We start from the raw sequence: 72,089 nt of genomic DNA, 5'->3' as shown, positions 1-72,089 counted from the left end.
GTATTTTTTCATAGCAACGAAGGGCAAAAATTATCGGGTATAATATCACAAGAGTGAGAATAAATTGACTATTTCACTCATCTTTAAATTTTCACATAATCTGACCAATCACAAACCAAAGACAGCTTGTGTTTTCGCGAAAACACCAACTGTCTTTCATTTATTATTGGTCTATCAGCTTCGTGTTTTCAACGACGTAACCATGGATACCGATCGCAAAGCAAAGTTTGACGTTTGCCAAAAAAATTATTGTAGCTGTATACGTCAAAATGAGTCGTTTCGGTGGTACTTCAAACGAAGTTATAAACCAAAACATTGAATAAAATATACCGAGTAACACAAGAAAATCTAAATCTTATATATGGAGACAATTTATGATGTTCTGTGTGGATCGCAACTACAAATTAGATGCAGAAAATAACAACGAAAGACTAGCATTCATTCTAAAATACTGGTCCTTCAACTATTTATTGTTATAGGTAAAAAATAATTATAAAAAATTATTTATAGTTATAATAAATATTTCATGATTATGACTAATTTTGAATTATTCAAAAAATGGGTAGATTTGGGTTATTATTAAATTCCTTCCTCTCATTCTACTGAATTTTTGACCTATCACTTTGTTCGTGAAATAGTCTAATAAAATACCACTATTAATGATTTAATTTATCTTATGTCTGTCTTTTATTTCTAAACTCAACTGAGTTGCTTAAAGAAAACACCACTCGTCCTACGGAGTCGTGGTGTTTTCAAGCAACTCAGTTTCGTTTAGAAGTAAATCGACAGACTTATCGCGAAAATTGAATCACTAGTGGTATTACTATTGAAAATAATGCGACAGTTTTTCGAAAATTTGTTGACAAATTTGAGTAAAAATGGAGCAATATTTTCTTATTTATTCTTACTGTCGTGTGATATTCGTAAGATTATTTTTTAATACACACATACAAAAATTAAGTTTTAGTAACATAAATTTTATTGTATTAAGTATAATATTACAAAAGACAACAGAACATGACAAGAGAACTAAGAACGTATATAAAAATCAAAATGAATGAAAGTTTTGAACATGAAAAACACAATTATTAAAAAGATTTTGTCCACGATCAGTGGACTTTGCAATATTGGACTGCTCTGTTGTGTTAAGAATTGAAACTTCCCGTTCTTCTCTTAAATTATTAATTATATTTAAATGATGTTTATTATCCAGTTGAAGGTACGGTTTTAATGATCTTGATGAATTATGGCCTGTGATTTTTATAATTTCTTGTTCATTAACATCTTTTTTGGCAAGATGGGGAACTGCAGTTGACCGTGCAGAATGATTTGTTATTTTAATTTTTTTAGTATATATTACTATTTTTTCAGCTGACTCTTTCATCCACTTCGACATTGTATTTATACCAAGCGACATATTTTTGTATTATTCTGTAGAACCCGGTGTTTTTCAAGCAAGATTTACAGTTAAAAAGTCTGCCAGTTTTAATATTTGCGTTCCGCTTACTCAGCAATTTTTTCAGCAATCGAACAGGACATATATCAAGATTTTCAATATTTGGAATTAACCATTTACTACTAGCACACCTTTGTGATCCACCTTGTGCTGTTTTTGAGAAAATCGGATTTTACTTAATTCTTCCAGTAACGTGACCCGCATTGTCCAATTCATCTTTAAAATATTGCACTAAACATTGACAGATTTCTCCTCCGCGCCAAGATAATTCATATGAAGCAATGTGGTAAAATTTCTTTTGCAATTCACAAGGTGGGTCTTCAGAATAGCATTTTATATTCTGTATTATTTCTTGTTTCGGTAACGTTGCAGAACTTAGTTACCTTTTTTCTGGTTCCTTTTGTAAAATTTTGCGCTTTGTGTTTCTAGCATCTCGCGAGGATTTAAATTCCAACTCTATAAAGGGGTCTATGACTCGGGTAAATTCGTTATAATATAAATCTTGAATAAGTTTGGCGGTTTGGTTCCACATTGTTTTAATCACTGCTTCTTTATAGTCTTCACCATTACACATTTTCATATTGAATGCCCAGTCTTTTAAAATTAGGGCCAATTTTGGACAGTAGTATCTTGTTCCAGTTTGGAACCCCTTTCATCACAAAATTCTTGGAATTGCTTCCAAATTGAATTGTTGCTAAGTAAAGTATTCTTTTATAATTCTCAGTATAATTTTAATCTGATTGGACAGAATTAAACACGTGATCAAATATCTTACTATAAGATTGGAAGTTAAAATCATTAAAAAATAATCGGGTTAATATCACAAGAGAGTGAGAATAAAATGAAAATAATGCTACAGTTTTTCGAAAATTTGTTGTCTGGCAATAGACACGAGAGCCCGCAGGGCTCGAGTGGCTATTGCCCAAATGACAACAAATTTGATTAAAAATTAAGCATTATTTTCTTATTTATTCCTACTGTCGTGTGATATTCGTAAGATTATTTTTTAATACGTATATTATGGGTATTTTCCTAAATGTGAAAGTTGTCAAAACTAGGAAACTGGTTGCCATTAAATAGAAACAATCTAATTAAAAAAATTATATCGGTAATTTTCTGCAGTAGATAATTCTCAGTATAATTTTAATCTGATTGGACAGAATTAACACGTGATCAAATATCTTACTATACGATTGGAAGTTAAAATCATCAAGAAATAATCAGTTTAATTTTTATTTCTATAGCTTTCTATTGGTCAAAATCTCCTATGAATGAAATAATCATTAGAATTTACATAAAAAAGATCGTTTTCAATTATTACATTATTAAAAAGCTGAAGTAGGTACTATAACTTTTTTTTTATTTATTTAGAGATGAGCCAAGCTGTGAAGTTTGCCTTCTGGTTGTGAATTTTGTCAAAGGTTACAAGAATAGAGGCTTTAGCAAGGTAGAAATTTAATTTTATTCTGTTTTTTTTTATAAAACTATTTTTTTGTCTTTCACAAAAAAATGCTTGTCCCTGTTGTTAATTTTACTTAAAAAAACATTTATTTTTAATGTTTAATTTAATACTTTTGTCCTTATATTATGACTATTCTGTTTTCGGAAAAAAGGCTAATAATATTTTTATTTTCAGAACGACATTAAACAAGAAAAAGACCATGTATGTAATCTCTTCTTACCCGATCTGAAAGAAATTTGCTTGCAATCTTATGAGGACGATGTTGATTTTGTTTATGCTGAAGATGATGATAAAACGGTCGCAGAAATGTGCTTAGATATGAAACAGTGTACTTCTAAGAAAAACTAATAATTAAATTTTGTTTGTAGTACAAAGCGTATTTTTTTAATTAACCGCACTAACCAAGAAAAGAGAAAAATAAATAAATTTCAATATTTTTTCTCAAAGGTAATGAGAGCGATGCACCGCAAAAATATTTTCCACAATTTTTGGGCCCCATCACATCCCATTCTTGAAAGTTCACTATTTTCCCTTTCGACTTGAAACAAAAGTCATACTCAAGAATGTACAAACTAGGAGTCATAAAATATAACATAGGCTTAAACTGTCAATACCAAGCCAAACACTGGGTGTTCAGAAAATTGTCAAAGTTAAAGACAGCAATGATAAAGCAGAGAGGGCAAATATAAAATAACACAGATAGTTCAAGATTCCTACAAAACCGCAAAGGAGCCTAATGGAGCAACAAAAGAAAAATGAAACCTGAGATCAGAGGTACTACCAAATATTGAAGGATAAAATGTCTGTATTGAATCTATTGTAGGTGTCTATTTAGTTACTGTCACTATTACATTAAAATTTAGGAAAACATATTGTTGTATTTTCCTAAAAAATCAACAGTTAGTGCCCTGGAAAAATAACAATTTGAAATTTGTTAATATGAGAAACTATGAGAAATGATATGTTATGAACATATGAAATTTGTTAATACATGTGTTTGACATGGTCAATAGAAAAGGAATATGGCAAAGCCTGATAAACAAGGAAGTAGATCAAGAACTTGTAAGTGTAATAAAGCGTTTGTATGTCAACACAAAAAACCAGGTCAGAACAAGTAACTTAATCTCAGGCGAATTTTGACAAACACCCCGAAAAAAGACGGGGTTAGACAAGGTGGAGTACTGAGCCCACTCTTATTTATTTCTGTTATGGATGAAGTTATTAAAAAGTGTTGGAAAAAAACTTAAAAAATGCACTGTGGGGTTTAGAAATTTGCAGCAAATAAAAATTGAAGCCTGTGCATTTGCTGATGACATTGTATTAGTTGCAAGAACTGAAGAGGCTCTCGCAGATAACATAAGAATCTGGGCTGAAGAACTTAAAAACAACAAATTAATAATAAATACGGAGAAAACTAAAGTAATGACAATAGCCAACAAAGAAGCAACTGTAAATATTGAAACCGAAGGGCAAAAAATCGAGCAAGTATACCTCTTTAAGTATTTGGGAGTAATGTTAAACAACAAAGGTACACAAAAGATATAATTGGAAAGAGAATAAAATTGGCAACGAGAACTTATTATTCACTGTATAAAGATTTCCTAAACAAAAAAGAAATATCGAGAAAAACCAAAATGACAGTATATAAAACCGTATATATATGCCAATTACAATATATGGGACAGAAAACTGGGTACTTAATGACATACAAAGAAAAAAATTACAAGCTACAGAAATGAGATACTTAAGAAAAGTGGTGGGAGCAAGAAGATTAGACAAAAGAAGGAACGAAGATATAAGACATGAATTAGGGTTAAAATCGCTCAACGAAAAAGTTGAAGAAAAGAAGTTAAAATGGGCTGGACACATGATAAGAATGAGTAGTGACATGCAAGTGAAAATGACATGGGAGGCCAAAGCAGTGGATAAAAGCACGAGAGGCAGACCAAGGAAAAGCTGGAACACTAGTGTAAACGAAATACTTAAGAAAAGAGGAACATTGTGGCAAGAATCAAAAGTTTTAGCAGCAGATAGGAAGAAGTGGCGTAAATTTGCAGAGAGTATTATATAAAGGAGGAATCCTCGACACCTAATGGTAAAAGAGGCAATCGATTATGTATGTATGTATGTAATATGAGAAACTAATATCAGAGACGAACTGCCAAGCTTATAATAAAAACCATGAAAAATAAAAGTCTATGAACTAGTGGGAAAGCCTACTGAGCTTTTGAAAAATGCCACACCAATGCTTTTTATTATGTTGACAAAACTATTTAACAGATACCTATACGGAGATAATACATCTGAAAGCTGGAAAATAGGATGGATTACACCTATCAATAAGGACAAGGCAGACTGCAGAAACTACCGCTGCAGCTCAGTTACCAGCAATCTCATTAGAATATAGGAAAAAGTTATGAAAACTTTAGTCGAAAACGGTAATGATTGACGTAAGGTAGAAGAACGAGCAGGATTTCGAATTACACGATCTTGCATCAACAAGATTTTAACACAATTATATGAAAAGATATTGAGATATCAAAAGCAATAGAAATACGTAGAGGAGTACGACAGGGATGCATTTTGTCATCACTGCTATTTAATGTATATAGTGAAAGCATCTGCCATGAAGCCTTTTGCAAGCAAACGAAGGAATCGTAATCAATGGAGAGGTTGTAAATAATATTCGATACGCGGACGACACTGTACTAGTTGCAAGAACAGTAGAAGAATTACAACGATTACTTACAAACATAAATATTGCTTGCAAAAATTACATATAACATAAGCATTACTACCAAAAAAACCAAGTATGTGTATGGTCTTCTGTAAAATCATGACACAACCAGCACATATTAGTAAAAACGGCATTCAAATTGAAAAAGTATCAAGTTACAAATATTTGGAAACTTTAATAAATGAAAGTGGAGACCAAAACAGTGAAATAAAAAGACGCATCGAAATTGCCAGGGCCACCTTCATAAATATGAGAAAATTCTTCTGAAACAGAGATATAAGCATCCCTCTACGATTAAGAATGCTTAGAGATTACGTATTTAACACGCTATTATACGGTGTAGAGACCTGGATTCTCAAACAGAACAACATAAAAAATATTGAAAGTTTCGAGATGTGGTGCTACCGTCGAATGCTGAAGATAAGTTGGGTTGAAAGAATCAAAAACCTTGAAGTAATATGAAGGATAGGAAGAGACCCAGAAATTTTGTTAACGATAAAACGAATAAAACTCGAGTATTTAGGTCACCTGATGAGAGGTCATAAATACGCATTAGGGCATAAAATTCAAGTGAAAGGTGCTTAAAATGTAAAGATAAAAAAGTTATGCGATAAAATAACCGTTGCCCTACCCAAAACGGACGCCTATGACCGGTACTATAAATTCGCAATGGATGTAGTCGATTTATCTGTGGAAGATAACCATGCGTAAAAATTTTTGGTTTTCTAACTAGAAGCGTTCTGGAGGTATTTAAGAAAAACTAGTTACAAGACGCCATCTTCAAAGAACTCTAGCTCCCTTAGGAAGCAGTTTCGGACTGGGTGAATTTTGTTAAATTGTCTTAAAATTACCTAAGGAATCTCCTGTCTTCGTTTGTCGGTAGAGTTTCTGGACATCCTGTATATTGAGGTAACGATATTAAGCTATATTGAGATATTGATGTTACGATTTCGTCTGTCTTGGTGTATGGCTGTTAAAGTTGGACAATGGACTCTGAAACAGACACAGAATAGATGAATTTGACACTATTACAGATAGATACTGACCATGGGTATAAATATTTATCAATAATAAGGTACTTCGACCCATGAGTAAACAAGGGAATTACTAAATATAATTAAAGTGAGGAAAATAAAATACTTGGATCATTTATGGAGAGGTGAAAGATATGAACTACTCCAAATCATATCGGAAATAGGAATTCGTGGCTGAAATACCTGAGGAGATGGTTTGACGTTTCATGTGCAGAAATGTTTCACGCAGGAGTTTTCAAAGCTACAATTGCCAATTGGATCATTAACCTTCAAAAAAAAAAAACGCCGCAATAAGAAGAAGAATAAAATAAAACAAGGGGATCTGAAACTGATTTTTGGTATATGTCTATATATAAATAAGTATATTCTTAGAGTATACTTTTCTAGACATCGTATTTTATTTTTTATTTAGCGTATGGCTTAAGTATATCACAGAATATAGTTAGATTTATGCATTATACAATGCATCACAAACAGATGTCCAATTTTTTTATATATTCGATTGACCCTTCGGTTGCCATTACAAAGTCTATAGGGTCGCCTGTGTATGCTCTGCGTGGGCAGTCCTGAACAATGTGACTGATCGTCTGTCTTGCAGCGCCGCAGTCACAAGAAGGCGAGGGGAGTTTACCCCATCTGTGGAGGGAGTCGGCGCATCTTCCACAGTTTGTTCGAATTCGATTAAGGGCTGCCCAAATCTTACGGGGACGTTCAAATTCGCCAGGTTTCCCTATGATGTCCGGTAGACTATGGTAATGCGGATCTGTCCTACTTTCCCAATCTTCTCTCCATCGGGTATTTAAGTCAAAGTTGGATTGCTGCAGCGCTTGAGCAGATTGTAGAGGGGGTAACCTGGATCGGAGACGGTTTCCAAGAATATCGGGGATGTCGTTGTGGACTAGAAGCTGGCGACTGTCCATTATTTTGTTATATTCTTTAACCAATGCATGTTCGCGGCGTAGGTTGGGTGGTGCTATATTACTAAGGGTAGGTAGCCACATTGTAGGGGTGGGCTTAATTGTGCCTGTTATCATACGCATAGTACGGTTTAGTTGGGTGTCGACCAGGTGGGTATGCCTGCTATTTAGCCACACTGGAGCACAGTATTCTGCCACCGGATATATCAGGCCAAGAGCAGAGGATCTTAATGTTGATGCTGTGGACCCCCATGTAGTGCCGCAGAGTTTCTGTATTATATTGTTGCGTGTTTTCAATTTTGCTGCTGTTTTCGTCAGGTGTTCTCTGAATGTGAGCGTTCTGTCTAGAGTAACCCCAAGGTATTTCGGGTATTTATTGTGTTTTAACAGCTTGTTATTAAAATACACTCGCAATTCTCTGTTTGCCAACTTGTTGTTTAGATGAAAAGCTGATACTTCAGTTTTTGTAGTACTTGGCTGTAGTCTCCATTTCTTAAGGTATTCGCTGAGGATGGATAAGTCATTCGTGAGAGTGATTTCTGTAGTTTCTAAAGATTGGTGGCTTGTTGCAAGGGTCCAGTCGTCAGCATATCCAAACTTCCGAGATTCGGTTTCAGGCATGTCAGCAATATAGAGGCTGAAAAGTAAAGGGGCAAGGACAGAACCCTGTGGAAGACCATTGTTAAGTTTCATCTGTCTACTCGTCTCCTTTCCCATTATAACCTGGAAGGCTCTGTTGGTCAGCATGTTGTCAATGAGGTTAATTATCTTTCTGCAGGGGATAATGCGGGCCAGTTTATATATTAATCCCTGTCTCCAAACAGTATCATATGCTGCTGTTAGATCTATAAATGCTGTTGCTGTCTTTTGTTTCTTTTGAAAACTAGCTTCTATAAAAGTTGTTAATGACAGCACTTGGTCCGTACAGCTTCGATGAGGGCGGAAGCCAGCTTGTTCAATGGGGACATTTTCTAGTATCCTGTGACTAATTCTGTTGAGGAGAAGCTTTTCTAATAGTTTATATACCATGCTGAGTAGAGCTATGGGGCGGTAGTTTTCTGGCTTATCGTTTGATTTGCCCGGTTTCGGAATTGCAATTATCTTTGTTCGTTTAAGTGAGAAAGGAATGTTACCTGACTGAAGTATATCATTAAAGAACATTGCAAGCCACTGTTTCGTGTATGCACCACTGTGTATCAAGAACTCTGGATGGATACCATCAAACCCAGGTGCTTTACCTGATTTCATTTCTTTCAGCGCATGTGTGATTTCAGAAATAAGTATTCTTGCTGAATATTCGGAGTTCGTTCTGTTCATTTGTTTTAATGCCCTTAAGTCTCTTTTCACGTTGGTAGTATGTGTTCGATCTCGTGGAGCTCTGGATAGAGATACTATATGGGAGGCAACCTTGTTAGGAGACATTTTAGACTCTCTGGATTCCAGCTGGTTAGCTCCTCCAATTTTCCGCAACAAGGACCATGCCTGCCGGCTTGATTTTTTGAAGTCAAGGTTTTCGACAGTCTTTATCCATTTTTGGCGTCTAGCTGTATCGATGTTGTGTAAAAGCTCATCGGCTATTTCTCGGTCACCACTTTCGAGAAACTTCGTGTATAAGTCTTCACATGTTTCAGTCCATCCAGGCACATATTCTTTGCGATACCCCCTAGGGATGGTTTTCTTGGCAGTGCTTATTACTGCGCCCACAAACCTCTCATAATGTTTGCTGGTTGGAGGGACCCAGCTCAAGGTCCGGTCTAGTTGTTCAGAGAATTTCTTCCAGTTTGCTTTTCTAAGATTCCACCTGGGTCGAGGATATGATAGACATCGTATAAATTTGGTTTACGAAATTATTAAAATGAGCAAGGATTAACTCTCATACAGACATCATGTAATCAAAAAATATTTGACATCCAAATGAGATTGTTACCATATTTTGGGATTTTGATTATGCTGTGAGGAAAGTGACCTATAAACTACTTTAGCACATAACCGACACCTGAGAGGTAAAAAGATCAACAAAGAGACGACAAAGGATCTTATGGTTCAGAAACATTCGTGAATTGTTTGGTAACACTGCCATATCAGTGTTCTCTTTACATCTTTGTGCCTAAAGTGTTTCCCCTAATGCACTACTATTCAGCGCAGCAACACCAAAAACAACAACATTCGTCGAGAGGTGGCACCAAAAAAGACAAAGGAAAAGAGAAAGAAGACGAAGGTACCGATTAATCCAAAGAAAATGTTGGTAGATATTATAATTAGTGTTCAAATATCGATAATTTTTAACTACCAGAAATAAAATTTCGATCACTAACCATAATATATACCACTTTATAGATACTTACTTACAATACAGCTTACGTGCAATACATAGATAAAATTACAGTCAAGTATATTTGATACTTTAAAGATAAATGATATCTAAAATATATTTCTTTTTATTCGTTTATCTTCTAATCAGTATTTAAGAATTTTTTGAGTTTTTTTTAGTTCTAGCGCAAACCTTAGGACGAAATTTTGGCAATTATTGCTATAAATTTATTATATAAAATGAAGTATTTATCTGTTCTATCTATTTTTTGCTTTGTGGGTGAGTAAAAGTTATTTATTTTATAAGATTATATTAATAATAATTTATAAATTTTCAATTTAGAAATTCTAAAGTTAGAATATTTTGACCTGGATCCCGTGTACCAAAAAAATATGATTATTAGCAAAATAGCAAACTGAAAATTTGTTAATAGGTTAACGGTATCTAGTCGGACATACTTTGATGGATGGGAACACTGGAACAGGGGAAGTTTTAATTGCGGAACAAGTTAAAAATTTGGAACGTCAGACTACGAAAACGTTCCATGTATTTTGTCGGACAGAACTTCCAATTTATTTTTTACCATTTCATTAAACTCTCATGAAAAACTCAAACTGGTGTTTATCACCAACTGGGTATTTTAATAAGTGGAACACGAAGAACATGTCAAATAACAGGAATCATGTTGGTTAGTAATAGCAGTCTGATTTTTGCATGAGAGTTTAATGAAAGGGTAACAAACCAATTGAATGTTCTGTCCGACAAAATACATTGGACATTTTCGTAATCTGACATTCCAAATTTTTAAACTGTTCCACAATTAAAACTTTCCCTGTTCCAGTGTTCCCGTACATCAAAGTTTGTCCGATTAGACACCGTTAAGCTATTAGCACATTTTAAGCTTGCTATTAATCAAATTTTTTTTGGTACGCGGGATCCAGGCCTAATTGTCAATTTAGTAATAAGCGGACATAAAATTTCATTAACACATATAGCATAACGCGCGAAAACAATTAGTCACTTCTGTCGACACTACTTAAGTGTCACGCACGGTTTTATTTCACAATTGTTTATTGAATAATTTTTTTTTCTTATTTTTAGGAATAGCGTTTGCTGCTATTTCTTTTCCCAAGGAACAGGGGTAAGTAAAAATTATGATTTTGTACCATCTGAATACAACTTCTAATATCTATCAATCTATCTATATTTCTAGCTAAATATTTGCCCTTTTGTATAGTTTACGTTGTCTGTCATTGCTTTCTATTTTTTTTTGTATATTCTTCGTAATCTTTTACATACTTTGGTTGGCTATTTTTTATTTTTCGTTGTGTTTTTATATGCGTTCAAATGATTTTGTTGTATTTTGATATTTACTCACAGAAAATAATGTTAAATAATAGCTACTTGCTGATTGTGTATTAATAATGAAATTGTGTATTTTGTGTTGCAGTCTAGGAAGTATATCGGATTGCCTGTTTTGTACAGGTGTTGGAAATCAAGTTAGATTGCTGCAAAAACACAATCTTTCAATCGTAAGTAATACTACCCCTTGACAAATTAAGCCGTTATCACTGTTTTTTTATAACTATATATAACTCTATTGTGACACTTTTCTACGATCTGAATAAGTAGATAATAATTATATTTAACGGAAGACATCTTGCCCGCATGACCCATGCTTTGCTCTAAAATCATTACTGAGCAAATCAAGAGAAACCATAATCCATTTGTGTATTCTTTCAAAATGTAGTTACCTATTTCCCATGCCTCCTCATGTAAGGAAGCAATGTTCATCAGTACCATCAGAAGGCGCAGAAGGATGATCCTGAGCTGGGCTTGAAACTGGAGTACCACAAGCAAGATTGGAGCAGTTTAAATAGTTATGGTGCTGAAATGAAGAAGGCAAAGCAAACTTTTCCATTCAAATCAATTTTGGCTTAAGCCCATATACATATATACATACATACATATTATTTGACTCTAGTCTTCATTGTTTTTTCTTTTTAGGAAGAAATAAGAGACGTTATATTCCAAGAATGTACTTTGCCCACGGATTGGATTTTCTTCGTTAGCTGCGAAGCCTATATAGGCGAGATCATAAACGGAGTATTCAATTCAACCAATTTGGAAGTACATGAAGCATGCCAGAATATTAAATACTGTTGGTAAACAATATATTGTAATGTTTTAAAGAATTTAATATATATTACAGATAATATTGGTGTTTTATTACTTTATTTTATCACTAATAATCCTTCACAAAAATTGACAATCACTATCATCACTTTCTCTGCCAATATCCCTATGTGGGGTTGGACCCCTAACTGCATTTTTCCATAAGCTTCTATCTGAGGTCATATCAACATCAATCCCTTTTACTGACATGTCCTGCTAAGTGTCTCCCCCATGCCTTCTTTAGTCTTCCTTTTCTACTTTTTCCAGGAACCCACAGTTCGGCAGTTCTTTACGTTTTGGCGTTAAACATGATCAAACCATCTTAACCAATTCTTCCTCATTTTGAGATCAATTGGTGCCGCTTTTAGATTTCCTCTAATATACTTCTTCCTAATTTTATCCTCTTTTTTTACTCACACATCCATCTAGGCATTCTTATTTCTGCCACATGCACTCGTAATTTTTCTTTATTTATAACTGCCCAACATTCAGTGCCGTACATTAGAGCCGGTCTTTTGGATGTTTTATAGAATTCTCCTTTCAGCTCCATTGGAATTATTCTGTCACACAACACACTACTTGCTTCCTTCCATTTGATCCATGCAACCCTAATTGTATTGCATGCATCTCCATCGACTTCCCCATTACTCTGTAATACCAATCCTAGGTATTTGTAACTCTCAATTTTCACAACTATGACATCCAAAAATATCATTTTATATGTAGTAGGGGAGTGCATTTAGATTTTCACTTCGGAAAAAATCAAACAAGAAAAAACTTTCTGTAATTTCATTAAGAAATGTTTAATAAACAACACATCAAAAAGTTCTACTCGAGAAGTGGGTGCTTCATTTTTTATTAAACAAATGAACAGCGAAGTTAGATGTTTTTTTAAATAACTCCGAAAATATAATTTTTAGAAAAAAACTGACTTGACCGTTGAAAAGTTCAGAAAATTTTACAAAAAAAACCTATATAAAGATTTTTCTAAAATTAAATCTCTAGCTTCTGTAATTTTTTATTTATAACGCTAAAGTCACCCTTCTCACACACATTGGCGCACTGTAAACTAGCGTTGGAAGAAGTGCCAGGTTGAGTTTTTTTAATGTAATTCTTTAACTAATGGATCAAAAGAAATTTTACAAATTGGACATGAAAGAAGATGAAATAAGCTATCTTATGGTTGTAATAAAAAGAAATAAAATGTATGGACATAAGTACGGTGTGGGCGGAAAGTGAGCCTTACATGAATTTTGTTTAAAAATGATTTAAAAATGTGTAACTAATACAATTTTACTTATAAAACTTTCAAATTTGCACAACTTACCTCTCAATAATCTTACTAAACGATGTTTTGTTCAAAAAAAATCTCAAAAATTTAGTTCAAATAATACGATGACTCAAAAAATGTAATTTTTGAAAACTTCGTAGTTTTACGGAATTCCCACCATTTTAAGACGGTATTACTAAAGTTTGAATAAATCTAATAAAATTTTTTTGATATTTCTTTAAAGCTTAGGATATAGTTTTAAAAAAACACTGAATTATTTTAGTTTAAAAATGAAATAAACAATTTCTTTTTGAGAAAACTAAGAAAGATAACAAAAATGTAATACATAAACCGAAAATTACCAGCTGAATAAATGTATATACAGAGTGATCAAAACTTTTTTCTGTAAAACTTACCTAAAATACATTTAATAATAAGCCTCAACAATAATAAATGTTCAACAAAAAAATTTATTTTTAGCTCTTATACAGTATGTCTGCGTAACTTGGAACCTATTGATAACTTTTTTAATATCAGTTTTACGAAAAAAAGTTATTCTTTATAAAATACTCTGCATCGTATATGACATAAGATGCAACCATCAAATATCAAATTTTGTTAGTTTTGTACGAGGTATGTCAAAAAATATGAATTTCACTCAAGAGTAAAGTACCTTTATATTTCACAATATCGAAAATTTTTATAAAAAAAAGTTGTTTCGAATTAAAAACTTTGTTCCAATATGTAATTTTATCCTTCTAATCGAAAATTCGTTTTTTTAATATTGTTTCAAATTAATTATACCTGTTTTATTATTAATTCTATGAAGAAAGTTATTCGTCATAAAATAGCTGTGCATGGTCTAACACTTAATATGCAAATATAAAATATTATATTTTATGAATATTATACGAGGTATGTAAAAAAATTATATTTCGCGCAATAAATAGGTATGTACCTTTATAGTTCACAATATTTCGATTAGAAGAGTGTAATTGCATACCTATTGACACATCGTTTTTAATTCTGAACAACTTTCCATAATAACAATTTTCAGTATTATGAAAAATATAGGTATTTTACTCATAACTGAAATTTTTTTTATTGGATTCTACTCCTTTTTCATTTAAATATCCGCCATGTTGGATCCGCCATTTTGAAATTTAAATTTTTAATCTTTAATTCAGATTTAACAACCTGTTAAAAATAAAGAGAATAATTGTTTTAGAAAAATGTTCTTTTTTATGTCCTTTTTAGAAAATCCGCATTTTGGATCCGCCATTTTATAGTTTGTAATGTTAACATTTAAGTTAGGTTTATCAAAGCTCTCAAAAATAAATATATGTAGAAATAAATACATTTTGTAAAGAAATTATTATTTTACAACTATTTTTTAAGTTATCCGCCATTTTGGATCTGCCATTTTATAATTTAATTTATCAAAATTTGATTCAGGTTCAGCAACCTCTCAAAAATATCCACATATATGTAAACAAATACGTTTTATAAAAAAAATTACTTCTTAAGGATTTTTAGGAAAAAATCCGCCATTTTGAATCCGTCATTTTGAATTTGCAAATTGTAATGTCAGATTCGGGTTCAGCATAATCAAAACTAAAATAAAAACATTTTTTATCAAAATAAAATGTTGAATTCACCCAAATTCGTAACATTATTTATACAAAACAATTGTTATTGTTTAAACAATTAATAAACAATTAGCGGCGAAATTTGTGAGTAGAACTTTTTACTTTAACATATTTATAAACTAACAAAAAAAGTTTTAGAAAAATATAACCTTGTTTGATTTTTTCCGAAACATTGTATCTTTTCGTTCTAATTGCACTCCCCTATAGTAACTCTATCTTTAAACGAGCACTCCAAATACTACGCCTTCGTCCTACTAAGTTTTGAAACTTTGTACTCAAAAGCTTGCATCCATTGTTCCAGTTTGTGATCTAAGCCTCCTTCACTGTTTCCCACCAACACCAAATCATCAACACATATTAACCAACAGGGAATGTTACCTTGTAGTTTCGCTGTTATCTGATCCAAAAATAATGAGAGCCTTAGAAGCCTTAAGAAGCATTAAGAACCGAGCCTTGGTACAATCCTATTTTCACCTAAAATTTAGCAGTCTCTCCCACATCCGGCCTACCACTAGTTGCTACTCTCTCATACATATCTCTCCCAATCTTGACATGTTCACTGGGTACTCCTTTCTTATTGAGTGGCCACCACAGGATATCTATAGGAACTATATCATATGCTTTCGCAAGATTAATAAATATTTTTTTCAGAATATATTTTTTTCAGAATACCTTCATTAACCATAACCTGTTGACCAATAGAATAAATATTTGGTTGGTAACACAAGTATTAATATTTTGTAAATATCTCGAAGAATTATATTTAAATTTAAATGATATCACCGATAAGCAGTTCGTACTTTGAATCTAATTCAGATTTTCCTAAATAAAACTCTTATCAAATTCAATTTAAAGTTCATATTAAACAATAAAACATTGCAACAATATCATACAAAATTACATACTTATATTATCTTATATGAAATATAAATGAATCCTTCAGTTCGAATTTTAATTAAATAAAATTAACTCATCATAATAAATCACTTGACATAACAACTTAACAAAATTGAATGCTTAACTTATGAACCTTTAAACATGTGATAACAAAAATTTATAAATAACCAAATCAGCATATTCTTGATCTTTTCTGTCTGATGGTTTTCCATTGATGTCCTGACGGTTTTCTTATTTCCAGTACAATACAAAAATTTTAACGATTTATAATGGGAAATAAGCCACAATATTATTAAAAAATGATTTTTATTAACGTTTCGACGCCCAAATCGGGTGCCGTTTTCAAAATACAAAATACTATTAACATAAACAAAAATGTTGTTGCTTAGTAAAAAAAAATCTTCAAATAATTTATTTAATTTGACTCATTTATATCGGTAATTCAGATATATATGATACATTTTAAAGTAGAAGACTTTAAAATGATATTGCCAATATTTATGAGTTGCGTTCCTGGGACGACTTTACTGAAAGATAGTTCATTCGATTACATGAAATCAACCCTAACTCAAGAATATCCGTCACTTGATTGATTTGTTGATTTAAAAAGTTGGGGTTGATTTCATGTAATCGAATGAACTATCTTTCAGTAAAGTCGTCCCAGGAACGCAACTCATAAATATTGGCAATATCATTTTAAAGTCTTCTACCTTAAAATGTATCATACAGTAGACTCCCGTAAGTTCGGCCACCTCTGGACCGGACCCTAGGCCGAACTTAAAAGTGGCCGAACTAACCGATGCTTATCTAAAAAATGCCCATTCATTGTTTGTATGGATCTAGCAAAAACAAAACACTTGTACATTAAGTAGAAGACAACACAGAGGAATACTCTGACATATATTTAACATATTATTATATGAAAATATAGACCGTTACAAAAATACTATAAAACAATATAGGTCTGGATCCCGCGTATGAAAAAAAAGTTGATTAATAGCAAGCTGAAAATTTGTTAATAGCTTAAGGGTGTCTAGTCGGACAAACTTTGATATATGGGAACACTGGAACAGGGGAAGTTTTAATTGTGGAACAGGTTAAAAATTTGGAACGGTCAGACCATGAAAAAGGCACATGTGTTTTGTCCGACAGAACAGACTTAAACTTTTGGAACAGAGATTAAACTCTCATGCAAAAATCAGACTGCTATTTATCACCAAATGGGAGTTTTAATGAGTGGAACATGCAGAATATGTCAAATGACAGGAATTATGACAGGTGATAAATAGCAGTCTGATTTTTACATGAGAGTTTAATCTCTGTTCGGAGAGTTTAAGTCTGTTCTGTCGGACAAAATAAATGTGCCGTTTTCGTGAGTGTGACCGTTCCAAATTTTTAACCTGTTCCACAATTAAAACTGCCCCTGTTACAGTGTTCCCATATATCAAAGTTTGTCCGACTAGACACCCTTAAGCTATTAACAAATTTTCAGCTTGCTATTAATCAACTTTTTTTTCATACGCGGGATCCAGACCTAATACTTACAGAACTCTAGGCCTAATAAAATTTAAAAATATTATTGCACATTGGTGGTTTGGCTTCTTAAACACTGAAAAAAGTCAGTAATTTTTTTCTGAATTTTCTTTTATAATAATTTTTTATGTGCAAAGTGTGTGACTAATGCTCAGAGAGCCGGCCGGACTAAGCGGAGACCGAACTAACCGAGGCCGAACTTACGGGAGTCTACTGTATGTATCTGAATTGCCGATATAAATGAGTCAAATTAAATAAATTTTTAGAAGTTTTTTTACTAAGCAGCAACATTTTTGTTTATGTTAGTAGTATTTTGTATTTTGACAACGGCACCCGATTTGGGCGTCGAAACGTTAATAAAAATCATTTTTAATAATATTGTGGCTTATTTCCCATTATAAATCGTTAAAATTGTAAAAATGCCACAAGAAAATAGCTTCAGAATAACATCAATACAAAAATGACAAGGAGTGTTTTTAATTATTGTTCGATGGTGTAAATTGTATATCTAGTGTGAAAGGAATGAAATAGATGAAAAATAAAATAAAGCCTACCAGATAATATGCAAACATACAAGAAACAGTAGGTATCAAAAAAAAGTTTGGAACATTTTTTGGGGTTCTAATTATTTTTTTTTTCTGGTAAATCTGTGAACTAGCCCTTTAAGGCTATTTTCATTCCGGGCTATCAATATTACATCATCTGTATAAAAGAGAATTTTAATTTCGTTGTTGCACATTCTATAATATCTTCTTCCTTTAGCGACACTCTCAATGATTTGATCGACGACTAGATTGAATAGCATAGGGCTTAGTGAAATCCGCTGTCTTTTTCCATTGCTGCGAAATGCTTGGTTCAAATTAGAAAGAAAGTTAGAAATAAAAGTGAATGGAAATGACTAATTGAATGGACTAAGGCCGAATCTGGGCTGTATGATGGTTACCGCTGGTTGCATAGAAGGAAAGAGAAAAGTCTGTGGGACTTTATATTATAGCTTATTTTCTTCTTCTTTGGGTATCATAACCCTGGATGGGTCTTTGTCTCTCTGGCTATGTCCTATCATTCAGTTATCTTTTTTGGCCTTCTTCTCCAATGTTTTATATTCTTGGTTAGCTTTATTTTATATTTAGATATATTTATAAATTTTTATTTTTAAATAAAATTATTGAAACAACATATGTAATAATAAACTATTAATAAAAGCAAAATTATAAAAGGGTTATATTAAAGCTTGAAATTTGAACAAAGACCATAGCGTACTTTACCAGAACCGATTCAGTCCATCTTCCTTTCTTTGTTGTGATACATTTGACATTTTTGTTCTATTTTCAAACAAAAAACCTTTTAACGATTCATAGAACTCAAATAATCAAATTTTTTGTCTATTTATACCTAATATTCTATTATCGTTGCAACAGGTCCTTCAAAATTATCACAATTGAAATTGAAATTTAAAAAAATGCAACTATCGCTATTCAAAGGTCATTTTTAGGTTTGGTATATAAAGCTGAAACAACAAAATCATTCATCATTGTAAAAAATAGTTTGCAAACATGAAAACTACTTTGGTTTTAGCTGTTTTGGCTTGTGTCGGTAAGGAATGCTGCTTATACGTTTTTTTTTTGAATTTTGTAACTATTCTCTACAACGAACTATTATATTCTTTTTAAAAATTGAGTCGTTATTTGTATTTTACTTGACTACATGTTTAATACTTTAAAAATACATGTTTAATACAATAATTGTAAACAATGTAAAGGTAAGCAATAAATGTGTAGTGCTGGTAATTGGTAATTAAGAAATGTTCTTAAATATACAGCTTTCTTATAGTCTAAAACAATTATTCATTTTCAGGTCTTACCGCCTACGCACAAAAAACTGGGTAAGTAACATTCAGTAAACTCAAAAATCAATACTCTTACTACTATTTATCGGTTTAAAACATTATCCAACGTTTTTCAACTTCCAATCGTCACTTCGTTCAGTTATTCCATATGTTCTCTTCTAAGTTCCTTTCTCTCAGCTCTTTATCTATTGCTTCGCTAAAACTTTATCTTGGTCTATCTCGTTTTCTCTTTCCTTCTGTTTGCCATTCTAGTATTTCATTTGGTATTCATTGTTCGTCAGGTCTTTGTATATGTCCGATCCAGAGAAGTTGTTTTTTTGATAAGTCATTCGCGATTGGTCGTTTGATTCTCTTTATTTCTCTAATGCGTTCGTTGATTATCATTTCTCTTCTAGATCTTCTTGTTTCTCATCTCCAAAAATCCATTTCCGTTATTCTCAGCGTTGCCAGTGTTCTTTCTTTTAGTAGCCATTCATCACAGCTGTATAGAGCGATACTTTTCAAAAATCTATTTCCGTTATTCTCAGCGTTGCCAGTGTTCTTTCTTTTAGTAGCCATTCATCACAGCTGTATAGAGCGATACTTTTCACTATGGTCTCATAGTCTCATAGTCTCACTCTTTTTGTTTTCGCTACTGATAGTTTGCTACCATAAAATGCCGTTGAGCATTCTGATGACTTTTCTGCCTGATGTATTTCTTTCTCTTATAGCTTTGTCTAATACTCCAATATGCGAAATATTGATACCTAGGTATTTGTAGATATAGCAGTGCTTTTTCGCGGTAATTTCATCTAATACGAGATCTTTTTTTCTCCGATGCACAAATAAAATTTAATAATACATTATTAAATGTTCCGTTAGCTAAGAAGTCAGTAAATGCAACCTCTTGATTACTAATGAAGTGTCTGATTTTTTAATTACTTCAAGTACTGTTTGTGTTTATTTTTCTACTACATGTACATGCTGGTTGTCATTGAGAGGATGGTCTCTCGATGTTCTCTCTTTAATGTGCCTTCAAAATTTTGTTTCTACTGTCGTCTAGAGAAATATTGTACGACCTGTAGGAATTATGTAGGTCGTTGTCTTATCGTCATATTGTCATATATCGTCATATATACCAAGTTTCAAGCTTTTCGTTAAGGAACAGAAATTAAAGTCATCTGATCACAGTTTCTGAATATATTATGACACTTACTAAAAATGACTGAAATATTCGTCTTAAACTTAATCGTCTTGTTTTAGCATTGAATGTGATGCCTGTAAAGCATTTGCAAGCGAAATCAAGAAATTCGTCGAACAGAAAATCCCATTGGTAAGTTACTTACTATACTTTAATCGGTGAGTGAAAGAATAGTACATCTCCAAAACTCTCCAAAACCAAAAGTCATAATTAAAAAAAACATTTAAACAAAAATCTAGTGTTTTTTTTAATTTTCATACATTTTAAACTTGTAGCTTTTGTGCTTATTTATTAAATGGCCAAATAAAATTTGTTAAAACAAACTCCAGAAAAAAGATGTTTGTAAAAATGTATCGTGTACATGTACTGTTCTTTCACTCAATTACAAAAAAAAAACACAATTCTGAAACTAAATTTAGTGGTTTTGTTTAAAAATATTTATTAACAATTCATGGATGCAAGATTGTTAACCCTTTACTATCAATCACTAAATGGATCCTGATTACAATTGGCGCTCGACGACGTAATGCCATTGAGTGAAAGAACAGTCATCATCATCATCATCATCCAACCAATTTACGTCCACTGCTGGACATAGGTCTCCCCCAATTGTTTCCACACTTCACGGTTTTGTGCTGATTTTTGCCAGTTTTTACTAATCCGCCTGATATCATCTGTCCATCGTGTAGGCGGCCTTCCTCTACTTCGTTTATCTTCTCTTGGTCTCCACTCCATCAGCCTTCGTGCCCATCTTGAATCTTTCAGCCTGGCGACGTGTCCTGCCCAGTTCCATTTGAGCCTGGTGATACGTTCTACAACATCTGCGATACCGGTTGTTTGTCTGAGATCTTCATTTCTTATTTTATCCCGTAGAGTTACGCCCAGCATGGATCTTTCCATGCGCCTTTGAGCAACCCGCATTTTCGACGCTGTTGCCTTGGTTAGAGTCAGTGTCTCTGCTCCATATGTCATTACCGGTAGCACACATTGGTCAAACACTTGTCTTTTTAAACCGATCGGTATACTGCTCCTAAATATGTCTCTCAGTGCTCCGTAGGCTGCCCAAGCAAGAGTTAATCTTCTTTTTATTTCGCATGTTTGGTTATCTCTGCCAATTCTAATTTCATGACCCAAGTAAATGTACTTTTCCACTAGTTCTACTTCTTGTTCGCGTATAATCAGCTGTCCGCTAGGAATCAGATTAGTCATAAATTTAGTTTTAGAAAAGTTCATTTTCAGGCCTATTTTCCAGCAGATAGCGTCTAACTCATTTAGCATTTTCTTTACTTCTCCTAGGTCATCAGTTATAAGGACTATGTCATCTGCAAAACGAAGATGATTTAACTTTTCTCCATCTATTTTGATCCCTTTATTGTCCCAGTTGAGCATCTTAAAGGCATATTCCAGAACAGTTATGAATAGTTTTGGCGAGAGTGTGTCGCCTTGTCTTACTCCGCGTTCTATGCTTATTTGTTTGGTTTTATCATGTAACTTAACACTCATTGTTGCCTCTTTATAAATATTATAGATGAGTGTACTGTAACGGTAGTCAATGCGGCATTCATTTAGAGCTTCTAAAATGCTATCCAGCTCTATCGTGTCAAAGGCTTTATGAAAATCCACGAATGCTAGGACAAGGGGTTTATTATATTCTAAAACTGTTCTGTTCGAAAGAACAGTATAAGCAGCGAAATAACAGTATAAGCATTGCACGTATACGGTTCTTTCACTCATCTAAAAAATTGCCCTGTCGATATCGAATCGCTGAGTGTTGTATTTATACTGTTCTATTGTCCAGTGATGCATTAAACTAATAAACGTATTTTGGATATCTCAGTTCAAAATGTCGTTTTTGGCGTTTATATTGTTTTTCCACTCACTGATTTACTAATACTTTATTACTCTAAATTCACAATCAAGATGCAGTAGCAATAAACAAACCAAGATACGTTAAATGTTACTAGGAGCACTCCCAAATCATAATTTACAATGTAGGGTATATTATTAATCCCAAATTATCATTTACAAAGTTTATACACTGCAGTGGCGGCTCGTACCACTTTAAGAAGGTAGTGCCACAACTCGGGCAGCCGCCAAAATTTTTAGTGACGGATTCACGATATTGTCAAAAAAAGGTATACTGACAACAAAAACTAAAAAAAATATGCGCGGATACTTTAATCTTATGTACATATCTTAAGTTTATTGATCTGAGGAGCCAAGCAATTGTCCAACATTGATCAAAACAGTTCCGTAAATTAATTAATAACAAAAACCTCTTAACCTACCACCAGCATTTACTGCTGATAGTGCTTGAAAATTGTTATTACGATTTAGTCTCTATTTACCAATTTATAAAAATAATACTATTTCATTATTCACACATATGCACAGATTTTTGTAATGTCACTTTTAAAGTTTACGATATATAAAGTTCATTCTTCTATTTTTTGGTTGCAAAGTTTTCAATGACTTTATAATTAAAATTATCAATACTATTTACAAAATGCTTTTCTGCAGATAGCATACCTAAAGCACTAGGTTTCGATGTAAACATCGAAAAACAGCGTTCTGCTTCAGATGTTGGTATAGGAATGGTAACTAAAATACTTAAAAGTTTAATAGTTTCTTCAAATGTGCTTTTTAAACCTTCCCTCTACAATAAAACCGATAGCGAAACAGCCCCAGAGGTAGTACTTAATTCGTCTCGCTAACACAGTACCTACTTTTAATTCAGTTTTAAACCGAGTTTTGCTTAAAAATTAAAATTGTCTTCATGGTTCATTAAGAAATGATTCGGAGAACTGATGCTTACAAGCAGAAAACTTCTCCGACATAAATAAATTAGAAGCAACTAAATGTCCGGAGAAGACCTTTGAAAGATCTGGTACTTTGATTAATATGAACCTTTAAGTCGTCTAATTCAGCGCTAAAATTGACCAGCTCCTTAAATATACCTCTATTTTCTGAATTTTCTTTTTCGTCGTGACCTCTTAAAGCTAACTCGAAAGCTCCACAACACCTTATAACATTTGTAGTTTTTTTTCTAGCGAAAAACCACCAAAAAAATTTTTAAAATACTAATCTTTATTGTCAATTAATAAATTAAACTTCATAAATAATCAAAATATTATCAAAATACCCACGATCATGATGCACTAAAAGTTTAATTATAAATACAAAAACTTTTTAACAGAAAATATACATAATAAAAGCGACAAACCAGCACGTAAAGAAACTCAAAATAAATAGACCTGGCTTCATACCCTCGTGCCTGGCACAGAGATTCTAATGTTAAGGTAATCTAATAGTCCAATATAGCTCTTTCTCTGTCACTTACATATAATGCTCGTAAAATCTTTCTCTCTTTACTCGTGCCAGTACTGATTTCGGCGCGAAGGAGATTCTCCTGTCGAATACTCTCCGCTGTCGGCAGGGATTGTATTGCACCCATAGTTGCCATATTTAATATAATTTATGAAGATCAAAAGAAATACACACAAAAAAATTAATAGGAATTAAAAAGTTTTGAAGATAAAAAATATGTTTATGGATAGTTAGCAAGGTAGTGCCATGGCTCTATGGCACTACCGCACGGGCCGCCACTGATACACTGTCAATTATGATTCGGGCCAATAAGACCAATAAGACCAGTGCTAACATATGGCTCAGAAACTCATGGAGAAGAGTTGCCAGATACAGGGGCGAATGGAGGATTGTTCTGAAGAAGGCTTTGGCTCATAAAGAGCTGTAACGCCACCGATGATGATGATGAATTATGATTCGGGAGTGCTCCTTGTAACATTTAACGTGTCCTGGTTTATTTACTTTTACTGCATTTTGATTGTGAATTTAGAGTAAGTATTTTCAAACGTAATATCAGATATACCCACTTAACGTCTTCTAGTGAAGCTAAGGTTATTAGTACTAGAAAAATTAATATTAAACTTTTTGGGGTAAATTACTGCACCATTGAGGTACATTATTCCATACTAAACTCTGTGAAAACATTTTTCTTGACTCAATTTTGAAAGCCTTATTGTGTTTCACTAATCTCCCATTTTAACTATCCAACTACGTGTTTCACTCTATTGGGTTCTCCAGAGCGGCCAGTATAGGCAAATTATTTTTCCACCTACCTCTACCGAAAGTATACTTTTCCGGACCTGATTGTAGGGAGCAAAGTTGTACTTTTCCTCCCTAGGGAGGAAAATATTTTTCCTCCCTAGGGAGGAAAAGTAAAAGTGACGTCATAATATTTCATTCATGAAATATAACTTATTGACGCCCTGTATAATATCTATTTTCTATTACGGAGTATCTATACATTTTAACGTTTATTTATAAAACATCCTGTATTTTGCAGAATGGTAAAAAACAGTAAATTGTTATTTTTATTTAACAATGTTTACATTAATAATTTGACTTATATTTGACAGCTGACAGTTATATTGTACCTACTTGTTGTTTTAGTTCTAATAAATTTTGTTGGTTAGTTACATAAATAAATTAAGTAAAAATGACAAAATGACTTGTTATTTGAGGAAGGTGGAAAAACCATATGTATAACATGGGAGTAAAGTGCCTTTTCCTCCCTTGAATGATTACTGCCCTCCGCTACGCGTCGGGCAGTAAACTTCATTCTCGGGAGGAAAAGTTACACTTTCCTCCCTTGTTATACAAATAGCTATTGTGTAATTTCAGTTACCAAGGCAGTTGGTTTTCGTTTTGGTTTAGAGCAGACCACATGCCTCTCTTAAGATTCCAATAGGGTGAAAAGTACGTAAAATCAAAGTGGTTGCATCTAAAACAGGATTATATATTAACTGCTTTCCATTTTCTTTTAATGATAGTATTTAAAAAAATTGATGATATATAGGGTGTTTCTAAATTCATGCGACAAGCTTCAGGAGGTGATTGCTCGTATGAAATTAATATGGGTTCTTCCTATAAAACAAAATTTCCTCAGCCCAACCCTTAAGGGTGATATCACCCATAAAAGGTGGTAACTAAAATTGAGTTTTTATGTTTTTTTTTTAATTTCAGTAAAGCTAGAAACTTGAAATTCTGTAATTTTCGTGCACTCGCAAAGGACTAACCACGTGCATTTTTTCAATATTCCTGTTACATTATACGGGGGTGAAATTAGCAACCCTTACTTTATATCATATCAAAACTTTTTTTCGAGACGAAGTTGTATGAAATAAAATTTAACTTAAAATCCTTGTTTTATTTAAAACTTTTTTTTATTCTTAAATTTTTTCCCAAAACCAATAGCTGCAGAGAAAAAAAAATAAACATCATAATAGCTGCAAAGAAAAAAAAAAATAAACATCATAATTTATAATTTTTTTAATAAATTGAGTGGAAAACAATAAGATGTAAAATATAATACGATTCATAATAAATGCTGGAAATGACCACCTCTAGCCAAAATACATGAACGTAGCCTACGTGTCATGGATTGCCGTACACGTTCAAAGATTTGAGGTGTATTTCTTATGGTGTCACAGGCTATTTGAATACGATTCTTCAAATCGTTGAACGTGTACGGCAATCCATGACACGTAGGCTACGTCCATGTATTTTGGCTAGAGGTGGTCATTTCCAGCATTTATTATGAATCGTATTACATTTTACATCTTTACTGTTTTCCACTCAATTTATTAAAAAAAATTATAAATTATGATGTTTATTTTTTTTTCTCTGCAGCTATTATGATGTTTATTTTTTTCTCTGCAGCTATTGGTTTTGGGAAAAAAATTTAAGAATAAAAAAAAGTTTTAAATAAAACAAGGATTTTAAGTTAAATTTTATTTCATACAACTTCGTCTCGAAAAAAAAGTTTTGATATGAAATAAAGTAAGGGTTGCTAATTTCACCCCCGTATAATGTAACAGGAATATTGAAAAAATACACGTGGTTAGTCCTTTGCGAGTGCACGAAAATTACAGAATTTCAAGTTTCTAGCTTTACTGAAATTAAAAAAAAAAATAAAAACTCAATTTTAGTTACCACCTTTTATGGGCGATATCACCCTTAAGGGTTGGGCTGAGGAAATTTTGTTATAGGAAGAACCCATATTAATTTCATACGAGCAATCACCTCCTGAAGTTTGTCGCATGAATTTAGAAACACCCTGTATCTATAAATATATCTTCACAATTAATACAATATTTCGCTTTTTTCTAGGAACAAGTAGAAAAAGATGCCCAAGCACTATGTGACCTATTACCATTGGACAAATTGAGAGATTTCTGCAACAAACATTTGATTCCAGAAGTCGATAAGCTATACGAGGAGCTTGACAAAGAAACACCAGAACAAGCATGCAACCTTTTGGGACTTTGTTAAAAGCAAGCAATTGTCATAAAAAATGAAATAAATTTTTAAAATAGTTATTTTTGTTTAATTTGAAAATGAAAATAAATTTTTTCCCTTGACAATGAATACATAAAAACCTCGATATAACGCATTAATTTGGGGGACAGTATGGGGAGACAGTTTTTTTAAATATTTAGATACTCTATATATTTAGATACAATGTACAAATCTGTAAAAGCAGGTATTTCAATCGCTACTTAAGCTTTTGCTTAGCTAAGCCTGTGTCAAAGTTAAGGAGAAGCTTAAGCTGGGTGCCGTATTTCCATCATTCTCTTAACTAAACTGATGCTCAGCTGTAAAGTTAATTGGTTTGGTACCTCTGAATACGTCAAAGTGCCAGAGCTAACTGTTCTGATGTAAAAAACACTACTACTGACATTTAATTTTATCTTGTCATCTGTATCAATGTTATTTTTACTTCACTTAATTTTGTGTACATGGTACATGTGTTTTTAGTTTATTGTCTATATTTTCTCTGGTTATATTTTTATTGTTATTTTGCATAAGCAATAGATTTGTCTTTGTAATTTTGTTTATTGGATATATTCCTTAAAATGTCAAATTGGAATGTAAGTTTAATTTTGTAAAATAAGGGCCGGTATTTCAATAGCTACTTAAGCTTTTGCTTAGCTAAGCCTGTGTCAAAAGTTAAGGAGAAGCTTAAGCTGGGTGCCGTATTTCCATCATTCTCTTAACTAAACTGATGCTCAGCTGTAAAGTTAATTGGTTTGGTACCTCTGAATACGTCAAAGTGCCAGAGCTAACTGTTCTGAGGTAAAAACCACTACTGTTGACATTTAATTTTATCTTGTCATCTGTATCAATGTTATTTTTACTTCACTTAATTTTGTGTACATGGTAAATGTGTTTTTAGTTTATTGTCTATATTTTCTCTGGTTATATTTTTATTGTTATTTTGCATAAGCAATAATCCGTCTTTGTAATTTTGTTTATTGGATATATTCCTAAAAATGTCAAATTGGAATGTAAGTTTATTTTTGTAAAATAAATATACCTACCAAGCATTGTAGAAATAAACAATTTTCATGTGCCTACACCTTCCAAAAGTAGTAAGAATTTTAATAATCGTTATTACGATTAATAAATTAATAGATTATTATTTAATAATCCAATAATAACGTTATTACTTAAAAGTTGGTTTTCAAAACAACTATATAATTAATAATCTATAGAAATAACCTCAAAAAACAGAAAACAAATTTTAAGCAAAGGCTTAAACCAACTCCCGCGCGAGTTTAAAATTATTTGGTTTAAGCCTAGGCTTAAGCCTCAAATTGAAGTGGAAGTACAGGCATCTAAGCTTAAGCAAAGGCTTAAAGTAAGCTTTGGCTTAAGTGAGGTTGGAAATACCGGCCCTTAATATACCTACCAAGCATTGTAGAAATAAACAATTTTCATGTGCCTACACCTTCCAAAAGTAGTAGGAATTTTAATAATCGTTATTACGATTAATAAATTAATAGATTATTATTTAATAATCCAATAATAACGTTATTACTTAAAAGTTGGTTTTCAAAAAAACTCTATAATTAATAATCTATAGAAATAACCTCAAAAAAGAGAAAACAAATTTTAAGCAAAGGCTTAAACCAACTCCCGCGCGAGATTAAAATTATTTGGTTTAAGCCTAGGCTTAAGCCTCAAATTGAAGTGGAAGTACAGGCATCTAAGCTTAAGCAAAGGCTAAAAGTAAGCTTTGGCTTAAGTGAGGTTGGAAATACCGGCCCTTAATATACCTACCAAGCATTGTAGAAATAAACAATTTTCATGTGCCTACACCTTCCAAAAGTAGTAGGAATTTTAATAATCGTTATTACGATTAATAAATTAATAGATTATTATTTAATAATCCAATAATAACGTTATTACTTAAAAGTTGGTTTTCAAAAAAACTCTATAATTAATAATCTATAGAAATAACCTCAAAAAAGAGAAAACAAATTTTAAGCAAAGGCTTAAACCAACTCCCGCGCGAGATTAAAATTATTTGGTTTAAGCCTAGGCTTAAGCCTCAAATTTAAGTGGAAGTACAGGCATCTAAGCTTAAGCAAAGGCTAAAAGTAAGCTTTGGCTTAAGTGAGGTTGGAAATACCGGCCCTTAATATACCTACCAAGCATTGTAGAAATAAACAATTTTCATGTGCCTACACCTTCCAAAAGTAGTAGGAATTTTAATAATCGTTATTACGATTAATAAATTAATAGATTATTATTTAATAATCCAATAATAACGTTATTACTTAAAAGTTGGTTTTCAAAAAAACTCTATAATTAATAATCTATAGAAATAACCTCAAAAAAGAGAAAACAAATTTTAAGCAAAGGCTTAAACCAACTCCCGCGCGAGATTAAAATTATTTGGTTTAAGCCTAGGCTTAAGCCTCAAATTTAAGTGGAAGTACAGGCATCTAAGCTTAAGCAAAGGCTTAAAGTAAGCTTTGGCTTAAGTGAGGTTGGAAATACCGGCCCTTAATATACCTACCAAGCATTGTAGAAATAAACAATTTTCATGTGCCTACACCTTCCAAAAGTAGTAGGAATTTTAATAATCGTTATTACGATTAATAAATTAATAGATTATTATTTAATAATCCAATAATAACGTTATTACTTAAAAGTTGGTTTTCAAAAAAACTCTATAATTAATAATCTATAGAAATAACCTCAAAAAAGAGAAAACAAATTTTAAGCAAAGGCTTAAACCAACTCCCGCGCGAGATTAAAATTATTTGGTTTAAGCCTAGGCTTAAGCCTCAAATTGAAGTGGAAATACAGGCATCTAAGCTTAAGCAAAGGCTTAAAGTAAGCTTTGGCTTAAGTGAGGTTGGAAATACCGGCCTTAAGTTAAGAAAGAATCAAGTTTTGTTTGCAATATTTTTACTTTTCTATTTCATCTAAAAACTTCTGCAATATGCTCGTTTGATTTCCAAAATTATTATTCACTGATCCATCGCATTAAGCGATAAAAGAATATTTTTTTGGCAAAAACATACAATTTAAGTTGCCATCTTCTGTATGTCGAATATTTTCAGGGAGATAAGAAGAGGTGTTGTCTAAAATCTATAAACATTTCACCTCTTTCGGAGGTATTTCCAATTTCTTCTCTTCAAATTTTCTCACTGCAGGTACAAATTCTTTAAAAAACCAATTTTTGAAAATATCCGTGGTGGACCATGTCTTATTAGAGCTATAATATGAAACAGGCAGATGATGCAATATATTTTTGACAACTCTAGGTATTGCAAATATGTCGGAACTATAGAGGAATATCGTTAATTAATACAACATACAAGATTATATCCATAATACTGTTTAGAAGATTAACTCCATACGCAGAGGAAATAATAAGCGACTTCCAAAGCGGATTCAGACCGGGAAGGTCGACTATAGACCAGATCTTCGTCCTACGCCAGGTGTTGGAAAAAAACTGGGAATTCAACCGCAATGTACACCAAATCTTCGTGGACTTCAAACAAGCTTACGATTCTGTTAGCAGAGAAGCATTGTGGGAGACTATGGTAGAAATGGGAGTACCTGGAAAACTGGTACGATTAGCAAAGGTGAGCACGGAGAACGCTTCCGCACGAATCAGAGTTGGCAGCAACACGTCGGAGGAATTCCTCATTGACACAGGACTTAGACAAGGAGATCCTCTCGCCCCCTGCTGTTTAACTTCGCACTGGAACATGCAATAAGGAAAGCTCAGCCACAAATGACAAACGGATTTGCCGCCCAAGGATCAAAAATACTATTAGCATTTGCGGATGACGTGGACACAATTGCACAATCCACCAGAGATGCAAAAGAAGTTTTTCACCCTATTCGAGAACGGAGCCAAGGAAGTTGGTCTTAAGGTCAACGAGGACAAGACCAAGTACATGGTGGTTACGAAGAATCCAAGACCAAGGGTTAGACAAAACGTAACAATTAATGAATACAATTTTGGGAGCGATCATAACATCTGAAAATAACTATGAAAAGGACGTGGCAGCCAGGATTATTGCAGGAAACAGGGCATATTACTCGTTAAGGACCCTACTTAAATTAAAAATACTCTCAAGACCAGCAAAAATAAGAGTATATAAGACAATAATTCGTCCCACAATAACGTACGGAAGCGAAACCTGGACTCTGAATCAGCGGGAAACAACAAAATTACTGGTACTTCAAAGAAAGATACTGCTGACTATCTATGGGCCTTGCAGAGAAGAGACAACAGGAGAATGGAGAAGAAGACACAATGATGAACTCCAGACAATATACGGAGATGAAAACATAGTACGCTACATTAAATCAAACAGAATACGATGGGCGGGTCACGTACTAAGATCAAGTGACGAAAGACTTCTAAACGCCACATTCTGGGAAAGGCCCGATGGAAAAAGGTCAGTTGGTCGCTTAAGAAAGAGATGGAAGGACGCAGTAGCCAGTGATCTACGCAAAATGGGAGTACAGCAATGGGAAATAGCTGCTCAGGACCGACAACAATGGAGGGAAATAGTAAACGCGGCCAAGACTCACATAGAGTTGTAGAGCCAAATGATGATGACGATGAACTCTAGGTTTACGAGATTTGCCAACAATTATCAATCCATGCGATCCATCGTTTTTAGCACAAAGCATTGCAGAGATCCTGTCCTTGCTGATTTTTTTTCACGAATTCGTTTTTAATTTTTTTACATTCAAAATTTTTTTACATTTTATCTTTTTTTTGTGTCCGTTATATCCGAAATCCGTTAAATAGATAGAGGTCCGTTCTATCGAGCTTTTACTGTGCTATCTTTTTCTGAATATGAGATTCTTTTTCTTCTTATAGACTAAGAGCCGCTATAGGTGAAATTTCTTAATCATTTTAGGCACGATGGGACCCTATAACTTAAATAGTAGAACCTAAAAGAAAACGTTTGAACACTATGCCGTCACTTTTCAGTGGCACATGCGTCGACAGTGGCGCGTCAAACTTTCCACTTATGGACGGGATAAATAAATTAAAAGTTAACAGAACTTACTAACAGAATTAATTTTTTTTTATTTTTTTAAGTTCTATGTGATTAACACATAGGATTCATCGTGATTTTAACCCACCACCCCCTTCCCCCTGTCCCCGCCATCAAAAACTTCATTTCTCGTTTTTATTTTTTTTTGGTGGGATGCAATAAATTTTAAAATTTCAAAAAATTCACACGCATAGTTGAGGATTTTATAAAACATGCCTATTTTTTATAGACCCATAGGTAGAGTGTACATAACCTCAAAAAATGAAAAAAATTTTTTTTTTCAAAAAAGCGTATACCTTTTTTTGAGGAATAGCTGCCGGTCTAATTTTTTCTTAATCTTGTGTGTTTTATCAAACACTATATTTTAAATTTTTTTCAGATTTTTCCGTAAGTCTCCCCACCTTCAAAAATCCGAAAAACTGTTTTTTGGTGGGTTTTGGGGGATTTTCCCTATTTTATAGACTTCATAATATATGATTAATTATTTATATGGGAAATAAGCCAAAATTAAAATGAAAAAAATAATTTTATTAACGTTTCGACGCCCAAATCGGGTGCCGTTGTCAAAATACAAAGTATGTATTTTGACAACGGCACCCGATTTGGGCGTCGAAACGTTAATAAAATTATTTTTTTCATTTTAATTGTGGCTTATTTCCCATATAAATAATTAATCATAAAAATGCCACAAGGAAATAGCTTCAGAACAACATTCATAATATATCAAATCAATTTTGTTTTTATAGGTTATATGTAACTTGAAGTAACTGAGTTCTTTAGAATATTTAAAAATCAGAAAAACACGTTCAAACCCCCCAAAACCCCCTTAAAAAACAGTTTTTTGGATTTTTGAAGGTGACCAACGTTACAGAAAAATCTGAAAAAAATTAGAAATATAGTGTTTGATAAAATACATAAGACTAGGAAAAAATTAGATCTGCAGCTATCCCCAAAAAAAAGTTATATACTTTTTTTCAAAAAAAAAAATTTTTTAAATTTTTTGAGGTTATGTACACTCAACCTACAGGTCTATAAAAAATAGACGTGTTTTATAAAACCCTTAACTATGCGTGTAAATTTTTTGAAATTTTAAAATTGATTGCATCCCACCAAAAAAAAAATAAAATCGAAAAATAAAATTTTTGATGGTGGGGGCAGGGAGAAGGGGGTGGTGGGTTAAAATTACGATGAGTCTTATGTCTTAATCACATAAAATTTAAAAAAATGAAAAAAATTAAATTCTGGTAATTAGGGAGGGTATTTTTTAATTTATGTATCCCGTCCATAAGTGGAAAGTTTGATGCGCCACTGTCGACGGATGTGCCACTGAAAAGTGACGGCATAGTGTTCAAACGTTTTCTTTTAGGTTCTACTATTTAAGTTATAGGGTCCCATCGTGCCTAAAATGATTAAGAATTTTCACCTATAGCGGCTCTTAGTCTATTATGGTGCCTATCCGTTCCGGATGTTGGCGATCAGCATGGCTATCCTAACTTTGATTGCTGCTATTCTGGATAGTCCGGTTGTCGATGTGTTAAACCACTTTCCCAGGTTGTTAAGCCAAGTTATTGCTTTTTCTTCCTAGTATTCTTTTTCCAAATAGCTTGCCCTGAATAATGAGTTGCAACAAGTCACATCTCTGTTCATTCCTCATAACATGATTAAGATATTTTAGTTTGCGCTCTTTGATGGAGTTAGTTATCCCGCATTTCTTGTCCATTCTACGTAGGATCCAATATCACACGTTCCATCCACTAAATTCTTAAAATGCGTCTGTAACATCACATTTCGAATATGAAAGTAAGGATGATTAAGTTACTCTGGTTTTAACAGACTTAAAAAAAAATTATTTTAAATATATCCCCCTTATTAGTCCTGTCGCCAGTAGGGGTACAACGGTCTCCTTAATTCAGATGGACTTACCCAAGTTTTCTTTATGTATTTTGACCCGTAGAACACGAATTTTTTGGGTAACAGTCGATCCGGATGACGATAAGATTGTTATAAACAAAGAACTTGAGGAATCACATAACAGCGATTTTTCGCAAAACAAAACATTTTTTCGTATTTTTTGGGTCATTCTAAGCAAAAAATGTTTTTACAAGTTTTTTCGTAGGATGCATAGTTTTCGACATAAACGTGGTTGAACTTTCAAAAAATCGAAAATTTGCAATTTTTGAACCCGAATAACTTTTGATTGAAAAATAAAATAGCAATTCTGCTTAGGGTATTGAAAGTTCAAGTCAAATTCTCTCGGTTTTGATTACTTTGATTATTACTTTCATTGCTAAAAATTAATTTTTTTATTGTTAAACAAAGCTATAAACACATAGTGATTAAATGATGTTTTCAATGCATTTCTCGTTTGAAACTGAACGAGTAGGCGCGCACTACGTAGATTACGTACATTAAAACGCATGCATTGGGCACGGGAAACACTATGTGTTTATGGCTTTCTTTAACAAATAAAAACTTAATTTTTTTGCAATGCAAATAATTAAAAATGATAGAATTTGACTTGAACTTTGAAATGCATTAAGCAGAATTGCTATTTTATTTTTTAATCAAAAGTTATTCTGGTTCAAAAATTACACTTTTTCGATTTTTTGAAAGTTCAACCGCGTTTATCTCGAAAACTATGCATCCTGCGAAAAAACTTGTAGGATCATTTTTTGCTGAGAATCACCCAAAAGATACAATCAAATGTTTTGTTTTGCGAAAAATCGCTGTTATGTAATTCCTCAAGTTCTTTGTTTATAACAATCTTATCGACATCCGGATCAACTGTTACCCAAAAAATTCGTGTTCTACGGGTCAAACTACATAAAAAAACTTGGGTAAGTCCATCTGAATTAAGGAGGCCGTTGTACCCCTCCTGGCGACAGGACTATATTGATTACTGCTATAGTAGTGTAAACGATGGTATTTTTCAAGGGTAAACACTATAGATGTATACTCGGAAAATTTTGACATATTTACATTTTTCCTAATTCCCAGCTTTTTAAATATTACCACTTTTCTCATTAAAACTGCAAATATTTTATAGATTAAATCTACAAAAATCTATAAAATATGTTCAAAAATCACTTTTTTCTACGAGCGTGCAAAAATGTCTACTTTCGCGCACGCATTTTAGCTTAGAAAGTTTCACTTTTCCGCACGCGTGTTACTTTTCCGCACGCGTGCTACTTTTCCGCACGCGGTTTTTACTTTTCCGCACGCATGTTAATTTCGATATGGTAATATGGCTTTAAGGTAATTATAATACATGCAATAATCTAATATTTAGGTATTATTTACTAATTTATTTCAAATATATCTTATTGTGTTCCTGTTTTAATGAAAATAGCGCGACAATTCGATGAAATAAAATTATTTTGACATAACATTCGAAAGTCAAATCGGTAGACGATAACAGTCGTTTTGAATCATCGTCATGGAAACCAAGATCGTCGTCATGCTAACTAATTATATTGAAAATTTGGTTTTGACAACCTTGTCAAAGAATTAATTTGTGTATGTATTTTCATATTAATTAAATTAATTGATTAATATTTGGTAATTTTTTAAAGACTATTAGAAAAATTATTGTTCCTGACTCTTGCAGAAAGTCTCTTTTCCGCACTCGACTGCTTGCCGAACTCCCGCTTCGCGTCGTTCGGCAAACTGCAGTCGCGTGCGGAAAAGAATGACTTTCTGCACTTGTTAGGAAAAAACTATATCTACTCTACGTCATATTATGTATAAGTTTTTAGTTTGTGAAAACTGTTATTATAGATAGCAGTGCGTAAAGTGTTTAAAGTGTGCGTGAAGTAACAATGTATTTTAAATGGGACTTACTTTTTCGCACTGTTTTTAACACACTTTCATATTAATCAAATATCCTTAACTTTCTCGTTGTCATGGTGTTGACATAATGAGCAATAAATTACGACAAAAGTTGTGACAGTTTTGTGGTTTGAAAGGAGTTAGAATTTTTAAATGTCAAAATTCTAAAAATTGTAGAATAGAAATAAATTTCAGTGACGAAGAGTTACAGTCTTTTTATTTGTTTATGGTAGAGTAAATAAAATTAATATTGTATTAAACTGTGCGTGAAGTACCTTTTACGAACTTACGCGATGTATAGCACTCGCTCATCTGTCGCTGGTGCTCTAAATATCGCGTGCGTTCGTAAAAAGTATACTTCACGAACTGTTTCATAAATAACTATTATATATATGGTGTTCCATTTAAAAAACACAATATTGTGTCATTACGTTTTTCCGACTAACCCTGTTTAATAATAAACATTTTTTATATACTCCATAGTTTAGACGTAAACAGAGAATACCGGAGTTTTTGCGCACACTGTATGTATATGTTTTCTGTGGTTTTCCGGAGTGGACTTGCCATTGTCAAAGCAGATAATTCCATTCCATCCCTTACTGATGTTTGAGAAAAACTCCTCGTTCTATTTTCCCTTGTCTCTGTCTCTCTCTTTCTCTCTCACTATCTCTCTCTCTTTCTCTCTCTCTCTCTCTTTATCTCCCTCTCTGTCTTACTCTTTTTTTCTCACTCTTATTCAAGAAAGGAACACTTGTTCTAATTATAATTTTTTTTCGATAGCCATATTTATTAATTCAATAATTTAATCAGTATTATCGGTTATGTAAAACGGTGTGAAAAAAAAAGACTAAGAGGGGAGTATCAATAATAAAAACAAAAACATTATTATTCAAGTACTTCATTTTTTATATATATAAAGTTAAACCCACAATTAAAGATATTGTGAAATACAATTCTAAAACATGAATACCGCATTGGTTTTGACTCTTTTGTTTTGCGTCGGTAAGTAAAGGTCTTTGTTATACTACTCTACTAGTTTTACTTGTTTTTTTTTTTATCTGGTATATATTTCTTCATATGTATACTTCCTTATCGACTATAACCTTCCATTTTCTACGAGACGTTTAGCTTCCATGTCACATTGGTGTCAACTAATCCTAGATAAATCAACTTCAACATGATCCGTTCATTTTTTTCTGAAAGTGCTTAGCTTTCTTGTATTGGTCCCTCAAAGAAAACTATCTTTACCACTCTGTTTTCCTCTGATCTTACCACATGAGCTGCCATCTTATCGGTTAGCTTTTACATATTTGACGATTTTTTCAGTACCATACCGTACTCCTGAGTAGTGTATGGTACTCAAGAGTACTACATGTCCTGCATGTCCTGAGTTTTTTATCTTGCCTTCGTCCACAACTTCTTTAGCTAAGTTTGCTCGAATTTTTTCCCAACTTTCTTCGACTCCTTCGCTTGGATATTATATACATTTCTGTGGTTTTTCGCTATCCATTTTTGTATAAAAATCCATTTTTTTATAAAAATATGAATCGTCTATCATCTATATCTATAAAATCGATAATAGATATTTGACCTCCAATATTCATTCTTACTTCAGAAGTACGTCGGAAGATTACCGTTTTCTGATTAATTTTTAGTTTTGAAACAAAATTATTGCCACTTGATATTTCCAGTAAGTTGTATGTTTCTTTTGAGTTAAATCAAAAAATATGAACATTATGTCGCAAGTATTCCAGTTATCATTAATAATGGTCCGATAAGACCGCAAACATTTTGAAAAATTTTAGTCCGTTTGGTTTCCAAATATTAACACACATCTTCAATACAACAGTCAAAGAAATACAATTTTGAGAAACCATGTAAAATCGAAATTAATGGAAAATAATAAAGCAAGAAGCAAGGTTTAGGTATCTGGGAAGATATATAACTAGTTGCAAAGATGTGGAAGACGAAGTACGACAACAAAGAATAAAAGCAAATAACGCGGCGGGATCTCTTAATGACACAATCTGGAACAACAAACACATTTTTTTTAATATTGTAATATCTACAATCTGTCCTTAACTAAGGACAATAGGTAAATTATTTGACAAAAATTGAAAATTTGACCTGTAGAGGGAGATCCAGTGATCATCCTCTTTACATAAATTAAATTAAAACAAGTTAAAAAGTTTAGTTATCACAGATTATTCGAATCTTCTTGCTAGGTCCACTACTTTGAATCTCTTCAGGCGTCGTACATCATTGTGGTCATCAGTGAGGTTGCTGGCTAACTCGTTTGGATGAGATTCTAGTCTCTTTGAATATTTTTTGTAATATTCCGTTATTACTGTTTTTATGGATGGCACATTGAGGTCTTGCTCTATCACATAGTTTGGCACGTACCAAGGGGCATTCAGCATTGTTCTAAGGACTTTGTTCTGGAATCTCTGCAGTATTTCTAGGTTAGTTTGACTGGCTGTCCCCCAAAATTGGATACCATAGGTCCACACTGGTTTTAATATAGAATTATATATCAGCAGTTTGTTTTCAAGAGATAGTTGAGATTTACGACCGATGATTCAGTACATTTGTCGGAATTTTATTCCTAGTTGTTTTCTTTTTGTAAAAATGTGTTTTTTCCAAGTTAATCTCCTATCAAGATGGATTCCTAGGTACTTGACAGTATCGATTTGTGGGAGTTGCGTTTCATTTAGTGTTACAGATGGACATGTTTGTCTTTTCATGGTGAAGGTTACATGGATGGATTTACTCCCATTCGCCTTTATCTTCCATTTTTTAAGCCATCGTTGTATATTACTAAGGTCTTTCTGAAGAATTCTGGATGCTGTATTTGGATCATGGTGAGAGGCTAGTAAAGCAGTGTCATCAGCAAAAGTTGCACACGGTGTTCTGTCACTTGTGGGTAGGTCAGCAGTGTAGAGCAAGTACAATATCGGTCCCAAGACACTTCCTTGTGGTACTCCGGCTTTTATTGGTCTTAGGCTTGTGCATTCATTATCCTGCTTGACTAGGAATTGTCAGTTGGAAATATAGCTTTTTAGGATTTGATAAAAAGGATTAGGAAGGTTTTTCTTTAGTTTAAAGAGCATACCAGCATGCCATACATTGTCGAAGGCCTGACCAATTTCCAGGAATGCAGCAGAACAATACCTTTTATTTTCTAGATCACTTCTGATGTGTTTTACCAGTTTATGTACCTGTTCTATCGTTCCGTGTTGTGTTCTGAACCCAAATTGGTGTTGGGGAATTAGCTTCCTTTCTTCTATAACTGGTGATAATTGTTTAAGGAGAAGTTTTTCCAAGATTTTTGATAGGACAGGTAGCAGGCTTATTGGTCTGTATGAAGTCACCTGAGTTTTATTTTTCCCTCGCTTGGGTATGAGAATAATTTGAGCAACTTTCCATTGTTCTGGGTACTAACCTAGCCTAAATATTGCATTAAATACTTGCGTTATCATTTTCAGACCTTTGCATGTCAATTGCTGCAGTACTTTCCCGTTAATCAGGTCATACCCTGGAGCTTTTTTTGGGCTGATTTCATGCTGGATAATATTTCTAACTTCTTGAGTGGTGATTTTTTGAATAGATAAGTCCATCTGGTAGGGCGATTCCAGGAAGTCATTTATTTCTTCCTCTGTGTCACCATCTTCCATGGGATGTGGCTGGAATACATTAGTGAGATGATTTGCAAGTGCCTCGGCTTTTTCCTTATTATTTCTACACCAGTTTCCATCTTATTTCCTTATTGTTGTTATTTGTTGTTTCGGGTGTTTGATTTTTCTCGTGGCCTTCCAAAGGGAATATTCACTATCTGCGTTTGCTGATAAACCTGTAAGATATTCTTGTATTTTATTATTTTTGATATTGTGCAATTGTAGTTTAATTTCCTTGGTGATTTTATTTAATTTTATCTTGTTCTTAGGCGTTCTTTTTTTCGCCACTCCTCCTTTATTTTTCTCTTTCTAGCAATCATTTCCTTTATTTCAGTTGGGCAATGCTCTGTAAATTCTGTTTGGTAGCAGTCAGGGGTAGCATACCAAGCAGCTTCTTGTATAGATTTCTAAAGATTTTCTACTGCTGCGTTGATGTCACTTTCTGTTTTCAATGGGATGTTTATGTCAATTAGTTCATCTAGTTTAGTCTTGAAAATGCTCCAGTCTGTTTTGTTACTGTACTGTATAGTGATGGTTGTTTAGTACTGTTTGTTATTTGTGCATACCATGTCGCGATTACGCTAGAGTGGTCAGAGGGTAGATCGTAACAAGATTCTACTTTTGCCAATTTAACATTAATTTCTTTAACAATATAGAAGTCGAGTAGATCAGGTATTTTTGCATTGTCGGTAGGCCAGTAAGTTGGTTCCCTTGTGGTGAGATAATTTGCATTGGTCGCGTTTATAGCTTTAAGAAGTTCTCTGTCTTTTGTGGTAATAATTCTGGATCCCCAGGTAGTATGCTTAGAATTAAAATCTCCTCCTGCTATAAATCTATTTCCTAATGTTTTAAAGAAATTTTCAAACTGTTCCGTTTTGTTATTGTGCTTTGGCGGACAGTATATAGCTGATACTGTTAGTGGGCCTAGTTGATCTTCCACAAAAATGCTGGTGGCCTGTAGATAGTCGCATTCATGTTTTTGTATTTCGTAGTGCTTTAGTTTATTACTAACTATTATTGCAGTGCCTCCATGTGCTTTTTCGTTGGGATGTTGCGTATGATAAGTTGTAAATCGTGGAATATGAATGTGGTTTTTTGATGTAAAATGAGTTTCTTTAATCAGCATTATGTCAATTTTTTGTGTGTTAATAAATAGTTTTAATTCTTCTATATGTTGACTTAAGCCATTGGCGTTCCATAATACTAGCTTTAGTAACTGAGTCATTTCTGGTTGAGAATCATGGTTAGGAGGTTGAGCCTAGTGCTCATTTGTTCCGTTAGTTTTTTTAACATGTCTTTCAGTTCTGACATGTCTGTGTGGTTATTAGTTTCATTTGGTATAATATGTTGTGTAGTAGTTTGGTTGGAGGCTGGCTGGTTAACTGCTTGCGTTGCTTGTGCATATGTTATTCCAGGTTGCACATAGTTGACTGTTGTAGTTCTATCTTGGTTTGTCCTCGTGTTATATCGTCTCAAGTTAGGGAATTTAAGTTTTTGTAATTGTTTGTGAACTTCACACCCTCTATAATTTGCGGGATGATTTTCACCACAGTTAGCACATTTAACATTACTGTCTCTGGTTTTCCTTGGACATTCTTTAGTGTAATGAGGTTTTGTGCATTTGACACAGCACGGTTGTTTATTGCAGAAGCTTTTTGTGTGGTTGTATTTTTGACATCTACTACATTGCGGAATTATTCTCTTGACATGCGGTGCTTCGAATTCTACTATGGAATGCATTACTTGTTTAATGTTATAGATGTCCTTGTTATTATCTGTTGTTTCTAGATCAGTGCAGAACATAGGCAACGATTTTTTTGTTTGGTCATGTAGTATATTCCATATATTTATAACATTATGGTTTTTGGTTTTAAGGTCTTCTTTTATCTCTTCTACATTTGTCGTGGGGTGCATGCCTTTAAGGACCACTCGGTAGTGTCTTTCACTTTTAGGTTTATAAGTGTGGAAGTCCGTGTTTTTTGTTTTTAGAGCATTTATTATGGCGGTGTATGCTTTGTCTGATTTTGGTTGAATTTTTATTTGTTCGCTGTTGATAGCTTTAGTGATAAAATCATTTTCTGCTACTTGTTGCACGAGATCGATAAGAGGCTTGCAGATCTGCACGCCTGATACAAATATTGGAGGTGGTTTTGGCTTTGCATCTGTATTTTTAACTGTGTCCTCCAAATTGTCACTCTCATCTATTGAACTTAGTGCTTTAAATTGATTTTGTGTTGTTATAGGTTTACTTAACCAGTACTCACCAAGTTTTGTTTGTCTTTTGTTACTTCTAGGCATTTCTGAATTGCTTCTTAATCTTTTTCCGGTAACCTCATTCCATTGCTGTTCTTCAATACTGGCTGTTGGAGTTTGTTCATTTGTTTGGTTTATTTGTAGTGAATCAGTAGGTTGTTGGGAACAAGTGGGAATTTGTATAGGATTTTGGATTATTGGAGCCATGATTTTTACATTTTGTTCATAATTTGGTTGGGAATAAAAGCCTGTTGAAAAGGTGTTCATGTTACCTGCTCGGTTGATACGCCACTGGAGTCTCTAACATCATTGCTGACGATAACTCGCTGCTAACAGCTTTCAATGAGCAAATGTTCTTTTACTTATTACGTTAAAAATTAAAATGTTATTAATAAAAAAAAACGCTCGTAAAATCCGCAATAACTAATTGCTTTGTTTAAAAACTTTAAATACATTCACGAATTTTTAGACACAAATCAACACAAACAAACAAATAAGACAAGACAGATAAGCAAGAATCTATAAAGCAGAAATTAGACCTCTATTGACATACACGGCGGAGACAAGACCTGACACATCTAAAACGAGACGACTACTAGAAACAACAGAGATGAAAATACTCCGACGAATATCAGGGAAAAGTTTGTTGGATAGGGAGAGAAGCGAAAACACAAGAAGAGCATGCAATGTAGAAGACATAAATGAATGGGTGACAAAACGAAAACAGGAGTAGAATGAACACATTAGCAGAATGACAGATGATAGGATAGTACGAATAGCACGAGGTAAGGCACCAAATGGACGAAGAAGTATTGGCAGACCAAGAAAAAGTTGGTGCGATAATTTAAACAATTTAGGAGGCTAATTTTGAAAAAGAGACAGGTACATACAAGAAGGAAGAAGAAGCAGAAGAAGTAGTCCGATTGGAACTTTTCATTATTTTATTGTTAAGATGCCAATTGCACTGAATGTTCTTTACTTTATTGTAAAATCTATTTGAAATGAATGTCGACACGAATTCCCCGTTAGAGGTCGTTGTAACTTTACTACGGTATAAATAGTTTATTTTATACCGAGAAGATCAAAAGTATTGATTTAAGTTTATATTTTTGCATAGCCTTCTTGAAGGATGGCAGGAGATAGATTTAAATCAAAACGAAACCGTCTATTTTCTAGTTATAAAATTTATTTGTTTTTAGGTCTTACCGTCAACGCCAAAACAGCTAATATGCCAGAGAAACCTACCCATCATCCCCCCACCCCTGAGCCCGAGCCTGACCCAGAGGAGTAAGTAAATAATCATAAAATGATCAAAATTATAAAATGCTTAGGAATGTCGTTGTAGCGTCTAACAGCACATAAATTATTTCATATAATTTTGCTTAATAAGACGGTTGATTTTCGTTATTATTCAGAGCAGACTGTAGACCTCCCTAAAGATCCCAAAAGGGTGAAACATACGTAAAAGTGTAATGGTTTCCTCTGAAACAAAACGATGTATCTTTTAGTTTCATTTTAAATTTTATAAATATGAATAAAAAAATATTTTTTTTCCAGGTTTCAGTGCGATGCTTGCATAACGTTTGCAACTGTTATCGATGAGTTGGTCGAAGAGAGATTACCATTGGTAAGCTTCATGAGCAGTGTTTTATCCATCAAATGTCCCTCTTTTCATTTCTTTAGTATGTAATACATCATAGTGTTTTATATTCTCTTTTTTATTTGATGTTTTATATGTTTCTATCAGAACGCAGAATTCAATACTCCTATTGACTGGGACCTAAGCTAGATTTTCACCAAGCACTAGAGCTAGCCGAATTTAGGAGAGGCTTTAAAAACAAATGACCGTCTACAAGTAATAAATTCCTTAGGGAAAGACATAGAATAAAACAAGCCATTGATATTAATATTTGTAAACTTTGAGACGTCCAACAAGCATTGGGCTGCATCCAGCATAATTCATCTTAAGAGTTCTTACAGATTGCAGTATTGAAAATTTACGATGGCGACATTTTCACAAGTGTTAAGTAATCTGGGCCACAGAATTAAATTAGAAAGGGACAATTAAACAACAGAGATATACAGGAGAATAGAGATACTATGGGAAGCCTACGGAAAATTGAGGGAAGACTTTAAATTAGATATTCCTTTTTATTTGAAAAGGAAGGTTTTAATGAGTGTGTACTCAAAGTTCTAACATATAGAGCAGAAACATTGACCCTTACCAGAACAGTGATCAATTAAATTAACTGGTACAGAGAGAGATTAGTGTTAAATATGTTCCTCAGAAACAGAGTTTTAAATCAAATAGAAGACAAGCTGGTATTGTGGACTCAGTTAAAACAATTACAACGTTGAAATGTAACCAGAAAGTCCATGTTACTAGATTTAGTGACAGAAGACGGACCAAGAAAATTTTAGAACTAGGACTTATCGAGCGACTTACAGCTAGGACAGGATATCGAGCGTATCCAGCACAACTGGATTCAAAATGCTCATGATTGGATGAAATGGAATTATTTACAGAAGGCCTATGTTTAGCAATGTACTTAAAACGGCTCATGATGACGATAATCCAAGTATACAAACCCATACTACCACATTAGTTTTTTTAGGTCTTAGAACTTCGTAAATATATTCAATATAATTTCATTTCCCTTCTTTGTTTTAGCATTATTCTGGTTTTATCAGACAGTTTATTGCGTTTATGTTGTTATTTCGGGCCTCCCACTTCTTCAGTACCATCAAGAAAGATTTTCATTAATTGAGAGCTATCGATTTGGTCATAAAATCATCATACGGACATTTTTTATGGTAGCAATATTGTTGGATAGAACAAAGTCAATTTCGTTCTTAGTAATGGTAGGGGAGCCCAAGCGGGGATTTTTGCAGTTACTCGAGCGCGTCAGATTATCATATGGGAGAAACCTGGTACCCTGCAGATGTACCTCTACCATATATTGGCTCTTAACACAGGGAGGTTCGTTAAGGGGGGCCCGAAAAAAAAAATCTATGGTTAAAAATACTCGAACTTGTCAGATTAAGATAAGGTAAGTTTGTTACATGCAAGAGAGTGTATATTTCAACAATCTGACGATTTGAGCGGGGCGTAAGGAAATGGGTGAGTTAAAAAGTTTCACAAAAGAAAAGCGAATATTTCACGAAATGAACGTCAGATCGAAATCTAAAAAATACGTCTTTAATATTTTTCAAAAATCTATCGAATGGTACTAAACATGACCACCCACGGAGAGGGGTGGGGGGTAAATTTAAAATTTTAAATACAAACCCCGCGATATTTCGCAAAATGAACATCAGATCGAACAACTGCAAAATACACTTTCAAAATATTTTTGAAAAATCTATCGAATAGTATCAAACACGACCCCCCACGGGGGCGGGGTGGGGGGTTACTTTAAAATCTCAAATGGGACCCCCAAATTTTTATTGTAGATTTGGATTATTTACGTAAAAATAAGCAACTTTTATTCGAGATATTTTTTCGAATTATGGATAGATGGCGCTATAATCGGAAAAAACGATTGCTGGAAATGGAAAATTAAATTAAAAAATGACAAGCGCCCTCGAAAGTGGAAAATTTTACTTAACTTTTTTTGATTTTAGGACCTAATAATCACAACCCAATTGGTCCCCATAACGCTCGAGTGACTGCAAATTTAGCATACTTTACTCCCCTACTATAACGACTAAGAACGAAATTGACTTTTGGTGCTATATTTGGTACGACATTTTTGGTACTACACGAGCCCATTTTCTGTTCCAGTTTTGCATAAAAAATATATTTTTATGTTGACTACATATTTTCGTATGACTTAATCCATTTTTTCTTATTCCGGCAAACAAGTATATTGCCTGTTTTTATTTTGGCACTGGTACTTCTATAAATAACGTCTATCGGCATTTTAATGTGTCTCTGGTCAGGAGATCCTAAGATTATCTGACCGCCAGTATTTGCTAGTTCATTTAGCGTTACCCAGGGTGCACGTGTAGTATTCCACTACGGACGAGAACTAGCTCTACACCCCAAGCTTGCAGGAAGAATACTCAATATTCAGTTCGAAAACATCACACTCGCCTACAATAAAACACCAGAGTACCTTGGGTGACTTGACAGAACCCTATCATTCAAGGAACATCTGACCAAAACAGCGGAAAAACTTAAATCCAGAAACAGCATCATCCAGAAGCTGTGCGGCACAACATGGGGAGCATCGACTTTCACCTTGCGATCATCTGCCCTGAGCCTAGTCTTCTCAACTGCGGAATACTGCTCTTCAGCATGGCTTAACAGCCCACATATACACAAAGTAGATGCCCAATTGAATAATACAATGAGAATGATTGCTGGAGTTATCAAATCCACCTCTACGTAATGGCTCCCAGTACTGAGCCACATTCCACTACCCAAACAACGACGCATACGGACCCACTAGTGAGTAAAGAAAGATAGTAGTTAACGAGAACCTGCCAATCCATGAAGATATAGTATGCTCCAGACAACCACCAATAAAAACAGCAAAGGTTGCTGTGGAAAATGAGTTTAATTTAACTACAACATGGACTCGAGAATGGATGGAACAACAAAATAGAAACTTACCCTGCATCACACAAAAATCACCAGGCTTTGACTTACCACGCAACACATGGTCTATGCTAAACCGAATCAGAACCCAACACGGCAGATGTGGGTACATGATGCACAAATGGGGTAAACGACCATCCCCACTCTGTGATTGTGGACAACCACAAACCATCTATCACATCAAAGAACAGTGTCCCACAAGATCATACCATGGCAGGTCAGAGGATTTCCTGATGGCGACTCAGAGTCGATAGACGATGTAAATAAGTTAGATGTACGTTTCTGAACCTATGTATTGTCTTATACAAAATATATGTAAATGTAAATGTGTCAGGTGCCATACGATAAATAAGATAACCTCTATACATTACTTTAGTATAATTTATTATGACCACGTTTATGATATTTTATCCAAGACTTCCCATAGTTTTAATATAGAAACAGGATCATAATATTATGCTTTTCTTCGTTATTTCTTACGGTCTTTCTTCCAGTATTTGTGATAGGCAGAATGTGCAATAATAGTCGATCTGCCTGTTCTAAAGCCGTTTTATTCTTGTGATCTATAAAAGTGGTATTCCTTGCATATCATATGCTTTATTATTTTGCCATATAGTTTACTGAGCGTGTTCGTTGTTATCTTCTTCTTCTTCTTTGTGTGCTGTGCTTGTTTCAAGCGTTGGCTATCTTCGTATTAACAAGCTGATGAAATGTTTCTCGGTCGGAAGCTATATGAAAAACTTACTCCACTTTTCCACCTGTCCATTGTCTAATGGTACGCAGCCAGGACAGTTGTTTTCTTCCAACTCAGCGTTTTCCTTCCATTTTACCCTGAATGATCAACCGGAGTAAGCGATATTTAGCTCCTCTCATTATATTATCGAAGTATTGAAGCTTTCTTATTTTTATGACGTTGATCAATTCTTGCTCTTTGTGCATGGTTCCCAACACTCGTTCGTTGAATATGTGTTATTATCATACCCCTGTGTAGTTCCTGTATTTAAAGTAATATATAAAGTTTAAATGACTAAAAGTTTTATATTCTTATAGGACGAAGTTGAAAGAGATGCCAGCTTAATATGCCGCATATTACCAGGTACCTTAGGAGAATTTTGCGAACAACACTTACTTCCAAAAGTTGACAAAATCTACGAAGAATGCCACAAGCATGAACCTCAAGATGTATGTGATCGTTTGGACTTCTGTTAGAGAGACATTAAAAAAAATGTTAGAATACTGTACATACATATATTTAAAAAAGTGTAAAATAAATTTTTAAATCAAATCGATGCAATTGATTTTTATAACTAAAGCAGCGTTTTTCAACCTGTACGACGCAGGTCCAAAAGACCATCATAGCTCTGTTGTTCCCGTTTATATCTTGTAAAATCTAAGGTTTTAATCCCATAATATACCGGGTGTCCACTTATATTTTCCCCCATTTTAACTGCCTGTAACTTCTAAACGGCTCAAATAGAAATATGCGGTTTTCACTGAAATGATTTATTTTAGTAAAAGTTTTGTCTGAATGGATGGAATTTTTTATATCGCTTTCAAATACGAAATAAAAAATGGCGGATTTATGAAAAACCTTTGTTGACTTTTTTTAATGGAACATCCAGTATATTCTTTTGTAAGTTGAAAGAAAGGTCATTCACCTATCTAGCGATATAAAGTTTTTCAAAATCAGTTGTCAAATCACTGAGTAATTAATTTTTAAAATGAGAGGTGCAACGTGGATATCACTTACCTAAATAACATAACCTAAGCAAGTTATGTGATTTCCACATTTCATCTCTCATTTTAAAAATTAACTGCTCAGTCATTTGAAAACCAATTTTAAAAAATTTTATATCGCTGGATACATAAATGACCGTTTTTTCAAGTTTTTAGGTAAATGACCATTTGTTATATCGGTTTTAAATAAAAAATGGCGGATTTTTGAAAAAAAAAACGTTGTTGACTTTTTTTATTAAAACACCCAGTATATTTTTTGCGTCTTGAAAAAACGGTCATTTACCTATACAGCGATATAAAATTTATTAAAATCGGTTGCCAAATGAGTGAGCAATTAATTTTTAAAATGAGAGATGCAATGTGGAAATCACATAACATAATATCATTTTGCTCAGTTACGTTATTTAGTTATGTGATATCCACGTTGCAACACTCATTTTAAAAATTAATTACTCAGTGTTTTGACAACCTATTTTGAAGAACTTCATATCGCTGGATAGGTGACTGACCTTTCTTTCAATTTACAAAAAAATATACTGGACGTACACTTCCCGTCATAAAAAAAAACTGGTACACTTTTTTTCCAATGTAAACCTGTGTTCAGACTGGATACAATAGTTCGTGAATCATTTCGTTATTGCCATAACAGATAACGGAATTGCACCATTATTATCTAAATACAAAAAATTTACGTTTAAATATGTATAAAGGTTTTAGATAGGTATTATTTTTCTCACTACCAATTGACCATCATTGAAGAAACCTGGGAAAGCTCGGACGTAGATGAAAATTTATAACATACATTTATTTCTCGGTGCTAAGAAGATTACAAGAAGTGATTAATAATGGAGCTATGACAAAATATTAATATTTCCGCACTTTCTAATTGTAATACATATATTTAAATTCCACACTTGTTCACTGTAAAAGTTATTCATATTGTATTAATTTCAAATAAATTTTTTTATTTTTCCCGGGTGTTTTTTCTAGTATCCCACAACTCAACAGAGTTTTGTATTTACAGTACAACTTACGAGAAACCAATCACGCTTCTCGATTTTAATTTAAACATAATAATTTAAAGTTATGTCTAGATTTATTAACTATCATTATTTTTTAATTAAAATATTTTCATAAATTATAACAAATAAAACACGAATCAATGAATGGGTACTTAATTGGGATGATTGGCAACGTTGCCCTAGAGATTAGAATGACACATTTGACAAGATCAACTTACATAACTTGAAAAACGCGATTTTCGGTTATAGGAGTGGTATCAGTTTTTTTTTGACGCAAAGTGTACAAACCGCAAATAAAAATCTGACTTATCTGACCAGGAGATCCATTTAACTGAGGTTTGACAAAAAACTCACAGCTATGCCCAACTTCTATACCGACTCGTGAAAGTTTATGCAGAAGACACACGTAGTTTTTTTTCCGAAAAATGGCTTTGACAGAGTTATTTAGCCAGATTTGTTTGTGCTTGATTACAGATTTGTAGTCATAAATTTCTTATTTCATAAATAAATAAGTACTAAAATATTATTTTTATAGATACATAGGTACCTACATACATTGTGTTGTTTTTTTTTGTTTTTTAATTAGTTTAATAGTGTTTCTTTTTATTATACTTTTTTTACTTTTTTTTTCTTTTTGTTTCTATATTTTTTTTGTTATTATTATTTTATTTTCTATTTCTCCATATTAAATATTACTTAAAATAGACCTCATGGGTATGCAACTCATTATACATTGATGTATAAACCTTTGTAACGTAACAATGTCCACATAATATTATTATCATTTATCTGCGCTATTCATAAATAAAATAATAACAATAATCTTAAAAACATACGATGAATAAACATAAATTTAAATACAATACAAAAAGATACAAAAAACTCGATGAGTTTGTATGATGATGAGTAAACAATTGTTATTTCTCACACCTCTTTTAAAATTTTATTGACAGTACAATTAAAAATCAATTATAGCAATTAGGTAGTGCTAAATAAATTATAGTTACTATTATAGGTATGTACTTGTATACTTTCACCTATATTATTTAACCTATATTCAGAGGAAATATTGAGTGAAGCCTTGGAAAATTGCGAATATGGAATACCTCTAAATGGAGAACGCCTAAACAACATCCGCTATGCAGACGACATCGTTATTTTTGCAGACAGTTTGAACAGTTTACAGCAACTAACAAACAAAGTAAATTAAGTAGGTGAAAGATTTGGACTTCAAGTAAGTATATCTAAAAGTAAATTTATGATCATCAGCAAAAATAAAATTAGAGACGCCCAACTACTTATCAATAATACACCAGTGGACCGAGTAAAACAGTATAAATATGTTGGAACAATAGTAAACGAACAATGGGATCACTCACAAGAAATAAAGTGTAGAATAGAGAAGGCTAGGAGTGCATTCAATAACATGGCCAAACTCTTTAAAAGCAACAACTTTAATCTAGAGATAAAAATAAGATTTCTACGATGTTATATCTTCTCAATATTGTATTACGGAGTTGAATCCTGGACACTCAGTGAAGCAACGGAGAAAAAACTTGAAGCCTTCGAGATGTGGCTATACAGGCGAATCCTAAGGATATCATGGACGGACAAGATAACCAACGAGCAAGGTCCCTATACCATAGGTTGTATGGTAACTTTGACATTGACAAATGAAATATTGTCATCGTGACGTCACCCAGACGATCAATTTTACGAATTGTTTGTAAGCATAATAGGATACGTGGTTTGGAGGCTATATTTTGTTATTAAATATCGTTAGTGTTTTAATTTGTGTTTATATCTTGAGATATAATGTGTCTATAGATAGCATTAAGTGTTTTTAGTATAATAACTTAAACCCAAAACTCTTTTACAAGTGTTAATATACATTTTAATGTGGTTGTATTAAGTACCTACTTACTTACTGGATTTTCTTTCTGCTGTATTGTATAGTAAAGGACATTCTTGTATAGAGACATTACAGTTCTGTAATGTCTCTTGATGTTCTTCACATCAAGTTTACATCATCTGTGTAGGTTACATTCTGCTTAGACTTATTGAACAATATATCTATAAGTCTATAGATAATAGATCTATTATATGTAATTGTTTCATATAAAATTATAACCAATATTGCAGCCATCTGAAGATCGTTTGAATAAACAATTATAAACTTAAAGAATATATAAAATGGGAAAAATTTCCTTTATTGCACTGAAATTGTATTTTTTTATAATTTACTGTTAATGTAAAACTTCACAGGTATCTGTTGAATGGAATCATAATGTTTAATAGTTTTAGATATTATAATCCAGTACCTAACGTAATCAGATGCTCTTATGTTAAACTTAAGGGAAAAACTACTAATTTTGATACATAAATCTTTAGTTGAATCTCTTTTTCACCATGGTTTACATGTTAGGAGGAATTTATAATAATGTACTACATGCATTATCCCCAATTCAAAATTATTATATACCTACTCAAAATCATTTAAAAAAGTAAATTGTATTCAACCCATTATTAATATACCTAGAATATTTGAATGATTTAGTCCCATATATACACAAGAAAGAATCTCCTTCTGCTTTAATTAAGTATTAGTAATGCTATTCTACTGCATATATTTAATTGCAATTATATTCTATGATTTTTGTAACTCTACAGGTATCTACCACATTTTTAAAGAATATATGAAATAAATAGTCATTAAAAATCCAAACGTATTTTTTTTAAATATACACATTTTCAATACATTCCTACTTTCCGAGTTCATTTCAATGCGTGAAGTGAATGAATTTGAATGCAGCATTCTGGGTGACGTCACTCCCGCCATTAGATTCTCGACGCTGATTGGTGGAAAGTTACCATGCAACCTGTCTATTTATGAACCTTGACCAACGAGACCGTATTACGAAGAGTGGGCAAAGAAAGAGAAGTGATGTATACCATTAAAAGGAGAAAGTTGCGGCACTAAATACAGATTACTGAAGGTAATCCTTCAAGGTAAAGTATTCGGAAAGCGAGGAATTGGGAGAAGAAGAATATCATGGCTAAAGAACCTGAGGAAATGGTTCTCCACAACAACAGCTAATCTATTTAAAGCATCAGGTAATAGAATAATTATAGCCAGAATAATCGCCAATATACGAAACGAATAGGCACTAAAAGAAGAAGAAGAATAAATTATAATTTCTGCATATTTTAACAACGGAAAATTTAGATAAAGCTGGTTGGACGATGGTATAATACAAATACTGTGACGTGCGACTACTAAATGATATAAAAATTAAAAAAAGCTACTAAATTGTGCAGTTTAGGTACTTTAAATTGTATTGGAAAAGACTTTAAATTGTGTCAGGATGCCGATAAAGTCTTATTATTTGAAAAGATAAAAATAGTAATTCATGTAATACAATGAAATATTCGAAACCTGTAAGAAGCGACATCATCCCTCTTAACTCATTCTCGGACACGACTGCATATGCGGATAGTTATTTGACATTGTAATTTCTCACTTCGTTTATCCACCTCTTCCTACTGACCGACGTTCCACCATAATTCTGCTAAGCGTCCTAATACGTGTTCTGTCTTTATCCATTCTTATAATGTGACAGAAACTCTTCCTCCTCTTTTTATTTCGTCTTTCTTCCACATCTACTCATATATATGTACGTGTCTATCTCTCTCTCTCTCTCTCTCTCTCTCTCTCTCTCTCTTTCTCTCTCTCTCTATCTCTCTCTCTCTCTCTCTCTCTCTCTCTCTCTCTCTCTCTCTCTCTCTCTCTCTCTCTCTCTCTCTCTCTCTCTCTCTTGTCGTTTCCCCATTACTGAGGATCGTGATTTCTTCCAATATTCCTAACAATGTTTCTACATTGGTCTCTATCTTCAGCTGCTCTAAGAGCTTCGTAGAATGAGTTTCCAGCTGAATGCTTTATTTGATTAGACCATCTAGTTGGTGATCGTCCTCTTGATCTTCTCCCCGGAACGTTTCCAGAAACAACTAATCTCTCCAAACTGTCGTCAATTTTTTGGCATCAATTTTTTGGCAAACGTCAAATCGTCAAACAAGGCATCAATTTTTTGGCGCTCGCATGCGCGAAGAGTTTAAGTCTCTGCTCCGTATAGAAATATTGAGAATACAATAGTCTAAGAGCTGGGAGCGGATTTTGTGCGTGATAAGTAATATGGAAAAACTATACGAGGATATGTTGAATTAGTTGTGTACATGACTTTCACCAACGACCGGAAACCAGAGTTGGGGCCGAGGGTAGTTATAAGGGGTCAAAGTCGCGGATTTTATTATTTTTTTTATGACGCTCATGATCGAGATAGTGCACCAAAATTTGGGAATAAGTAGGTCATGACGTACCTAAGTAAAATCTCTAGGGTCTCAACGCTGCGTGGCCGACAAAGGGGCGGGAGTAGGGGTGAATATAAAAAATATAAGGGGTTTTTTGCGACGTTCGTGATTGAGTTAGTGCACCAAAATTTGAGTATAAGTAGACCATGACATAAATAATTAAAATCCCCAGAACCGGAAACCAGAGTCGGGAAGGAAGGTAGTTATAAGGAGTCAAAATTCCGTTTTTTATTATTTTTTTTTGTGACGCTCATGATCGAGATAGCGCGCCAAAATTTGGGAATAAGTAGGTCATGATGTAACTAAGTAAAATCTCCTGGAGTGGAACGCTGCGTGGCCGACAAAAGGGTGGGGCAGGGGTGACTTTAAAAAAATATAGGGGGTTTTTTGCGACGTTCGTGATTGAGATAGTGCACCAAAATTTGGGAATTAGTAGACCATGACATAACTAAGTAATATCCCCAGAGGTGGAAACCAGAGTGGTGGACGAGGGTAGTTATAAGGGGTAAAATTCGCGGTTTTTATTATTTTTTTTTTGTGGCGCTCACGATGGAGGTAGTGCACCAAAATTTGGGAGTAAGTAGGTTATGACGTAACTAAGTAAAATCTTCAGGGGCGGAACGCTGCTTGGGGTACAAAGGGGTGGTAGGCAGGGGTGAGTATAAAAATATATGGAAAAAAAAAATAAAAAATTAGTTGGTCTGTGCCCATTGAATTGGCAAGTACCTAGCATCTTCGAGCAGGGAACCATGGCACCCTTTTAGCATGTGTTCCACTTTATCCATTAACATCGACTTGTAGTCATAACATTTTAACATATTACATTATGTAAACCATATATGATGATGTTAACACTATTTAGAGTGTGCTAGTTTCAAAATACTCGGCAGGATGCACTGAAGATGTTCTGTTTAGAACGAAAACGTTCTGCAATCGATGACATTTTATAGTTTTAAATAAACGATTTTATACCAGAATACATCTCGAAGTTTTTACTTCTGTATTGGTTTTTTAAAAATATATGGGGTTTTTTTGCCGTTCGTGATCGAGAGAGTGCACCAAAATTTGGGAATAAGTAGATCATGACATTAGTAAGTAAAATCTTCAGGGGCGGAATACTGCGTGGGGGACAAATATTGTTTTGGCCCAAAAAAAAATACACACTGCGACTTTGACCCCTTAAAACTACCCTCATCCCCAACTCTGCTTTCCGGCTTTGGAGCTTTCCGGCTTTCCGGCTCTGGGGCTTTTACTTAGCTAAGTCATGGTCTACTTATTCCCAAATTTTGGTGCACTATCTCAATCTAGCACGTCGCAAAAAAACCCCTTATATTTTTTATATTCACACCTACCCCCACCCCTTTATCGGCCACGCAGCGTTCCACCCCTGGAGATTGTACTTAGTTACCTCATGACCTACTTATTTCCAAATTTTGGTGCATTGTCTCGATCATGAGCATCACAAAAGAAATAATAAAATCGGCGAATTTGACCCCTTATAACTACCCTCATGCCCAACTCTGGTTTCTGGCTCTGAGCATTTTACTTAGTTATGTCATGTTCTACTTATTCCTAAATTTTGGTGTACTCCCTCAATCACGAACGTCGCAAAAAAACTCCTTATATTTTTTCTATTCACCCCTGCCCCACCCCTTTGTCGTCCACGCAGCGTGCCACCCCTGGAGATTTTACTTAGTTACGTCATCACCTACTTATTCCCAAATTTTGGTGCACTCTCTCGATCATGAGCGTCACAAAAAAAAATAAAAACGGCGATTTTGACCCCTTATAACTACCCTCATCCCCAACTCTGGTTTCCGGCTCTGAGGATTTTCCTTAGTAATGTCATGATCTGCTTATTCCCAAATTTTGATCCACTATCTCAATCACGAACGTCGCAAAAAAACCCTTTATATTTTTTATATTCACCCCTGCTCCCACCCCTTTGTCGGCCACGCAGCGTTCCGCCCCTAGAGGTTTTACTTAGTTACGTCATGACCTACTTATTCCCAAATTTTGGTGCACTATCTTGATCATGAGCGTCATGAAAAAAATAATAAAATCCGCGACTTTGACCCCTTATAACTACCCTCGGCCCCAACTCTGGTTTCCGGCCGTTGGTGAAAGTTATGTACACAACTAATTCAACATATCCCCGTATAGTTTTTCCATATTACTTATCACGCACAAAATCCGCTTCTATCTCTCCGACTACAAGGGCATTCACCAGTCTCATCTTGATATTTTGAGAGATAGATCTGTCTTTCCGTGTCTATATGAGTTCCAGTAATTTTCACATTTAAAAAATACTAATAAAAGAGAATTGGAATTGTCTAATATACTACCTCCATAATGTATTATATTAGTTGCCCATTCCCATCTCTGTTGATGATAAAGACCTTTCTAGGTCTCTCTCTAGATCTGTTGATAATGTTAAATACGAAAATCTTAGAATTAATAAAGATGAGATGATTAACTATCTTGATTTCTCACTATCAGTAAGCAATCAAAATTTCTGTTCTAAATAAAGGAATTTTATTTAAATATCTTAAATGTTTAAGATGTTATAAATTACGTCACTTTCTGTAATTTAAAGTTAACAAACATATTAAGATAGTGGGGTCTTTTTTAAGTGGCTAATTTTTTATGGTATATAAAGCTAAACTAACAGTGAGTATTACAATTGTCAAACATGAAGACTACATTGGTTTTGTCTTTTCTGTGTTGTGTCAGTAAGTCAATATATTTTTATACTTATTAAATATAACCGCTGTATTATAACTTCATTTTATTAAAATTTTATTAAATGAAAGGCAGCTTTTAGTTCACCTCGGTTCAGAGATGATAAATCATCCCTTTACCTAGGTTTTACTCTCCACAGCGATCAACCAGATTCCTATATGATCTTTTTTTAAAAGATAATTGATCATCTATGAACCGAAATGAACCATAAGCTGTATTTCATTTTTCAAGTTTACCCATATTGTGAATACACGGAACCAACTTTTGTTGGAATTTTTCCTAGAAGAATGGACGGAATGTGACTGCATATTTCAGAGTCCCTTTCATCTCCTTTATTCGTCGTATGCTTGCATTGTAAATTGTAGAAGGCACATTAAGAATATACTCAGAAATTGGTTTCACGATAATCTTCAGATTTGTGATTTCTAATTTCATTCTATTAATTTTAAAATTACAACTTTAATGCTGTTGTATTCAAGAAATTCTTAATTAAGAAACAGTCTATTTAGCTTTTGGAGGCACCCTGATTCTTTCTACAAGTAATGATTTTTCTCTGGTAACAAAATATGATTTTCTATTAAGCGAAGTATTCTTTGAGTTTTCCTTAGTTTACAGTAAGAACTTTAATCTTTATATTATTTGCATTTATAAATCACCTGACTCTTCCGTGGAACTATTTTTTCAGAACCTGCTTAATTTGTTAGATGACCTGCCCCATAAAAGCAGAAAAATTTTATGCGGGGACTTTAACATTAATTATGCTGCTGCTTGTGCTACACAAATATCCCTGGTTAACATATTTGAATCGTATGGTCTAACAATGCACATTGATTCTCCTACAAGGATTACAAAAACTTCATCTACCATAATGTATTAAATAGTGTGATGTTATGCCTTCTGGTCCCAATTAATTAAAACTCTATTGTTTGGTTCAAATACATTATATTTACAATCACCTCCATCAACGACTAACCATAACAATATGTTTACATTTAACAGTAACGACCTACTAAAACAATAATATCTATATCATCGGGCGTTCACTTATATAAGGATTAAGCTATTGCAACATCACGCGCTGGCCTCGGTCATGGTCGATCAATAATTATATTATTTACTTTTCAATAAAACATCTTTTTGTACAGGGTGATATTATAATACCACACCTCCCCGTTTTGTTAAAATTACATATTTTTAAAATAAGATTGATTGTCTATCATCGCCGTTTTTTTTTTTTAAAAAAAGAAATTCCTAAGAAAAGAAGAAGAATATCTGAGTGTATATCCCTCTTTCCCTTTCACAGAGTGTTTATGATTACCTAATACTATTTTCAAAAATTAAATTTCCTAACTATCCTAACTAACTGTAACATGGTACGTTTCAGATCAATCAATTTTTCCCTAAACTAAACTGGTATTTTATAACCTATCACTAGTTCACGTACTTTCACGTCGTGTCTTTTCGTCCTTTTTCCCGTTCACTAATTCACTTCATCAAAACAGTGTCCACAGTGAATGAAATTGATCCTAACTTTTAAATAGTCTTTTAGTGCCTATAAGCCGTAACTAATCTAATTGTAATAAAATCTCGACTTTAATACTTCCTAAGCTAAGCTAAATATTACCTAAACTTCTATTAAATGGTATATAAAAAAAGAATTTAACGTTACTTTACTATTTCATCTTATTATTTCAGTCTTATTTTGATTTATTTATATACGCCTTACTAACTTTAAAATATTGTACCTATAATAAAAATGTAATCTCTCTAAAAACTTCTAATATGTCTCTAAACTTCTAATAACTCTTTTGTAGCTATAATAAAGATTTAATCTCTGTTGCTGAATGTCTAAAAATTTCACTTTTTGTGTCCCTTTGCTTTTTATCTACTAACACTTATTGTAAGATATTGTCTATCCTTAATTCAAACACTTCCATTTTACGCGAAAATTTAACCTGAATTCAGTATATACGAAAAAATAAGTTATTTATAATTTACGTTACTTTAGAGAAAACAAAATTTATAACTTTAATTCTTAGACATAATTATTTAATGATTAGCTACGTATTTGATATTATTCTTAATTCGGCTTGTTTATTTTGACATTTCTGAAAATTTTATGTTTCTTCTTTCATTTTTCCCACATATTTTAATAAAATTATTTTTTTCTCTCTCTCTTCTTCTTGTCTGGTACTATAACTATATTTCTTCATTTTTCTCCACATAATAACACTTCTACAGTGTACATAATTCATCTTCATATACATCTTTCATATAACAATCATATATCATTTATCTCATATATCATTTCATATAACATCATAATCATCACTTCATATACTAGCTCCGATACCTTCGTTTTACCTTAATAAAAGAGGTTTCACTCGGATGTCTTAGTTCTCCGCCAATATTAACCCGAATTTTCGCCCTGATCTGTACGCACCATTAAGGTGGTATAGTTAACTCAAAACACGAAATAGGTATTTTATGCGGTTCAAATTCTTCTAAAAATATCACAACCTCAATCCCTTGCTTTGAGGCCGTTGTTTATTCATGAACAATCATGAATAAAATAGGTACTCTCACAACACAGAGTGGGTCTCTAATAAGCTTTCAAGCTTCTATAAATCACTTAGTACCTTCCCAATTTGACAAGAGCAGTGGGTTTCTTATTGTCTCAAATTTCCTCATAATATTTAGCTTATAATATTGTTAGTTATTCTTCTTATCTGTATGGTTCTCCAGATTCCTTATCTCGACTCATCAGGTCGGTTCGTTAAAAATATATCTCTTGCTTATAGCAATGTTTGTCGTATGTCATCACTAATCATTATTTATTAAAAAATATCATTTATCACTCAAAAAATATTAATTCAGGTTCATATCATACAAAATTTAACACAAAATCGATTAAAATGTATCTATAGAATCAATAAATATCAATAATAAAAACAACTGGCTAATAAAAATTCAATAATAGTATACATATTCGACAAAAATTCAATAAAAAAAATAGCATATGCAAAAGTTAGATAAAAATATTCAAAATCAGTTCATATCTCAAAATTCGATAGAAATTTTTGAAAAAAAAATTCGATATTCCTTAAAATATTCAAAAATAACCGTACTAGAAATAGAAATCGGATAGAGATTTTTCAAATAAATTCGATAAAATTCAAAATTCAATAATAGCATATATAATAAACTTTGATAAAAATATTCAATTCAAAAATCACTTCATATTTCAAAATTTATAGATATTCTTAAAAAAAATCGATACTTCATAAATTATTCAAAAATCAGCAAAGATAAATATTCAATGTTCAATAATAATATAAAAACGAGGGAAGCATTTTTAATAAAGATAGACATTCTTACTTACATTTTATCACTTTGTCTTTTTACTGGGTTTCCTGTCCATCTTCGTCCTGGTCCATCTTCGCCGTCTCCGTTTCCAAGCTGGTGCCGCCATCCCTGCTCCTTTCAGAAGACCTCCTCTAGTCTGCAGGATCAGCCATATATTAAATAGTGTGATGTTATGCCTTCTGGTCCCAATTAATTAAAACTCTATTGTTTGGTTCAAATACATTATATTTACAATCACCTCCATCAACGACTAACCATAACAATATGTTTACATTTAACAGTAACGACCTACTACAACAATAATATCTATATCATCGGGCGATCACTTATATAAGGATTAAGCTATTGCAACATCACGCGCTGGCCTCGGTCATGGTCGATCAATAATTATATTATTTACTTTTCAATAAAACATCTTTTTGTACAGGGTGATATTATAATACCACAATAATTGATTATATTGTCTCAGATTTCTCACCCAGTGATGTCTGCTCTACAACTGTTAATGCGGGACTATCTGATCATGAAGCGGTTTATACGAAGTTTAACACCTTTAGCAAGCACTCTTCGAAAACTCGACGTTTAGGCAGGATTTTTTCCGCTCGGAATTTTCGTAAATTCCAAAATTTATGCTTAACCTCTGACTGGCCCTTTCCTTCTATGAACGTCGATAATAATTTCAGTGACTTTTTGAATAAGCTTGTCTGTATCTTCAATAAAGCATTTCCTTTAATCACAATTAAGCCAAAACATCACAAACCCTGGACTACCAAAGGTGTCCGCATATCAGCCAAAAATATGCGTTTACTACTGTACATCAAGAAATGTACTACCAACGTCTCTGTTACTGAATATATCACCAAGTACAGGGCAATCTATTTAAAACTTATAAAATCAGCTAAAAAAAATTTTACTATCAAAATCGTCTGAGAAGCTCTAAAAGTGTTGCAAAAGAAACTTGGTCCATAATAAACGATCTTCGTAATAAAACTCACACAGCTCAAACATTTTCCCTTCCAGACCCAGAAAATCTAAATGAATACTTTGTTAATGTGAGTAAAAATATAACATCAACTATTGTGTCACAACAAGATCCCATTTCCTATCTCCCTAATTCAGGAAAGGTCTCGAATTCATTCTTTATAAGACCGGTTGATAAATCTGAACTGATTCAGACAATCAATAATATCAAAAGCAAATCTTCCTGTAGTACCGATGGACTATCCATAAAAATTTTCTCAAATCTCCCAGACAGTGTGTTGGGAATCCTCATCTCTCTAATTAATGACTCTTTTGAGAAAGGTAAATTTCCAGAGTGGTGAAAAATCAAATGCCTGCAATTATAGACCTATTGCATTACTACCGGTACTCTCCAAAATTATTGAGAGACTCATAAAAGCCCGACTTATATCCTTTCTCGTTGATAACAATATTTTATCACAAAATCAGTTCGGCTTTTTAAATAATAAATGTACCACAGATGCCATGTTTTCTGAACTACATGAGGTTTATCAAGCATTAAACAATAATCTGCACACTGCCACTGTTTTTTGTGATTATGCCAAAGCTTTTGATTGTGTGAATCACGACATTTTGATAAAAAAACTAGATTTCTACGGAATTCGAGGTATTTCTTCGAACTGGTTTCAATCTTACTTGGATAATAGGAAACAACTGGTTAGAGCAACTGATACAGACTCTAGTCTCAAAAATGTTGTATGTGGGGTACCACAAGGTTCAGTATTGGGTCCTCTACTTTTCCTTATCTTTATTAATGACATCACCAGCTTAAAAATCGATGGAAAAGTTTTTCTTTTTGCTGATGATACCAGTATCACTTGGAGCAACTCAAATATCGCAACTCTTCATGCTATTATAACTTCTGATCTACTTACAATAAAATCTTGGTCCTATTCAAATTTACTCTCTTTTAATGTAGATAAAACAGTAGCATTGTCCTATAAAGGAGCTCTTCAACCCTTACCTCTTCATAACAGCCAGATCAGTATCGTTTATTCTGTAAAGTTTCTTGGTATTTTTTTAGATAGCAATCTGAAATGGTCCCTTCATATTGATGTGTTAAGCAAGAAACTATCCTCAGCTTGCTTTGCAATAAGATCTGTTTCAAAGGAAATGAATTTAGCCTCTTCCAAAATAACATATTTTTTTTTGTTCGAGTCACATCTTCGATATGGTCTCCCTTTTTGGGGTTCTGGTACGGCTGCCCAATCTGATGTTATTTTTAAATTACAAAAAAGAGAAATAAGATATCTGTTTGGCCTCAGAAGAACAACACATTGCAGAAGCTACTTCAAAGATCACAGGATTCTAACACTACCTTTTTTATATATTTTAGAAACTGTTTTCTTAAATCGTAAACATGTCTACATCCATCAATTATGTCTACATGTCTTTCCAGCAAGACCTAGACATGACTATTCCACCAGAAATTCTACCTTTGACATCTATTTACCGATCCCGTCCAGTGAGTTAGTAAAGAAATCTATATTATATTCTGCAAAAAAACTTTACAACCATCTCCCTCTACAACTTAAATCTACAACATCTTTCCCCAAGTTCCGTAAAATTACTAAAGCCTATTTATCTGAAAGATCATATTATTCAACAGCAGAGTTTCTTAACCAATAACTAAGAAAGTACAGTATTCTTATTTATAAGTATAATCTTAATCTATATTTGAGTGTCATATGCAGCAGCTTAACTTAACTTATTAAATTTCTTAAGGTAGATTATGCAATTTGCAACTTTTTTTTAAATTTTGCAATAGATTGTTACTGTTTTTTTGTTTATCTTCATTATTTTTATTTATGTAGACGATTTATATCATTTTAGTAAATTGTATTTGTTATTTGTTATTGTTCTTATTTATGATTCTTGTAAGCTTTGTCTATAAAATTGTTAAATTTTTCATGACAATAAAGCATATTTCTTTTAAAATCATTATTTACTTTTAGGTCTTACCTTTGCTCAAATCGGTAAAACCCACACCCCGAAGCCCCATACTACCCCCGAGCCTACTACTCAAGAGCCTAATCCTGAAGCTGAGTAAGTAAAAATCATAAAAATAAAAATCCACTTTCAAGAAGATATTCGCCATTAATAGTTCAAACGCCAGATAGGTCACCGTGGGTCTTTCAATTCTGCCAAAACCACCAAGTTTTTTAGGTAATGCTTTTTTTTGTCTGCTGATATTACGGATTTCGAAGGTTTTCGACCCGACCAGTCAAAAAGTCTATAGATCGTAATCTAGAAAGATAAATTTAGGACCTCTTCCCTTTATTATATTCATTAACGACCTTCCTTCTATTTGTAAATATACTGAGTGTCTTTTATTTTCAGATGATTTAAAAATGTACAAAATTATTTAGTCAGTACGTGATTGTATTAAGTTACAGAAAGATATTGATAGAATTTACGAATGGAGTATAGTTAATAAGTTAGAGTTTAATATTAACCTTTAACTACACGCGCTGGCGTACTTTGTACGCCAGATATAAAAATTCTACTGGAAATATATTTAAAAATTTAATTTTTGTCCTTGCTTATTTTTCTAACCTATCACTGGAATGTGCTTTACAATTTGGTTTTAGTTTCCTTATAATCGGCGTTCTGGAAAGATCGTAATTTACATTTTATTATTTGTTGTTTCCGGTGGTGGACAATATACCCCAGGATTATATTACTATAAGTCGTAATATAAGTACATATTTTAATTGTTTTTTAGTCATTATGGCAAAAAATATATTTTTCTTTGTAAAAAATACTTTTTCTCCTGTAAAAAATCACATTTAAAAAAATTTTTATTAGTAATTTTATTTATCATGGAATCCAGTTATTCCATGATTCCAGTTATAAATCCCAATTGGCTTACTGAAAAGGAACTCCAAGTATTCACTGATGCCGAATAAGGTTTGTAACAAACAACTAAGTGTATTTTTTCAAAAAAAATTAAACAAATCCGCTGTTTTTAAGTGTATTTTCTTGTGGCGTACAAAGTAAGCCACGCGTGTAGTTATGTTATAACTTGATGCGCGGGTAGTTAAAGGTTAATAAATGTAAAGTTATGACAATAACTCGGTTACAGGATCCAGTTATTTTGGATTTTGAGATGGGAGGTGAGAGATTGACTAGGGTTACTGAAGTGAAAGACTTGGGAGTAACATACAATCAAGTTTTTTCGTTTGGGAAACATATAAATCAGTCGATCTCAGCGGCAAACAAATTGTTTGGATTTATTCGAAGACATACAGTGGCATTTATAAACATTAATACAATAACATTTCTCTATTTTTTTAGTGCGACCTAAATTGGAATTTGCAAGCGTAATATGGTTTTTGAGTATATGTCAACACTTAAAGATGTAGAAAAGGTACAAAATAAAGTTCTTCCGTATTTGTGTTTTAAAAAAACACAAAAAATGGCCTGATTATAGTTCTGTTAGGTCAGCTCACTTAAGAAACGAGTTTAAAATATTGTCTCTAGCACAAAGAAGGGACCTAATGATCATTATGTTTATATACAATATAATTAACAATAAGATTAACAGCCGATATATACTTTCACCCATTCCATTCAATATTGCTCCTCGTCGGACACGATCTTCATTAATGTTCAGTATAGCTCACAATATTGTTGCAACAAGATCTCCCCTTAAAAATGCACTTAAGTTATTAAACAGTTTAAACAGTCTAATCGATGTAGATTGGTCCTTGTATCGGACAAAGTTTTATAAATTGATACTGAGTCAAATTTTAAACACTTCTGTGTAAAAAAAATATTCAAGCCCCTAACCTACAATGCTGGAACTGATAATGAGATAATTTGTATAATTTTTGTATAACTTAGAAAGTCATCTATTTAACAATACAGAATTGTAAATTTATATTTTTTTTAGCTACGTAATGAGACATTTAGTCTGTATGGTTAATAAATAAATAAATAAATAAAATATCTTAAACAAAATCTCTTTCTTATCAAAACCAAAGGAAAATTGCGTAGACTTTAAAACAAAATTTGCGTTTATAATTATTTATTTTAAAGTTACATCCCCTTAAAGTTGTACTTTTCTTCAAAAAATTGTAAATTAATTGGTTTATAATATTTCAGTAAATTAGAAGAAAAAATATTTTTTACATTTTAATTATTAACAGTAATAATCGAATTCACTAGCTTCTAAAAAATGTTCGTATGTTTTTTTTTGACCAAGGTATAGATATTTGTAATTTATAATTATATTATAATACATACATATATAGTATGACAGAATTGATCCAAAAGATGGCATAACCCAGACATCCAAAGTGAAAGTTATCCTCCTACACCAAATTGTTCTATATGGTCCACATAATGTTCAGAAAAAAGTCACACCAATTTGAGCGTCGGGTTTGGGGGGAGAGGGGGAAGAAATCGGTAAATTCGTAGTTTTTTAGGTTTTTCGTCAATACTTCCAAAACTGTGCGGTTTAGCATGAATAATCCTCTATACAAAAATGTTCTACATTAAATTTGAAATAAAAAAGGTCCTATGCATAATCCTTCTAAAATAAACGGTTCCAAAGTTAAGAAGGTAGTATAGTATAATTGGTCCAAAAAAAGGCCTAACCCAGACATCCGAAATAAAGGTTTTCATCGTACACCAAATTGTTCTATATATGTTCTATATTTTGAGCGTCCGGTTTGAGGGGGGGGGGAGATGGGGGAGAAGTCGGTAAATTAGTAGTTAGTAGAAAAAAGGTCCTATACATAATTGTTATAAAATCAACGGTTCCTGAGTTACGTAAGGTGAAAAGTGGAGGTTTTCGATACTTTTTATATTGTTTGGGCAATTGATGATAATCTTGGGTGGTGAGATTGACGTTTCTTCAAGGGTTTATCACTAACATACCATCGGCCACTGAAATAGCAAATTTGATTTATAGAACACAATCCTGTTAAAGAAAATCAGTAGGGAATTGCTCAAAAAATATAAAAAGTATCGAAAACCTCCTTCTTTCACCCTCCGTAACTCTGGAACTGTTGATTTTATAACAATTATGTGTAAGACCTTTTTTGTTTTAAATTTTATGTAGAACATTTTTGTATAGAACATTGTTTACGCTAAAGCATAATTTTAGCAATATTGACGAAAAACTTAAAAAAACTACAAATTTATCGATTTCTCCCCCCTCTCCCCCCCAATCCCGACTCTCAAAATGGTGTGAATTTTTTCTGAACATTATGTGGACCATATAGAACAATTTGGTGTTGGAAGATAACTTTCACTTTGGATGTCTGGGTTTGGGTCTAGTTATACCATACTAATACAATAATTATAATTAATATTATGTATCATGTATACAGTGGGGAAGGCACTTATGGAATAAAATTATTTCTGCCCTTGTTTTAGAAACTCATAAAAAATGCGGAGAACGTCGATTTTTAAATAAAAATGTGCACTATCTAAACATAAATTTAAATTTACGGGGTGATTCATGCAAGTCCAGCAGAGTCCATAAGTTTTATTTTTAATGGAGCACCCTGTATATTTTTATATTTTTAAAAGCTGCTTGACAACCTTATTTCAACAAATTATATCATATAGGGTGTATTATGAATAATACAGGGTGAAATTTTGGAATTTTAAAGTATGGAAACCACTTACCTATGGAATAAAATTGCTTGTGTCCTTGTTTCAGAAAATTTTAATAAATTCTGGGACACGTCTACTTTTAAATTCAAAAAGGCGGTTTACAAACACAAATTTAAATATACAGGGTGATTCTCGCCAGTACAGCATAGCCCATGATTTTTAGTTTTAATGGATCACCCTATATATTTTTATTTTCTTAGAAGCTACTTTACAACCTCATCTCAAAGAAGTGTATTATGCAGGATCCATTATGAATAATACAAGGTGAAAATTTGAAATTATTTATAAATTTCGTAAAGACTTTAAATACAAAACACAATAGATTTCTACTTTTAGTTTAGAAAGTGTATGTCTTTATTTAGCTAATTTAAAAATAATACCATTATTTAAAGTATGATAAATTATTAATTTCAAAATTTTATGTAGATTTTTAAAATCTTGACGAAAATTATACATAATTTTAAAATTTCACCTTGTATTATTAATAATAGGTCCTAGGTTATACACTCTTTTGATGTGACGTTGTTTAGCAGATTTTAAAAATATAAAATTATACAGGGTGTTTCATTAAAATTAAAGATCATGGGCTATGCTAGACTTGCGTGAGTCACCCTGTATATTTAAATTTATGTTGAAACAGTGCATATTTGAATTTAAAAGTTGACAAATCTTAGCGTTTTTTATAATTTTATAAAATAAGGACACAAAAAATTTGATTTCATAAGTGGTTTCCACACACTATAATTTCAAAATTTCACCCTGTATTATTCATAATATACCGCTCATGATGTAGTTCGATGAAATCAGGTTGTTAAGCAGCTTTTAAAAATATAATAATATATAGGGTGTTCCATTAAAAATAAAGCTTATGGACTATGCTGGACTTGCGTGAATCACCCTGTATAATCAAATGTAGGTTTAAAATGCGTATATTTATATTTAAAAATAGACGGATCTTAGCGTTTTTTTAAATTCTTTAAAACAAGGACAGAAATAATTTTATTCCATAAGTGCCTTCCGCCCTAAATACGTTATCTTCATTTATGAAGATTCTGATATAATATTATCATATAAAAAATTGTACAAATAAAAATTACTTTGGTGGACCCATCAGGGTTGAAAAGGCCAGGAATAGACTTAGCTGTCGCCTAGACTATTAATAGAAAAAACAATTTTTTTTCAGATTTGATTGCGATGCCTGCATTGTATTTACAACTGTCATCAAGGATTTAGTGATTGACGAAATAGCAATAGTAAGTTATAATTGTAGCTATAAAATTTGTGTCCATTAGTGATAAATTTATTTTTGAAGATATTCTTCTTTAGCGGCGAATCGATTGAGGTAAAATTTGATTGATCCCCGCGCATGCGCACACCGACAGTATGGTATTAGTGGTTATACGGGCTCTGATTGGGTGTTGAAATTTTGAAATGATCTGTCAATAATTGTTCAATATGGAGGTTATCGGTAAACAAAAATATTGTATAATATTAGTTTTTATTGATGTGTGGACAGAAATAAAATCAAATTTATAATTATAGTGACTTTTTAAATAGTTTTGAAAAGCCGCAGGTACGTAATTCTAAATGTTTCAGTTGGAAATACCTAATAGTTTCAATACCTATCTATTTGGAAAATGTAAACAAAATAATGTAGTTACCTATTAGTAGGCAATGCTTTAATTTACATAATCTGATTACGAACAAACTTTCTACAAATCTTCATCTCATATATCGTTTTCTTACTCTATATTTTGTTGTATTTTATTTCGACAACAATCAAACTAATAATTTTATTAAGTTCATATAAATTTATGGTGTAAACGTTTAGTTTGTGTATATTCCCACATGACGTACACGCGAATGTGGTGCAGTTTGAAATGCCGTCAACTTTCGTACGGCGCGGTAGACGTGAAGTGGGTTCGAGCCCCAAGCAAGTTATTATTTTTTTATTTCTTTTATAGATTTTATGATTGTAAGTATATTATTATATAATTTTTGAAGATATTCTTCTTTTTTGAAAGTGGTAGATAAGAAAGTTAGTTTGATTTTTAAATAAAATAAGTACAAAAACCTTTTAAGTATATTTACTTCGTTTAAATTACCTATTATATAATAGAAGAATATCTTCTTACGTGCGTACAAAGTACACACACATTCTTTTTTTTTGTATGACCAGAACAATCAATTTAATTTCTAAGAAGAATTGTATTTCTTCTTCACTAAACAAATTTTACCCGCTATGAACTAAGTTTTTTGGTGTTGTTGTCTATTTAAACTATTTCTTTGTTGTTGCCAGAAACATTTTGCTACCATTTTCTGTTTCTTTTATTAAATAATATATTTCACCATTTATCATTTGTTCATTTGTTATTCAGATTATCATCTATACTCACCGGAGGGACCGCAAGCGTTCAGATACAATTAGCGTCTCTTTGCAAAGACAATGACGTCGACTTTGCAAAGTAACAAGACACTTACTCAACACACACACTACACATTACTCCCCTGAGTTAGTGATAAATTATAGTCTAAAAAATCATTATGAAATTGACTGGCCAGTTGGTTGTGAAAACCAGTGCCAATAAAACACAAAACACACAAACACAGATTATCATCTATTATCTATTATAACATCTGTTATCTATTATAATATTATACCCCAACTCTGAAGTTTTCTGATATTACAGGACGAAGTTGAAAGAGACGCAGACACATTATGCGCCATTCTACCACGTCACTTGAGAGAATATTGCCAGCATGAATTGCTTCCAAAAACTGACAGAATCTATGAAATGCTGTACGAACACACTCCTCAATGGGTGTGCGACAAGTTGAACTTCTGTTAAAGACACATTAAGAATCTTTTTGCAACATGTATGCCTTTTTTTAATTGTATAATAAATATGTAACTCCAATCTTTTTGTTTTTTATTAAACGCTTTCCTTTACTTCAATAGATTGCATCAAATATTTAGACGTTAATTTGACTGAATTTTCTTCCATGCAAATGGATGAAAATTTAAAGATATATGTATTCGCGAAAAAAATACACAAATAGTCAATTATTGTTTAAATAAAAAAAAACGATTTTAATGGAAATTGTTTACTAAATTCTCTTGTTTTTTACAATATAGAAACTTGAAACTTTTACGGATTGTAGCTAATGATATGAACTATAGATAATTTCACTTTTTACGTTGATTGTTTACGATATGCTCCATCAATAAATAATAAAGTTTCAAATTTTTTGCCGATTCCGACTACTTTTCATGTTTGTACATCATATGTTTTATACATATTTTAATAAACATAATGATATATTTTGAAATGTTTGAAAGGTGTAAGACTAAAAAGTAAAATAAAAAAAAATATGAAAAATATATTTTTAAAATACGCTTTTTTCTAGTTACGAGTGACTAAAATTAAACATATTATAAAAAAATCAAATAAAAAGCAAAAAATAAAAAAATTGAAAAAATCTAACACATTCGTAAAGAAAAGCGTAGAGCGAAAACCGTTTATTTGATGAAGACGCGCCACGCTTTTGTTTAACGAATGTGTCAGATTTAAAAAAATTTTTTTTTTGCTTTTTAGTTGATTTTTTTTATAATATTTTTAATTTTAGTTACTCGTAACTAAAGAAAAGCGTTTCTTAAAAATACTTTTTCTACAGCCGTGCTAAAAGAGCTACTTTCACGCACGCATAACATTTCGTTTCCAAAAGTTGCACTTTGGAGTCTAATATTATGAGCAGAGCGAGCATAACGAGCGAGTCGAATAACAGACGAGTTTGATAAAGAGTCTTTACTGACGTGATGCATACAAATTTCATGATAGTGAACAGATGACTTTTGCATGATGGTGGCTTTCGATTTTTAATCGATAGTTATCAATATTGGATAATTATTACTAAATCGGTAAAGTTTTGATTTATTTTATATCAATATAATTACAAAATACTACAGAATTTCACTTTTTGACATAAACTTAAATAAAAATCTGTCGTAAATTTTGTACAATATCGAAATAATTAAAGTAAATAAATTGTAAATTAACTCAAATATATAATCGGTTACTGCCATCGATCACGTACATTCAATCTCGGTTAATCGCGGCAGGTAAAGTAAAATTGTTCTTTCAGTACAATAAAGTGTTACTTTACTGCCGCAAATGAGGGCAAATGAGTACAATAATGAATGACTTTAGTGACGGTTCGCGATTCCACTTGGATTGTTAGATGTCTTTACCACTCGCCGTCAATTTCAGATGCGAAATTTTTGGAAGATTTTGAAGAAATATGCGATAGTGTATTGTCTAGGAATAATAAGTGTGTATTAGTAGTTGATTTTATTCTTGATTTTCTTAGTGATAGTTTTTATACTATAAAGTTTAAAAATCTAGTTTCAATATATGGCTTAAATCAGCTTGTAACAAAACCAACTCGCATTACCGAAACCAGTAAAACATTAGTCGACTTTGTTTTAACCAACCAAAATAATATTTCAGTAAATGTGCATGATTGTCCAAAAGTAACTGACCATTCTATTATTTCTCTCAATTTATTTAATACAACAGCTACTGAAAGTATCACAAAAAAATACAGAAATATAAATGAAAGCAATTTTAACGCTATTAAAACTAACTTAATGATGGTTAATTGGAACTTAAATACAACAAATATTGACACTATCTTTCATGAAATTATAACTAATTGCGAAAAAGAAATTAATAATACTGCGCCTATTCAATTGTGTAAATATAAATCAAATATACCATGGTTTGATAATGAGGTGTTTAATCAAATTAGAATTCGTGATAAAACGTACAAGGAGTTTAAAAATTGCCGGGAAAATGAGAAACAAAATAAATGGTCATTGTTTAGAACTCATAGAAACCATGTCGTTAATTTATTAAAAGCTAAAAAAGATAAGTATTATCTGGAGAAAATTGATAGGTTTAAAAATGATTCAAACAAAATGTGGAAAACATTAAAAAATTTAATTAATGTTAAAACCTTTGATATTCCTAGCTCTATATGTTTTGATATAGATGCGGAGCATAATGTATTAAGAGAACGCTTGGAGATTGCAGAAAATTTTAACAAATAGTTTGTCAGGAGTATAACAAATATTGTCGAAAATATTGATTCAATAAATTCCTAGACCAATACCAATAATAATCTATATTTAAATTTGAGTGAATTTAAACCACTGTCAATGTTAGACTTACGTAAAATATTTTATAGTATGGACAACAAGTTCATGAAATATTAAATTCAAGGATGGTGAGGGAAATTTTTGAATCAATTGGTCACGCTATACGGAATTTTATAAACACTTCTCTAATGACAGGTAGAATTCCTACACTTTTGAAAGTGAGTACAATTTTTCCTATTCAGAAGATTTTGAATACAAATAAAGCTAGTGAATTTAGGCCCATTAACACATTACCCCCAATTGAAAAAATATTAGAGATAGCAGTTTATGACCAACTACTAGAACACGTGGGAAAAAATTCAATTTTAATAAATAATCAGTCCGGATTTCGACAGAAACAATCATGTGAGTCAGCTTTACAATTGACTCTATGTAAACCTAAAAACGATATTGATAAAAAACGACACGTAGTAGGTGTTTTTCTTGATTATATAAGAGCCTTTGAAACCATTGATCGCCAAATACTCCTAAAAAAACTACAAAATTATGGGTTTGTAGGTAAAGTACACAAATAACTAAGTGATTATCTTAGTGATAGTATAGTACGTTTTGATGGGGCATTATCCTCTGAACGTTATATCAATGTCGGGGTACCACAAGGTAGCGTATTGGGGCCTCTATTATTTATATTGTATCTAAATGACATAGACCTATATGTAGAAAGTGAATTTATTAATCTTTTTGCGGATGATACTTTTGTAGCTTGTAGTGATACTAACCTTGAAGTAGCGATTCAAAAAATGAATAATACATTAGAAAAAATG

General features: G+C 32.7%; 4 protein-coding genes across 4 annotated transcripts in view; all 4 read left to right on the top strand.

Annotated features, from left to right (window-relative positions):
* LOC114329040 (uncharacterized) overlaps nucleotides 1-3,292 on the top strand; it is a 5,070-nt gene extending 1,778 nt beyond the window's left edge. The window contains exons 3-4 of the mRNA XM_028278052.2: nucleotides 2,828-2,903; nucleotides 3,093-3,292. Coding sequence (XP_028133853.1) covers nucleotides 2,828-2,903; nucleotides 3,093-3,266 — 250 coding nt within the window. The 3' untranslated portion in view covers nucleotides 3,267-3,292. The remainder of the gene's footprint in view (nucleotides 1-2,827; nucleotides 2,904-3,092) is intronic.
* A 6,652-nt stretch (nucleotides 3,293-9,944) lies between these two features.
* On the top strand, nucleotides 9,945-12,133 carry LOC114329041 (uncharacterized). The gene is made up of 4 exons (XM_028278053.2): nucleotides 9,945-10,196; nucleotides 11,019-11,058; nucleotides 11,368-11,449; nucleotides 11,925-12,133. The coding sequence occupies exons 1-4, from the start codon at nucleotides 10,157-10,159 to the stop codon at nucleotides 12,084-12,086; spliced, it is 324 nt and encodes a 107-aa protein (XP_028133854.1). The 5' UTR covers nucleotides 9,945-10,156; the 3' UTR covers nucleotides 12,087-12,133.
* Nucleotides 12,134-36,583: 24,450 nt separating this feature from the next.
* LOC114329039 (uncharacterized) lies at nucleotides 36,584-47,516 on the top strand. Its single transcript, XM_028278051.2, has 4 exons — nucleotides 36,584-36,699; nucleotides 42,824-42,911; nucleotides 43,182-43,251; nucleotides 47,278-47,516. Exons 1-4 carry the CDS (start codon nucleotides 36,660-36,662, stop codon nucleotides 47,434-47,436), a joined length of 357 nt encoding a protein of 118 aa, XP_028133852.1. The 5' UTR covers nucleotides 36,584-36,659; the 3' UTR covers nucleotides 47,437-47,516.
* Nucleotides 47,517-55,961: 8,445 nt separating this feature from the next.
* Nucleotides 55,962-69,025, top strand: LOC114329038 (uncharacterized). Its single transcript, XM_028278050.2, has 4 exons — nucleotides 55,962-56,083; nucleotides 62,435-62,525; nucleotides 67,291-67,360; nucleotides 68,798-69,025. Exons 1-4 carry the CDS (start codon nucleotides 56,044-56,046, stop codon nucleotides 68,954-68,956), a joined length of 360 nt encoding a protein of 119 aa, XP_028133851.1. The 5' UTR covers nucleotides 55,962-56,043; the 3' UTR covers nucleotides 68,957-69,025.
* The last annotated feature ends 3,064 nt before the right edge of the window (nucleotides 69,026-72,089 follow it).

This window comes from Diabrotica virgifera, chromosome 5, assembly GCF_917563875.1.
Source record: "Diabrotica virgifera virgifera chromosome 5, PGI_DIABVI_V3a".
NCBI lineage: Eukaryota > Metazoa > Arthropoda > Insecta > Coleoptera > Chrysomelidae > Diabrotica > Diabrotica virgifera.
Note: the sequence above shows the minus strand (reverse complement) of the source record. Positions and strands in the feature narration are given on the sequence as shown.

Coding starts and splice junctions, on each gene's coding strand:
- LOC114329039 (XM_028278051.2), top strand. CDS start 36,660: ATGAATACCGCATTGGTTTTGACTCTTTTGTTTTGCGTCG. Junction 36,700..42,823: donor GACTCTTTTGTTTTGCGTCG/GTAAGTAAAGGT, acceptor ATTTGTTTTTAG/GTCTTACCGTCAACGCCAAA. Junction 42,912..43,181: donor CCCGAGCCTGACCCAGAGGA/GTAAGTAAATAA, acceptor TTTTTTTTCCAG/GTTTCAGTGCGATGCTTGCA.
- LOC114329038 (XM_028278050.2), top strand. CDS start 56,044: ATGAAGACTACATTGGTTTTGTCTTTTCTGTGTTGTGTCA. Junction 56,084..62,434: donor GTCTTTTCTGTGTTGTGTCA/GTAAGTCAATAT, acceptor ATTTACTTTTAG/GTCTTACCTTTGCTCAAATC. Junction 62,526..67,290: donor GAGCCTAATCCTGAAGCTGA/GTAAGTAAAAAT, acceptor ATTTTTTTTCAG/ATTTGATTGCGATGCCTGCA.
- LOC114329041 (XM_028278053.2), top strand. CDS start 10,157: ATGAAGTATTTATCTGTTCTATCTATTTTTTGCTTTGTGG. Junction 10,197..11,018: donor ATCTATTTTTTGCTTTGTGG/GTGAGTAAAAGT, acceptor TCTTATTTTTAG/GAATAGCGTTTGCTGCTATT. Junction 11,059..11,367: donor TCTTTTCCCAAGGAACAGGG/GTAAGTAAAAAT, acceptor TTTGTGTTGCAG/TCTAGGAAGTATATCGGATT.